The 72,089-nt window shown below is 41.7% G+C and overlaps 2 protein-coding genes across 4 annotated transcripts; both read left to right on the top strand.

Annotated features, from left to right (window-relative positions):
* The first annotated feature begins 4,341 nt into the window (after window positions 1-4,341).
* On the top strand, window positions 4,342-11,070 carry LOC141591477 (uncharacterized). Of its 3 annotated transcripts, none has more exons than XM_074411822.1 (4): window positions 4,342-4,506; window positions 7,869-9,460; window positions 10,032-10,148; window positions 10,229-11,070. In XM_074411822.1, the coding sequence occupies exons 2-4, from the start codon at window positions 7,871-7,873 to the stop codon at window positions 10,916-10,918; spliced, it is 2,397 nt and encodes a 798-aa protein (XP_074267923.1). In that variant the 5' UTR covers window positions 4,342-4,506; window positions 7,869-7,870; the 3' UTR covers window positions 10,919-11,070. The 3 variants fall into 3 exon arrangements, with proteins under 3 accessions (XP_074267923.1, XP_074267924.1, XP_074267925.1); XM_074411823.1 differs by having other exon boundaries at window positions 4,364-4,575; XM_074411824.1 differs by having other exon boundaries at window positions 4,364-4,506; window positions 7,825-9,460.
* A 15,927-nt stretch (window positions 11,071-26,997) lies between these two features.
* Window positions 26,998-31,567, top strand: LOC141591479 (expansin-A6). Its single transcript, XM_074411825.1, has 3 exons — window positions 26,998-27,277; window positions 28,736-29,054; window positions 30,883-31,567. The coding sequence occupies exons 1-3, from the start codon at window positions 27,124-27,126 to the stop codon at window positions 31,190-31,192; spliced, it is 783 nt and encodes a 260-aa protein (XP_074267926.1). The 5' UTR covers window positions 26,998-27,123; the 3' UTR covers window positions 31,193-31,567.
* The last annotated feature ends 40,522 nt before the right edge of the window (window positions 31,568-72,089 follow it).

Below are 72,089 nucleotides of genomic sequence, written 5' to 3' on the forward strand. Positions count from 1 at the left end.
AAGTTTCCGTGTAATCAATTCCTTCAACTTGTCTATTGCCCATGACTACAAGACGGGCTTTGTATCTCTCAATTGTACCATCGGCATTGTATTTTATTTTGTATACCCATTTTGAGCCGATTGCTTTCTTATTCGGAGGCAAGGCTTCGAGAGTCCACGTTTTGTTCTTTTCGAGCGCATCAACTTCGGATTTTATGGCTGCTTTCCACTTCGGGTCCTGCATTGCTTCATTGAAAGTTTTGGGCTCGTGATTGGTAGTCACGGCCGTCAAATAAACATTGTGGTTAGTAGAAAAAACGTTATTGCTAACGTAATTTGTAATCGGAAAACGAGTACCTGAAGATTTTGATTTTGCGTGGTGAGCTTTTGGCGAGGGACGAGTCGTTTGTAGAACAAAATCTTTGAGATTTGAGTTCGGGATCTTTTGTCGATGTCCTCGGCCAAGCTCAGTGGGTTCGGGTGGAGCAGAGGTGTTGGGTTCGGGTACAGTATGCTCGGTGACTTCGGGTTCGATGTTCGTGTCAGGCGAGGTTGTGTGAGAAGAGGATGCAGGGCTCGGGTCGGTGGTTGTCACGGGTTGGGATTGAGTGTCCCGTGTTTCGTTGGTCGGGGATATTAGAGTTTTGTTTGTAACGAGAATTTGATGTAAGTCTGTTTGTGGTTCGTTGTTTGAGTCGGAAAGTAGAGAATGAACATCAGTGTCGTGTATATTGAGTGTTTGGTATGGGAAGGTTTCCTCAATAAAAACAACATCGCGAGACTCGAAATACGAACCCGTGTCAAGGTCATAGAGACGCCATCCCTTTTTACCGTATGGGTACCCAATAAAAATACATTTTCGACTTTTAGGAGCAAATTTGTCATTGGATCGATTTATCGTTTTCGCGTATGCGAGGCAGCCAAAGATACGGATGTGCTCCATCGGGGGAGGCTTATTAAATAAAAGCTCATAAGGACTTTTGCCATTTAATAATTTAGAGGGAGTGCGATTTATCAGATAGACAGCTGATAAAACGCATTCGCCCCAAAATAAAATGGGTAAAGAAGCTTGAAAAAGAAGAGCTCGTGCTACATTTAAAATGTGACGGTGTTTTCTTTCAACCCGTCCATTTTGTTGAGGAGTGTCAACATTGGAGGTTTGAAAGATAATACCATTTTCATTGAAAAAAGGATTTAAACAAGTAAATTCCGTGCCATTGTCGGAACGTAAACTTTTAATTTTCTTGCCAAATTGGCGTTCGACCATGGCGAAAAAATTTAAAAGCTTTTGTCGGGCTTCACTTTTATGGCGAAGAAGATAAACCCAAGTGGATCGAGAATAATCGTCAACAATGGTTAAAAAATAACGGGATCCACAAGAGCCATTTTCGGAGTATTGACCCCAAAGATCGCAATGAATAAGATCAAAAATAGCAGTAGCATTACTTGTGCTTACGGGAAACGGAGAACGAGTTTGCTTAGCCCGGAGACAAATGTCACAGGACTTACTATGAAAAACAGAATTGTTATGAGTATTTTTATTATGCAGAAAAGAAATAAAACGATTAATGTCGGTAGAAGGATGCCCCAACCTTCGGTGCCAAAGCTCATTATTATCGATCGAACCCACCGTGAAAGCTTTAGCCTCGAATTGCCGAACATCTTTTAAAAAATATAGTCCCTCGCGTTGCTCACCCGCACCAATCACTATCTTCGAGGAATGGTCCTGAATTAAGCACAAATTATGGGAAAATTGTATAGTTAATGAATTGTCGAGAAGTAAGCTTGAAACGGAAATAAGATGGCATTGTAAGTCCGGTCCATATAATGCATCACGTAATATGAGGCGAGGAGACAACAGTATATCACCACACTTTGTCACAGTGGTACGAGCTCCATTCGGGAGACCAACAGATAACGGAGCGATAGTACGAATATTAGAAAAATTAGACAAACAACCCGACAGGTGGTGCGAAGCACCCGTGTCGATAATCCAAAGAGAATCAGAAAACGTACCATTGAGACGGTCCGAGCTACTGTTTTTGTGAGTTTGCCATAGAAGGGCGAGTTCAGCGCGGTCAGTAGCGGAGAGGCTATTCAAATCAACACCGTCAAGACTATTGGAGGTCGATGGTTGCGCATGGACCTTACTCATATTTGCGGCGGCGGCACGACGGGCGGAGGACCGGTGTTGTCGTTTCTGCCTCCCACGCTCGTCTTTCTCTTCACGAACGACAATCATCTGGGTCGGGTCATTAGGATCCGGCCCCATAAATATCCTATCCCGTGGCCTAGTCCCCCACCAATCCGGAAACTCCCCTGTAACCCGAAAACATTTCGTCCAATGGTGGCCGGGTCGTTTACACGCGAGACATTTTGAGGGAGAGGGAGTATACGGTTGAGGTTTCTGATGGCTACTGGATGATTTCGAGTTATATTGTGCGCGGGCGGCGAAAATCATGGGATCGGATTTTGTTTCAGTGGCAATCGGGGTCAAAGTCTGACGCATCCCTTCCTCTTGAAGAAGGCGACTATATATTTGATTTAAATTGGGCAGGGGTTCGGTCGCAAGAATGTGAGAACGAAGAGTAGCAAATCGAGAATCAAGGCCCATAAGAAAAGAACGTACCCGTTTCTTGTCTCGATGACGACCCATAAGAGTAATCGTTACAAGAGCGGGGAGAGCATGAACAGAGAGGGAACCCGTCATTTGCAATAAGATCGTCCCAAAGTTTCTTGATACGGCCGTAGTAATGCATCACTGATTCCGTCGGGCCCTGTTTACAAGCATTAATATCATTTTCTAATTGAAAGATATAAGCATCGTTTACCACTGTAAAGCGTTGTTTGATGTCGGTCCAAAGGAGTGTCGCGTCGTCTTGCAGAGTAATGGAAGTGCGGAGATCTGAATCGATCGTATTGAATATCCACGCCGAGACGAGAGCATTCGCTGAACGCCACGCCTTGAAGTCGGGGTCGGTGTCATCGGGTTTGGAAATCGTGCCATCTATGTAGTCGAGTTTCCCTTTTGCAAGAAGAGCAAGACGGAAACAACGGGACCAATCATCGTAGTTTTTACCATTGAATTCGACATGGGTAATTTTTATGCCCGGATTTTCGACCGGAACTATCGAGTATGAGGAATGGGATTTGGTTTCGACAATTGTGGTGTCTGTGTTCGTCATGGAGGATGATGAACACGGCTGAATTTGGAGGCGATTTTTGTGGATCGAAAAAAAAAAAATTAGGTTAATTAACCTGTGAACCTGATACCATATTAGAAAACCAAAGTATCGTAATAAGAATTGTATTAATGTTATTCTGTGCTTACAAAAGAATGGGTTTAGCTATTTATACAGCAACTAATATAGCTTATTTACGGAAACAATTGTCTAACAGCTATATTTACACAAGGAAGGAAACAAGATCAATTGAGTATATTGCAACGGTCCTTTGGAGCGGCTATTATGTTTTCTTGCCTTGTTGGGTAACGGTTCACCAAAATCACCAATGTCATACAAGTGGATTCGAATCTACTATTGATCATTAATACTAGTAAAATCGTGACGGTTAGTTTCTCTTAAAACGGCAATATATGGAGTTGTTTGGTTATCCACTAAAAAATACGGGAAGTACAATTCATGTGAATTGCAAAATGGGGGACTTGTTTGGTTACCTCAATTCACATGAATTGGAACTTCCCATGAATTCTAATTCCTCCATAATGGAGGAAGTTGCTTACCTAGGTCCCCCTAGGTAAGTTGGAATGCCTACATGAATTTCAATTCCTATATGCAACCAAACAACATTTTCTAATTCACATGAATTCTAAAATCATGTGATTTATCACTTCCTAGGCAATGAAAATTCCTACATGCAACCAAACGACTCCTATGTTCTAAATCTAAAACGCGTTAAAATACTACATTAACCTTAGGCACACATAAATGGATGGCACAAGAGTTCGTTATTTCCGGGACATTCTGCCTTTTGTTTTATCCATTTATTTGACCCCTTTATAAACTAGAATTTGTAAAATCGTGATGTTCTATCGTCGAGTAAAAGATCAATTTTATTAATTTACAGATATGTAAAAGACGCTACAGAAAGGTGTTAATATAAATCGGGTCATTTCTGAATTATTCATAATTTAATAAAATTGAGTTAAATTAAATTGAATTAATCAAGAGATGGTGGTAAACAGGTCTCTCATGTAAGGTCTTACTACTCTTACACATATCACAATCAGACGTGGTAAACAGGTCGGGTCAATATGAGTCGGGTCATTTCAGGTTAGGAATGATTTTCTAATCTGTTACACTATTTACTCGTATTATCAAGTTAGTTAGAAATAACTGAATAATGGTTAGTTTGCGAGATACCCATTCGAGGCAGATCGAATACGGCCGGGCCAATTCGAGTTGCGGGTCAAATTCCTAATCAAGAAGAAACGCACAACAATCCGATACATCCTTTGATTATTTGTCTTCACTCCAATTCAATTTCCAGTTTCCACCATTTTTACAGGTTTGTTCTTCTTCAAACTTCGTCTTCATCGCCTTCTTAGATCTCACATCTCCGTTACTTTTCCTTCAGGTTTCTTCATTTTCTTGTTTTTGTATGTTAATTTATTGTTTGATTTTGCTCAGCTTGCTATTTTTCAATTTATAATCTTAATTTTGATATATTTCTCAGTTGTTATCGAAATTATTCTGATTTTTTTTATTGAATTGTGTGATTTTGATTTTGATGATACGATCGATTGATTATTTGTGCTGTATCATCATGTGAATCGGATTAATTAAACTGTGTTTACTGTATAACCCTAAATTAGCTGATGAATTTAATTCCTGTAGTAAGACAATTGAATTTTGATTCTAGTAAGCTGTCGAGTTGAATGTTGTGTTATGTTATGTAATTGTGTGAGGTAAATGTGGAGAATTTTGCTCGAAATTCGATTGATTTTCTGCTGATGATTAGGTGTTTGATTAGGATGAGACTTTGATTTGTATACGATTTCGCGAAAGATATTGCTGAAGAATTGATATTTTTAGATTAGTGCACAGTTGTGGAGTTGGATGTTAAGTTGTGTAATGTGTGATGTAAATGTGGTGGAATTGCGCGAAAGTCTATCGATTTTCTCCTGATGTTGAGGTATTTGATGAGTATGAGGGCTTCGTTTATGTATTGGAGGATCTTGTGATGTTAATTTTCGCAGTGGGGTTTTTAATTTAGTGTGCACCTGTAGAGTTGGATGTTAAGTTATATAATGTGTGAGGTAAATGTAGAGAATAATTGCGCAAAAAACAATTGCTTTTCTACCGATGGTTAGGTATTTGATGAGGATGGGGTCTTTGATTTGTATAGGGTTTTGCAAAAGATATTCGGGAAAAGTTGAGATTTTTAAATTAGTTCAGAGTTGTGGAGTTGGATGTTAAGTTATGTAATGTGTGAGGTAAATGTGGAGAATACTTGCACGGAATTCGATATATTTTCTGTTGATGGTTAGGTATTTGTTCTGAATTGGACTTTGATTATGTATAGGAGGAATGTGATGATTATTTTCGCGAAAGATATTGGTGAAGAATTGAGATATATGAATTAGTGTACATGTGGAGTTGGCTGTTAAGTTATTCAATGTGTGAGGTAAAAAAGTGGAGAATTTTGCGTGAAACTCGATATATTTTCTGCTAAAGGCGAGGTAGGACTTTGATTATGCATTGGAGGACGTTCTGATGATTAGGTTCGCGAACGATATTAGTCAAGAATTGAGATTTTTTAATTAGTGCACAGCTGTGGAGTTGGATGTTAAGTTATGTATTGTGTGAGGTAAAATGTGGAGAAATTGCACGAAACCCGATTGATTTTCTGCTGATGGTGAGGTAGTTGATGAGGATGGGACTTTGATTATGTGTAGGAGGATCTTGTGATGATTAGTTTCACGATAATTATTGGGGACAAATTGAGATTTTTTAATTAGTGCACAGCTGAGAGTCGGATATACACAACATTGCCCTTCGAGAGTCGGGCACCAAATATATATTGCAGCAACTGGCGAGAATTACACTGAATAAGGTTAGGGTACAATGGAAAGAAGCGTGAACAGTTTAGTTTGCCTGGGAATTGAATTTGGACTACTGTGAGATATTTGAGCAATGGTGAATTCTTGTGCTACAGAATCGCGTCCGTGTGAGGGAGAATACGTACTTATTTTTTGCCTGAGATGCTTCCTAAGGTTGCGTACAACCAGACATCGTAGTACAAGACCCCATACCTTGTCATAGGCAGGAAGCCTTTCTAGTTCTAGGGTTGTCTTCGTTTTGCTTTGTGCAAGTTAGAGTGTTGATTTTGATGTTGACTAAGCACGTAAGCCTGTGGATTTATTTTGGCTTTAACTTGGCCTGTTGTGGACTTGTGGCTATATCGTAGCTCTATTTACAACAATACGGAGTAATACGTTTTGCAGTGTGGTTTGATGAAAGATGTTCTTACTTTTATAGCTCTACTGGCAGCTACACTGCGTTTCTTAACTTTCATTTAAAGTTCACTGCTTTGTTTTATTTTGAAGACTAGAAATTTTATTGTTTGAGGTTCCATGTCTTATTGATTGGGAGTAAGACTCTTGAGAAACCATTTGTGAGACATAACATTTGAAAGGTCTCACATAAACGTTCACTGCTTTGTAAAACAATTGCAATTGATTGAATTCTGATTCCAGTAAGCTGTAGTGTTGGATGTTCTGTTATAATGTTATGTTAAGTTAAGTTGTGTTATATTATGTAATTGTGTGAGGTAAATGTGGAGAAAATTGCGAATGTCGATATATGTTCTGCTCATTGTGAGGTATTTGCTGTGGATGTGGCTTTGTTTTATGTACAGTAGGTTCTTGTGATGATGAGTTTCGCAAAAGATATTGGTGAAGAATTGTAATTGGTGCACAGATGTGGAGTTGATTGTTAAGTTATGTAATGTGTGAGGTAAGTGTGGAGAACTTGCGCGAAACTCGAGTGATTTTCTGCTGTTGGTGAGGTATTTGTTGAGGATGAAACTTTGATTATGTATAGGAGTTATCTTGTAATGATCATATTATTGTGAGAGATGTGGGTGAAGAATTAAGATTTTTTTTTTTTTTAAATTTGGGCAAAGCTGGGAGTCCGATATACACAGCATTACCGTTAGAGAGTCAGACACAACATAAACATTATGGTGAGAGTTGTGCTGAATACGGCTAAGTCGCAGTGAAAAGAAGGTCCAACAGTTTAGTTTGCCTGAAAAATGAGTTTGGACTAAGATGTTGGACCAAATGACCAATGGTTAATTGTTGTGCTCTAGTATTGTTTTATTTTTAAGACTAGAAAGTTTAGTGTTTGAGGTTCCATGTCTTATTATTCAGAGTAATACTCGTGAGAGACAATCTGTGAGACTTGACATTTTGAAGGTCGCGCATTAATAATACTTGTATTACCCATATCATGTGAAAAGTCTCACATTGAGAGACCGTCTCACATGATACTTGGTGTTCTTTTCATTACTTCATTGAAGCTTAAAACCTCCGGAAGGACCTGAACTGTCAAGAAGATTGATTATCAGGCATTAGAGCACGTGGGCACGTTCATGATCTTTTTGTTCTGGATCTCTCCTCTAGTCTTGCTTTCGCATGATAGGTGGTTGCATCATGATCTGACTATAACAATATCGTCTCTAACTGTTTATATTAAACCATATATGCTCAGATATGACAGCACTAGTGTTTAGGTGCACGGAGTTTGTTGTGACAGTAGGCGAAAGGGATTATTTCCACTGTTTTGTGTCCATTTTCAAGTTCCTTCTGTTTGTGCTTATCAGTGTTATGGAAGCTGTTTCGGTAAACTTATGCTGATTTTAAGCAGGCATGGTTGGTACCAGAAGAAAGAGGTCTGAATCGAAATCTAAAGCACTTGCTGCAGTGCCTGAGGAGCCTGAGCCTTTGCAAATCATTAATGCTGAAGCAGTTAATGGTCCGTCTGATGATGAGTTAGAGAAAAATGATATTTTGGACAGCGGAGTTGAACCTGTATACGATGGTGGGTATGACAAGGAAGAACAAATGACGGATAAAATAAATGAGGAGGAAGAACTTGAAGAGGAAGTAGAAATGACGGATGAAGTATATGAGGAGGAAGAACTTGAGATCAATGATAAAACATCCAACGGCAATGAGGATGTACATACTGAGGATGAGGAAGAGGTGGAAGATGAAGAACCAGTAAGCGATGGCTCTGACAATGAAGATGTGCTTACTGAAGATGAGGAAAAAGAGGAAGGAGTTGAAGGAGAAAATGAAGATAACGAAGAAGAAGAACAAGAAGAGGACGAAGTAGAAGAACAGGAGGAAAACGAAGAAGAACCGGACGAAGACGAAGTAGAAGAACAGGAAGAATACGAGGAGGAAGAAGAAGAGAACGAAGAAGAGGAAGAGGAGGAAGAAAAACTAGCAAGTTGTGGCTCTGACAATGAAGATGTGCATGCTTTTGAAGAAGTGGGGGCTGACGTAACTGCATGCGTTATGAATACTAATGAAGTCTTGACTTCTCCTGGACATGTAATAGTTGAGAATCTGACTGACAATCTGAATGATGAGAAAGAAGCAAATGAGCCGATGGCTGAGGAGCCAATTAGTATTCCAGCAGAAAATGGCGGAGATAAATCTATTGAAGAGATTGCAAACACTTTTGTTGAAGCGAAGTCTGTTGCTGAACAAGGCAGTCAGCCAAAGACGAAAATTATAAGAAGAAGATTAATTAAGAAGAATACATCACTTGGGAATGAGGGAACTGATGTATCATGCAAGGCAGGAACATCAAATGCTGCTAATCCACTGTCTTTGGAAGATGATGAGACAGTAGGTGTAGCAAGCGAAGAAGGCAAAAACGAGAAGGGAAAAAATGAGAAGAAAGTGGTAAGAAGACCGATAGTTAAGGTCAATAAGAAACTAAATAATGTCAGGAAAGAGAACCAACATGGCCAATCTGGTGCGCAGACAGGCAGTGTTGAGCAAAAGCCTAAACTCGCAAATAATGAGCCTGCGAGTAAAGAAAACAAAAGCTCTGAGCAAGAATTTACAAATGAAGAAGTGGAGAAGTCTGAAGCGAGGTTTACTCGTAAGCAGAAAAATAAAAGGAAAGTGGAAGAAGGCACACAGATAGTACATGCCAAGGACATAGATGAGCCAGAATCATCCGAAAAGGGCAAATTGGGGAAGAGAGTTGAAAGTCAAGGAATGATCTTTATGTGCAGTTCTGATACCAAAAAGGATTGTTTTAGATACAAAGTTTTCGGGCTATCTGCTGCCAAGAAGGATCTTGTGTCAAAGATATATAAAGGCATGAGACTGTTTTTATTTGACGTTAATCTTAGAATGTTGCATGGGATATACAAGGCTGCTGGCCCAGGCAGTTATGATATTGAGCCCAGGGCATTCCATTCGCGGTTTCCTTCTCAGGTTAAGTCTTCACTATCCAATGTCCTCTTATTTTCTTCATCTTATGGCCGTCTTTTTTGTTGGCTATGTTAAGGTTGGGAGGGGAGGCTTCGGTTAAGTGGATCGATTGAACAAAAGTACGAGACTTGATTCTGTTTGACTGTGACCATTGTTTTCATAATTAAGGATTGAACAAGTCTCTAAATCCTTGAATAAAAATGATCCAATGTTTTTTTTAAGTAAAAGTGATCGAATGTTTGATCATTAAGGATTTTAGTCTCTAAAATCCTTGGGAGTAAAAATGATAGATGCATGTACGTGGGTGCGTTCTTACCTGTGATGGGTTAATGTTTATTTTGACTGCTGACTTAGTGACTTGTTTTTAGATTGGCGATCTCGCTTATGGTATTTTTATATCGGTTTCAGTGGAACCAGTTTGCACCTTTTAGCGGTCTAGCCTCAGTCACTGCAGTATATTTGCGGTTAATCCTTGCAGTCTTGGACCATAAAATATGGTCTAAAGCAACGGTGCCCTCTACCTTAGCTAGCAAAAAAATATATAGAGAATAACTTTGAACACTGCCTCTGACAGGTCCGATTTACTGTCCTGAAAGACTGTCTGCCAATACCGGAGGGGAAGTTCAAAAAGGTCATCAAGGATAATTACTTCACAAATACGAAATTCCATTGCCAGCTGTCTAAGCACCAGGTCTGCTCTTACCAGTTTCCTTGTCTCCATGCTAACGATATTTGAGTTTCTCAAGCTCATTTTTGTTGTTTTGGCAACAGGTGAGAAACTTATGCAAGCTTTTCAATGAGACCGCCAAAAAATCAGCATTCAAACAAGGTGGTCCAAGCCAAAAGCCGAGACCTATCGACACTTCATCCACACGAGTGGACAGGAAGAGGAAACGGGTAGAAGATAGCAGAAGAGTGGAAAGGAGGCCTATTTCCTCCCAAGATCCCGGAAGGAGGAGAAGACTTCCGGAACAACCAAGCCGCAGTGGCCGCCCTCATATATTGAGGGGTCAGGAGGAAATGAGGCGTCCTATTGTTGTGAGGTCTCGTGAAGAACCAAGGCTTGCCCCTGTGGTCATCGATGATAGGTATCGTCATCCCGCTGTTATATATGACAGAGACGCCTACTTGCCACCAGTAGAATCATCGGCTCTATATAAGCCTTACCGGGCAGAAGATTCCCCGCGTTCTAGAACCTATTCTTACGAGAGAAGCCCGAGAATTGATCACTACAGAAGAGAGTCCGCTATAGATTATCGAGATCACGAGATTTCACGTCCTCGTGAATCAAGGCATTATGTTCAGCAAGATGTTCATGATCCGTACACAATCTATAGGGAATCCGGTGTGTACCATGAGCCAGTATATGACGGTTACCCTTCTCCTGAGCGACGGTCTTCAAAGTATTACAGGCCTTCTGATGAGTATCGTTCTCCCCTAACCGACCGCCGTAGGTATTGAACTATGTTATTGTTGTAGGAACATTCCATGTCATATGTGAATGTTTTTGGCTGTCAAGACAATTTTTCACAGCTGAGACATGTTAATTTATGTAATAATAAATTGTAAAATTAAGTTTTACATGGGTCATATGATTTTCAGGCTTTTTAGCATTGTGCTTTATTCTCACCTTTTTTTTTAAATCCGTCCGAAAATAATTAACTTCCATAATTGTACTTATTTCTCTCATAATTAACTTTAGTACTCAGTAATTTATAACTCAGAGAAACTCAATGTACCAAGGAAACCATCCGAAAAACACAGCATAAACCAAGAGTTTTGATTGTGAATGGTTAAATAAAGGATGTTTTTCTTCTTAATTAGTCATAAAGATTGATCCGACTCCTGCGAGATTTTTAATTCAAAATTCGTTACGCAATTTAGACACGTTATGAAAAAAAAAAAAAAAAAAAGCGTATATTTTGTTGATAGGATTCCATGGTTGCTTCATTGAGAAACTTGATTTTAAGTAATTTATTGTTATGGTCCGTTGATGCGCGCTTTTTTCTCTTGTGAAGTAGCAATCTTTCAATGCAGTTCTAGATACAACTTTTTTCAACTTGGGTTATATTGAAACAGTCTTTTTGTATTGTTAACATAAAGATAAGGTCGTACATCCGACCTCCTTACCTTGCAATTTGTGGGAACCATTAAAACATTGACGTAATGTTGTATGGTTTATTGATGTTCTTTTCTCTCTTTATATCATCACAACAATAGATTGGACCAAGTGAAAATTTGATGAGCAAGTTACATAGCATTGGATTCTTAACACTTTTATTTGAGTCTCTTAAAAGTGTATTGCGTGAGGTTAAAGCACCCATTTCTTCGACACACAATAGCTAGGCATGCAACTATGCAAGGTTTTTTGGGACAAACATGTTTTTTGTTAGAATAGTCCTTTTGTTATCTTAAGTGAATGAATGCCTTGGACAAGGACATAGCATATGTTCAAGGCCATTCCTTATTTTATTGGCCCAAATTTAAAACATGGTTTTCATATAGAATTAATTTTTTTGAGACTGAGCTGAATCGATTTAAATTGAGCTCCTATAAGAACGGAGTGTATTATTAACATTGGCGGCATTATTAGAAGAGGATATTCGAAACTGGAATCAATTATATAAGTTACTTTTATCTTAATTTTAATCAGTAAATTAAGACATCTTCGATGAGAATGATCAATACATACATGCACGAAACGTAAATTATTTTTTGGTTTGGAGTTTGGACCATCAAGGACAAGAAGATCAATCATATCATAGATCATAGGTACTTCATTTATCACTACCGAAAGTTAGTAAAGCGCTCCTACTCGAAGATGAACTAGATAATAAAGTGCCAAAAATCTAGCCAATTATATATCACGAAATTTTTCTTCAATTCATGGCAAAAAAATATTGGAGATTAGCTAAAAAAGTTTGTTTTTAATTTCATATATAGCACATATATATATGTTAATTTCAAGGTTGAATTTGCAAGAAGTCTTTTTTATCGTGATAGTAACTTGTTTAGATCCGACAAGATGATTACTTTAGTTATCTAGAAGATATTTTTTCATAACAAGCATATTCATATTATCATAGATAATACCATTTTTTTATTACTTTTGGTGTCATTTTAATCAGTGATTTGTAAATCACTTTATATAAAACGTAACCATTTTTTATCACTTTTGGTATCATTTTACTTGAGATTATTAAACTGCTTACAATTTATTTATTGGAAAACCAATTTTTCAGAAGCCTAGTTTTCTTTAAAATCTCCGTTATATATTTTGAAACATTGAAAAACAATATTTATATAAAATAGAAGTTGGTATCAAACTATAAACTAGAAAAAAAAAGGGAGACTTTTATATGTTTAGCATGCATTTGACATTACATATATATTTGTGAAAGGTTACTTTTATCCCTTTTGACCTACAAGATTTGAATATTTTTGGTCAAGATACAAAGTAAAAGGTGAACAAAATGTATGATATAAAATAAAATGTAATAAGATAAGGATTAGATAGATCAGATAAATTTGATGCTTGTAGGAAAGTTGAATTGCTAAGGCGATAAAATTCCAAGAAACAAAATCTCTGGTTAATTGGTTAGATTTATGAGTCAAGAATCAAGCTAAAGAGCCTTTTCATATTATCAACATATATTTTTTTTGTAAGTTTGACAAATGTAATACCAAAATTTTTGTAAGATGATTTTATAAGATTAGTTCAGATTTGTGTATTAAACATGTAATAGATATTTGACCATTATTCCAAGAAATGTCATCATTTTATTTTATTTCATACTTGTAACTCGTAAAATATAACAGCACGTTCCAAGACGGATACGTGTCGTCTTCAATTAGATTTTGTGATCTGTTTATTACTCATAAGTTAAATTAACTAGGAGTATGATACTCCAACAACATACATTTACATTTCACTTGATTCGGAACTCGGAAATTGACCTTTTATCTATCACAAATTCACAATCTCATTCTATTGTACACAAATTTGAAGATTATATATTTATATGTGGCATAATAATTTTACAACTTAAGTTAACAGTTCGTTTTATTGTAAACGGATAATGACCCTTTCACGAAATATAAGTGGGAGGCCAGGAGGGTAAGTAAGGGTATTCATTCACTATTTACTCTCATTTGTTGAGAGAGAGATTATCCATTTATAATTTTAGACGAATAATGTCCATCTAAAATAAGAATATGTGTTTGTTAAGTTAAAATCAACACAATTTACACACATTAAATGAATTTATGTAAAAAAAAAAAAAAAAAAAAAAAAAAAAAATGAATTTATGTAGCAAGCTGCTGGTGGCACATGGGAAGCTGAATGTGTACGTGACAAATGCACGTGTAAGATTGGTCAAAGTATGGTGGGCCTGGATACCTGGTGGACAGCACGTGGGTTGCAACTTCAACCCAAGCCCCAGCCCAGTCCAATTATTTCTGGCATTGTTCAATCGGTTTGTCTCCTTCATGTGTAAAATGGGTCACATAGTATTCTATTCCACAGGTAATGAGATCAGTTCATAGATTATACATTGTAACGTGATAACAGGATTGTCATTCACTAAGTACTTCATTTATCTATTTAATCCGTTTTTTTATTTAAGACTATATATCTGTCATAAACAAGAATTTGTCTTTTTTAGGACCGTTCTTTCATAAGACGGGTCAAAATTAAGTTTTTTTTTTTTTTTTTTTTTTGGTACAATAGAGGAGACGAGCCTCGATGAAATAAAAAGACTAGGTAGCTAAGATACGAGTGGTGGCGATCCCTTGAATGTCTTCCCTTAAGATGGTCCGACGTTTCAGAGGAGAAACATCCAGAATGATAGTATCTATCGACGAATTAACACCTTGATTCGCGAGCTAATCACTTACGCGATTGGCCTCTCTATAGCAATGTTCTAGCTTGATAACCCATGTTCCTTTCTTGATTAGCTCCTTGCATCGAATAACCAATGGTCGTATACTGTTGCTAGTAAGCTGATCTTCTTGAATTAATTGAACACGAGGTATTGTCCGTATTGATAATATGCTTATCTATACGGAGGTCCGCAAGAAATGCTAAAATTTCAGCCTGTATAGAACTACACACTCTACAAGAAAAGTAGAGACAAAAATAAAATTACCTGTTTCATCTCTAAAAATGCCAGCACAACCAGCTGGACCCGGATTTGCCTTGAGGCACTGTTTCTAAGAATAAGTAAAAGCTCAAAAGAAACGTAATTCTTATTTATTTTAGCTACAATTGTGTTGTGACAACTTAATAATTTTATAGGATGACAACTTTTTTTAAAATATATGCCGGAGGCAAAGTCATGAAAATGTGGTCTCATGATCCTATAGTTTTCAGCTTTTCGGTGATTATACATTTTTACCAGATAAAATACCAGTACATATAAAAATTTGTTGCTGATTTTACTTCAGAAAAACCCTAATTTACCGATTTGAATTTACATTTGAGATTTCACATGGTGATTTTTCCAACCACTAAACCACGTTAGTAAGTCATTCATCATTATTGTTAAAAATAAAATTATATAACTATTTATACATTCAAAGACTTTACAACAATATAATACCTATTAGTGTGACACCATCATCGACAACAATTTAATATAATAGCACTCCTAGTGTATTTGAAAACAATAATGGTGTTACGTCATTTTCTAAGAGATACAAAATTACGTTTAATTTGTGTGTTGTACATTCTACAAATGGATTTTGAATGGGGTAGCCGTAGCCCTCATATAGGGTTCACATTTGTATCACAAACTTTTGTTTAAGACGGTATATTAGTCTTAAACTTAGAACGGTTTAAATACAAATAAGATAGAAAGAAAGTATTTAGGGAATAACAAATTATCTTACACTCAAATATGCAAAATGATATACTACTAGTGTATTTAACTCGTTTTTATCTTACGATGGATATTTTCGTTTACCGATACAAAGGTGGTGGTTGTGTCCTATATTTAGAGATGAACAGAATCTGAAAACAAGAAGCTTTGGTTTCTTTTTGCCACATTTGGATTAGTGATTTGACTTGTGATTATATTTCAGGTGACAATTTTTAATTTTAATTGATGCTTTTCATGAGCATCTAATACTAATCGCATATAATACCCTCACTAAATTGTCAAGGAAAGGTCCTATCATATGTGAGATTCGCATGAACTCTGCCCTAATATTATACTCCCTCTATTTTTTTATATATGACTTTCTCACATTTTGAGACACTCACTTCTCTTTTCAATATCTCTTAATGTTCCGGGTGTAATTCCAGAGCAAGTATAGTTACCACCCGTGGCTTGTTGAATGATGTCTTGAGTTGGATTCTCCTTTGGTCTTAATCGTTCCTCTCGGCCTCTCCTGCAACAATGAACGAACTGAGGGCTTGGCTTTGTGCCAAGCGTACTCACTCCGACGCTCAAGTCAGTAAACTTAAGGGATAAGTTGTTACTTGGCTGAATGTATATTGTAGAGAGATAAGGAAGATATTACCAGATGAATAGTGTATTTAGGTTTAGTTGTGGATTAGTTGGGTCCTTTCCTCAATGAAGGTTGAGGAGTATTTATAGACTTTCACCTTTTGTCACGTAGTGGCCAAGTGGCCAAGTGGCTAGCAGGTGGAAAGACTGATCTACCCCTCGGCCGATGGAACCATGGCAGGCCGGCGGGCCCTGCTGACTCACCGCCGAGGGGTCTTGGATATGAGTACGCGGATATGTGTCCCGGCTGGCAGGTTGTCATGCCGAGACCAGTGGCGACAGCGATATGGGTCCGCATCGGCTAGGGCCGTCTAAGTCGTTGACTTCTTTGTTGATATCTTTGACCTTGCTCAATATGTTGACTTGGTCGTGGTGCGAAATATGCCCCATCAATTTGCCCCAGCGTAGTCTATGCCGTGGTATGGGCTCCGATGTATGCTGAGCGTATATTCTGCGCAAGTAATTTGTAAAAAAATTTCTCAGACGGCTTCTTCTGCGGCGGCTTCTTTTACCTCGGCTTTGGTCTTTCTTAGGCCGTACCATATCCCCCCTCCACATGGATGTGAAAAGGGCATCCGATGTGGAAAAGAAAGTGACGCTGGCCGAGACCAGGATTGAGTGTGCCGGTTGTTTTTGATTGCCCCGGCCGGCTACTTAGCTTGGTTGACCATGTGGCGGCGGAGAGAACGATGCTTGGGAATTTGTTTGAGGAAGGTGAATAGGCAAGGAGATATGAATAGGCGTGTTGAAGACGCTTGGTCACTGTTGCATTGATTGATGTCTAACTGTTGCAACGATTGACATCCCGTGGTTGCATGTCCGACACGTGTCTGCGCGCTGATTGGTTGATGCTTCATGGGCTGTTCGCTGATTGGTCCTTCTTTATGGGCTTTTCCCTATAAATAGGGCAGTTATTCCGTGAAATTGGCCACCAATTTCATTCTCCAAAATTTTCCTCTAAACTTTCAAGGGTTTCATTGTCTTCTAATTTTCGAGTTGTTACTCCGTGGTGTTTTTCTTCAAGGTAAACAAACTTTCCAATTTCTTAACTCGTAAGTTATTATTGTAAACATGTCTTCTCGCGATGCCGGGCCCAAAGAAACCGACGCGGGGGTTCCCCGTCGCGCCTCGATGAAGAGGAGAAGTTGGACGCCCTCCTGATAAGGCCTGGGGGCCCTAGGTCTCCTTCTCCTGAAGTCGATCCTCGAATTTTGGAGGAATGGGAGGATGACTCTGATGTCGATGATGACGCAGACGATTTTGGTGATGATGCTGAAGAGGCTCGTCCCAAAGAGGTGAGGCGGTACGTTATGGATCACGGTGACGTCTGCAAGGTACGCGTTGACCGAGCTTGGACACATAAGTTTGCCAGTTGTTCTGGTGAGAAATTTTTCGAGGGTCACTTCTTCTTTGGCAGGGGATACAAAATTGTTATCCCTGAGGAGGGCCAGGCCGTCTGTTGCCCTCCGCCGGGCCATACCGGCGTATACATGCGACATTTGGAGTACGGGCTCCGGTTTCCGCTGAATGAGTACGTCATGGCCATCATTAAAGCTATGAACGTCGCTGTGGCCCAACTGCATCCGTTGGCCATGAGGACGATAGTCGGCTTTGTGTGGCTTTGTCTCTTCAAGGGGGAGGCCCCGACGGTAAATTTATTCCGCCGGCTTCATTATCTCCACCACAATCTCTCGGCGCGTCGGTTGGTACAATGTGCACACGGAGAAAGGTTATGTCTCTGTTGACAAACTTACTTCTTGCAAAGACTGGAGAGATCGGTGGGTGTATGTTAAGGTGCCGGATGACTATCCGCCGCCCTCTCCTTTCAAAGACCAAGTGAATTTGCGGTGTGAGACTAAGGCGGAGCATGACGGATGGGTCACCGGAAGAAGCTTAAAATGGATGCCGCAAGGTCCTTCTTAAGGAGGACGAGAAGTCGGCGATGAGGCTTTTGAGTTGGACAAGAGTGGGCTGCCGAAAAGATGGATCCCCCCAACGCAGATCATTCTTCAGGATGAGCCGCTTTGCCATGTCGGCCTCATACCGGCCCTAGCGCAGGGTGAGTGGGGTCGGTGTGAGGTCCATCACCGTTATCATTGTGTCTCGAACTTTGATTTATTTCTTCTACTTAACTCTTGCTTTGTCTCTTTCGCAGCCACTTTGGACCGGACTGTCGAGGATATCCTCCGGAGAATGGGGCCGCACAAAGATAAAATCAAAGTTGCCAACTTGCATCCCAAGGCTCTAGCCCATGACCGCAGGACGTCGCCGAATGATCTTATGGATCAGCAGCTGAAAAGCTTGAATGTGGTGGAGGCCCAGGCGAGGGTTGTAAGTAACATCCCGCGCCGCACGCGAAAAACAAAGCCTTCGGCGGTGATGGCGTCGACATCGGCTCCGCCTTCTTGATGACCAGGCAGATATGACGAGCTTCTTGATGACAAGCTTGAAGCCAAGGAGAAGGTCGTGGCGGAGAAGGCCAAGGAGGCGGTGAGGGCGAAGATAGAGAAGGAGGCGGCCGCGGAGAAGGCAGCTCTTGCTGAGAAGGCTAAAGCAGCCAAGGAGGAAGCCGAGTGGGCAAGGGCAGCTGAGGCTGCCGAGGCTAAGGCTGAGGCTGCTGAAGCTGAGGCTGCTAAGGGAACTGCTGGGTTACCCATCGGAGAAGGTGTCGCTGCCGCTGCTGATGGCGAGCAACAATGGACATAGGGAGATGATATCTGTAACCTTGTCTTTTGGCTTATCCTTGTAATTTCTTGTAATTCGTTGAACATTTTTAATAAGAGTTCGTTTCTTCTGCCTCCGACCTGGCCGAGGTTTTTACCTCACTTCTTTTTCTTGCGCTAGTATTTGAGCGTCTCAATTGTACTTTAGCGTCTATGTCTTCGTCTGGGTTGTCTCCTTACGTTATTAATTGAGTGTCTCTTTTGTTTCCGCCTCGGCTTGGCCGAGGCGGTCTAGAGTGCGTATCCCAATCGTGTTAACGCTTCTGAGGCATTTTGAACGCTTTGCGAGTATCACCTGCGCTGGTCGTTACCATCGAGGTGTCCGCTTTCGTGGTGATTGCCGCTCTTGTCGGTGTGTGACAGTGTGAGCCAGCATCTGCTTCTTATTATTGACTGTCGTGGCGTCTACCACTTGGAGTGACTGCGACGGCGTCAAACCTCTTGGGGTGACTGCCGTGGCGTCTACTACTTGGGGTGATTGCGACGGCGCCTATTTCTTCATGGAGACTGTCGTGGCGTCTACCACTTGGAGTGACTGCGACGGCGTCAAACCTCTTGGGGTGACTGCCGTGGCGTCTACTACTTGGGGTGACTGCGACGGCGCCTATTTCTTGATGGAGACTGCCGTGGCGTCTACCACCTGGAGTGACTGCGACGGCGTCAAACCTCTTGGGGTGACTGGCTGTGGCGTCTACTACTTGGGGTGACTGCGACGCGCGCCTATTTCTTCATGGAGATCGCCGTGGCGTCTACCACTTGGAGTGATTGCGACGGCGTCAAACCTCTTGGGGTGATCGCTGTAGTGGCGTCTACTACTTGGGGTGACTGCGACGGCGCCTATTTCTTCATGGAGACTGCCGCTCTTGTCGGTATGACGGTGTGAGCCGACATCTTCTTCGATAAAGACTACCGCTCTTGTCGGCATGACAGTGTGGTGGCGTCGCATCGATAAAGACTACCGCTCTTGTCGGTATGACGGTGTGAGTTGGCGTCCGCGCTTCCTAGTGACTAGGGGAAAATGAACATTTTGATGGAAGACTTGGACGATTTTTCATTAGGTAAAAACATGCGTCGGGGTGCCCACAACTGTTTTGGACACCTCCGCCGCTACATAGAGTATTCCCGAGATTTCCAGCGTCCTAATGGCCTATCAAAGGCACACCGTCCTATTCACCGCTAGTTACATCCATGAGGTCGCCCTCCCGTTGTAAGGATAGACTTTTCCCTTTTTCCGATTTCTTTGCCACTTTGAGGGATTGCATGTTGCATCCTCCGCGGCTATCCGGACGTTGACCACCTCGTCATTCTCGTCTTTGGAGACGAGCTTATGCGCTTCCCCCGTCCGAGACATACATCGTTGTGTTAGGGCCCGGATGGACATCACTGCGTCTGCCTCACTCAGGGTGACTCGGCCTATGAGAACGTTGTAGGCGGACGAGCCGTCGATGACCACGAACTCAGCTAGGACATTTTTAGCCGCATTCTTTTCGCCGAATGTCACCGGAGTCCGATTGATCCTAGTGGTACCAGTAGGCCCCGTGAGAAGTCAGTATAGTGGGTTGGTGCAGGGGCTCAAGTCCTTGACTTTCAGGCCGAGGCTGAGGATGCATTCCCTGAACATGATGTCCGTGTACGCGCCCGTGTCAATCGTGGCACCTCTTGACTAGGTGGTTGGATATGTCCAAATTGACTACAAGTGGGTCGTTGTGAGGAGCGATGACTCCTTCGTAGTCCTTCCTTCCAATGGTTATATCGGGGATGTTGGAAGCGAGGGATCGTTTGTGTTGGGCACAAAGTTGATGGCCTGATATAGCTCGTTCAGGTGCCGTTTGTGCCCATGGGCGGACCCTCCGTTCTCGTTGCCCCGATGACAACATGGATCACTCCTATCCGTTCAAGACGGATTTCTTACCCGAACCGTCGGCGTCGGTCTTTTGGCCTTTGGCAACGTACTTGCCGAGGCTCCCCTTCCGGATCGGCTCTTCAATGGCATTCTTCGAGATGCGCGATCGTTGGTTAGATGGCCGGTGTGGCCGTGGTACTCACGATCGGCTCGTGTCGCCGTCACTTTTTGGCTTGGGGGTCTCTCCCACTTCGGCCCTCGTTTTGCTCGGGCGAAGACCTCGGCGGCGATACGACGAGAGGGGTTTTATCACTATACCGCCTCGGTGGTACGTTCCCGAACTCCACCCGGCGCTGTCGAGTCCTGTTTCTGGCGGACTTGTCGATCGTGACCTATTATTCTCACGGCGTCTTTCATCGGACCGTGACCCGTTGTTGTCACGGCGTCTTTCATCCGGGTTGTCCTCCCGGTGGCTCTTCTTTTCGGACGGCTCGGCCTCGGCTGGGCCGACCCATGTTTTGTGATAGTCTTCTACCTTGATGGCCTGGTCGGCCATCCTCCCGGCGGCATCCAAGCTCGAGGCCTCCGCACTTGTTGAGCTCATTTTTAAGTCTCCCCTTGGGAGGCCCTTCATCGCCGCGGGCCGCCGGTTCGGGATTAATTTCTCGAATCTGCTGGACCTTTCCATCGAACCTCTTCACATAGCTTCGTAGAGACTCGCCCCCTCCTGTTTGATAGTTAGGAGGTCCGATGTCTCCACGGCCCTTCTCTTGTTGCAAGAGTATTGGGCTAGAAAGGCGTCTCTTAGGTCGGCGTAATAGTATACCGAGCCGTCGGGAAGCCCTTTGTACCAACTTTGAGCCATCCCATGTAGAGTTGTTGGGAAAACTCGGCACCGGACCTCATCGGGCTGCTCCCATACCGACATGTAAGACTCGAAAGCCTCGGCGTGGTCGGCTGGATCACTATCTCCTTTGTATGATAGGGGTGGCAACTTGAGCTTAGTCGGCACCTGGACTTCTAGGACGTGGCGTTGAGGGGTCTGTCGACCACGTGTCGAACGACACGCGGCGATCGGCTCCTCGCATTCCTAAACCGGCTCCTCTCCTCGTAGCGGGAAGGACTCCTTCTTCGACTCGGGCTTCTTCTCCAACTCGCCGAGTCGGACTCCTCTGGTTCCTTTGGGGTAAGCCTCGTTCGTGGTGCGGGGACGCTGTCCTCCCATGAGTGCGGGAAGGACTTAGGTCTACCACGCCCACTTTGGGCTCCCCGCGACTTGGTGGGTCGCTTCTCCTAGTGCTCCGTTCAAATTTCTCGGAGTCACATTTTGGGCCCTGGTCTCCTGGACGGTTTCCGCCGCTCTTGTCGGCGTGACAGTGTGAGCGGGCGTATTACTAATTAGGTCCAGGACCATTTTCAGTTTTGCTATGTCAACCACATGTCCCATGATGGTGACCTTGGTTGGGCAATGGTGTCCGGCATTATTGGCATCCCGAACTCCGGTTGGATTACTCCGCCGGTGGAGGGCTGCACGACTCCAGAATTGTTGAAGGTATCATCCTGGTGGAATGGGGTTTCGTCGGTCACGACTGCGTCTTGTTGTTTTGACATCTTCTTAGCTTTTTGGGTGGGTTTTTGTTGTTTTTTTTTTTTTTTTTTTTTTGTTTTGGGAATGAATTCGACTAGCTTCTAGTGTCTTTCCCACAGACGGCGCCAATTGTTCCGGGTGTAATTCCAGAGCAAGTATAGTTACCACCCGTGGCTTGTTGAATGATGTCTTGAGTTGGATTCTCCTTTGGTCTTAATCGTTCCTCTCGGCCTCTCCTGCAACAATGAACGAACTGAGGGCTTGGCTTTGTGCCAAGCGTACTCACTCCGACGCTCAAGTCGAAACTTAAGGGATAAGTTGTTACTTGGTCAATGTATATTGTAGAGAGATAAGGAAGATATTACTGGGATGAATAGTGTATTTAGGTTTAGTTGTGGATTAGTTGGGTCCTTTCCTCAATGAAGGTTGAGGAGTATTTATAGACTTTCACCTTTTGTCACGTAGTGGCCAAGTGGCCAAGTGGCTAGTAGGTGGAAAGACTGATCTACCCCTCGGCCGATGGAACCATGGCAGGCCGGCGGGCCCTGCTGACTCACCGCCGAGGGGTCTTGGATATGAGTACGCGGATATGTGTCCCTTTGGCGGTTGTCATGCCGAGACCAGTGACAGTGATGGTCGATCGGCTAGGGCCGTCTAAGTCGTTGACTTGCTGTTGATATCTTTGACCTTGCTCAATATGTTGACTTGGTCAGCGGTGCAGAATATGCCCCATCACTTAAAATATAAGACTAAATATTATGATATGTATACTCATATGAAAGAGTTTTTCGTAAGGAATTTAATGGTACCATTTTTATATTTTTTGAACAAATATATTTTTATAAATATTAAAGTCAAAGGCTTACCTCGTAAATGCAAAACGTCATATATAAAAAAGTGGAGGGAGTATTCAATATTGCCATCTACCCTAAATTAGTCCTTCATTTTTATGTTTAATTAATAATTAATAGAGTAATTCTCTTATTCGTGTCTTCTAACTTTGTACATACACTAAAGATTGACTTATTTAGTTAAGTAGACAATTAAATGAATCGGACACCTAAATAATAGAAAGATAGTTTATGAGTTGAGGTCGGAGGGAGTATAAACGAGAAGAACGATACTCGTAATAAAATGTTATTTCATTAGGTTGGGAAAAATGGTAGGTAACTCGTACCCATTCTGCACATGAACAAATGGCTCTAATTTGATTCATACCTCGAGTTGGATCGACCAATTCCGGCCAACACAATTGTTTGTTATCGTGTATTGGCAAGAACGAAGTTAGGTTCAAATTATACATACCTATGTCCGACAAATCAATTTTAATCAATAAATGTCAACTAGTGAACTAGCTTAATTGGTAAGTCGTGAGATGTGGTATATATGATTTTGGGGTGGAACCCCATCATCATCAAAGATTCAAATTCGATCTTCTCACTCCCTTTTACACCAAAATGCTCGTCCAAGTCATGGCGCGTGGTCAACTTGTGCTTAGCTTCGTCCCTGCATAATGAAATCTTAATTGTTGAACAACTTGACACCAACACCCTCGAATCCGTACCGATCCAACCATTGGCGGAGCCAGGATTTGAACCGCACGGGGGCGAAAATTTTTAGCTGGGGCGTACGGGTTATGGTATAAGGGGAACTCGATATGTTTTCAAAATTTCGACTAAATTTTTTGCGATTTCCATCTGCCAAGGGGCAAGCACCCCTACTAGTTCAAATGAATGAGTGGATGAACAACAAACCGAATATTAAGGGTCAAATAGTAAAATTAAAATTTGAATAGTACGGACAAAGTATGAAGTTTGCATGAAAGTTTTAGCACCGTCTCGTCGTCTCGTCACAGTCTCAATTGACCGGTAATTGCGGAGATAAAGGCGGGGCCCATTACCATGTTCGGTTCAACTGACACAATAAAACCCTTTTGGATTGATTCTCTCTAGTCAGTTACTTCCTGCTTTTTGGCCCAATTTAAGCCCACAGCATCCAACTTATAATTTGCCAACATTTCACCTCCATACAATTTAGTAATTTACACAAGTTTGAGACTGTCAAGGGTATTTTTGTCTTTTTGTTACCTTTAAAAGGTAAAGGGTTACAAGGGTACAAATGTCCATATAATTTTTTTCAACTTTTAATTATGTTATGCTAATTTGCATCAAATTTTGTTTTTACAAATTCCTACTCCCTCCGATCCAGACAGATGTAAACATAAGCAAAAAGTGGTTATTTAAGAAAAGGCGGAAAAGTAAGGGGTAAAGTAGGAAATATTGATTGGGGCCACATGAGTTTATGTGGATTAAATAAGTAGTTGGTGAGTGGGTGAGTGGATGATAAAGTTGTAAATAGATAGTGGATGTAAGGGTAATTTAGTTATTTTTCATGCCAAATATGGTATGTTACCATTGGTGTGGTTCATCCATTTTAGGTAAGTGTTACCATATGTCTGGATCGGAGGGAGTATTTAAAATTGTTATAAACGTGTAACTGATTGAAAACTGATATATCTGGTTAATAATCGACCTAGTAAGATTAATTCGACTCGAATAACCTGACCAGTACACGGCCGATACTCGAATTGAGGACCCGAGCAAGACTCGAAACACGAATTAACATTCAATTGTTGCAAACTTATCACTACCCCTAAAAAAGATCCTGTTTCAAAAGGAAGTCGGGGCTAACTGATAATAATAGAAATGAAAAATGATCCAAATCCGAAATCACCTGACTCGACCCATCTAAGCCGAATGCTTATAAACTTAAAAGTGACCCAACCCAAATTAACTCGACCCGAACACACCCCGGTTGATCGATTTGCTAGGTTGAGTTAATAATAAGCATTAGTTAATACTCACTCTATTTTAATTATTTTTTTACTTTTAGTTAATTAATATATCTCTTGCAAATAAATAATAAAATGTAAATAAATAATTAGGATGAAAATAATACTTCTTAAAAATGTGTGTGTAAATTCGTTTTGCATTTAAAGACGGTTTTAAGAAAGATTTACTATAGCAATTTTTTTCCAAATATAAGCCTTTTTGTATTGGAGTAGTAATTCTAACTCTTTTATTTGATTGGATGGATACGTATGAGAAACGTTTAATCCATACTCCTACATAACATAAGACAAAAAGTAAGATGCACCAAAGTGCAAGTGATTAATTTGGTACCATACTATCTTTGCACTCCTAACACTCTTCATCACACATGTATAGTACATTAGTACCTTGTCCCAAAACTAATCTTTTTCCCAAAGTAATATGATTTCTAGCAATTTTTAAGGGAAAATATATCTTTTTATAGAGGAAACATGTTCATTAATCGGCTTGTTAACCCAAAAAAAAAGGAATAAATCAGTTACAAAAAATTTGAAGATCGATTTTCGTCAATCAATATTTTAGAATGTCGTACATGTTAAAATACTAGCCTTTAATGTTATATCTTTCAAGAAACAATCTACTATATTTATCAGTTCTTCAAAACTAGACCTGACAAAACTGACATAATTTGTATACGATCTACAACCGAATAAAGGATCAGTTCGGATCTCCTGTCCTATTTTCGTGTCTCATCTTGTGTCCCACTATCTCTCCATCTGACACATAAGCAATAAACATCAAAAATAAGTATTTAGATATTATCAATGGATGAGGTTTCCAAATATTAAGGCAGTGGAACACAAGATGAGACACGAAACCGAGACAGAGGATCCGGACTGATAAAGGATATGCATTTGACACGACGTCTAAATTGTCTCGGCCCCAACTGATCTAATCCAAGCATCTATTTTCATATACTAACTATATCCCTAAATAACTTAATATCAACCCATCCGAAACTGATACGACTCATAATGAACCGACCTAATATATATCGCTCTAATGAACCTATGATAAAATGCCTACTATACCAATAAAAGAGTACATTTCCATAAACAATTGGAATTTTGTTTCCTCATAGAAATACTCAATTTCTATTTCCAATTTCACATTTATGAGGTAGGGTTAGTAAATAGTCTTGCTAACCAAAGAAGTTAAACAAATCACATGGGAGAGCAATGGGGGAAAGAGATACGTGGTGGATTGGGCCATCAAATTAGTAAGGCCCACAAAGATTTGTGCAATTAAATCTTGCTATTGTCCTCTCTCTTTTGGGGAGGTGTAACCAAAACGCTTAATCAATGCAACTAGACACTCCCCACACCACTCCCTTCCCCTATTCTTCATTTTAAAGTGAATTTCCTAAGTTACCCCTAATAAATAACCGATGAAAAACAGTTTTACACAACTTTATTATAAAACGGCTTCTTTGAATAACTATTTTAACCTATAAATACGATTATGTTTAAGTTCGTTTTAGACTATTTATGTGCTGAAACCGTCTAATACAAGACTGACTGTCATTCCTAATACTTTGTACTCCTTTCGTCTCAATGAAATGTTTACATATGTTTTATACACAAAGACCAAGGTATAACAACAGGTGAATTGTTTTTAATGTTAGCAAAAGATAAAGTAGAGAGTACGCTTAAACTAGACTCAAACACCAAAAACAAGAAAAGTGTAAACTATTAACCAGGAACCCTTTTTCATTTTAAGTCAAATTCCCAAACTACCCCTCTAAATTCCCTCCATAAACAACACTCCTACCTCCATTTTCCATTTTAAGTGAATTTAAACTCCCTCCATAATCAACCCCTTTTACTCCAAATATTTTCATTTTAAAGTAATTTTCCTAAAATACCCTTCTAAATTCCCTCCATTAAGCAACAACCCTAGCCACATATTTCCATTTTAAAGTAAAATTCCTAAAATACCCCTCAAAACTCCCTCCATAAGTACCTCACTTCCCAAGTCCCAACCCTCATTCCTCTCCACAGCACCACAACTTCACTTCCACTCTTTTTTCTTGAGATTTTTCTCTCTAATTTACACCAATAATAGTAAAATATTAAAAAAAAGGGATTAATTTTAATTTGATAAGGGTGAAAAATGGGAGTAATTAAAATTGTGAGTTTAATTACATTAACTTCATTGTTGGTAATTTCATTAGTTGAGGGTAAAATTCCAGGAATTTATCAAGGTGGTGCTTGGGAAACTGCTCATGCTACTTTCTATGGTGGCTCTGATGCTTCTGGCACCATGGGTATCTTTCTTTCTCTTCTCTTATATTTACGTAATTTCATTTGAAACCGTTTTAAACTTAAAACGACCTTTTCTCCTTGGCATAGTCTTATTTGGAACCGTTTTAAATTTAATACGATTACATAATCTTATTTAAAACCGTCTTCAAGACTTTTTGCCATAACATAGTTCAATAACTATGTTTATAAACTTGATACGGTCTTAAACAAGACTAACTTCGCCTTTTGCTTTACTCTATTTATTTAATTTGTTTAATTTACCTTGTGCACCATTTTTAAGTCCTACAATTGTACAATGTGCCTCATTAAATGCGTAGTTTTCATAATTTTACTCCCAATGGATTAAACATTAACAGTTAATTTTACTTTTTAACTCTACACCTAAATTACAGTAATTAATATTAATAATTAATGTAATTAGTCGTAATTTAATTAATTATACGGATTTTAATTAGAAATGTCAAAAGCCAAATTTAGAAATTAGACGTTGACAGGAGTTTATGAAAATTAAACATAACCCCACAATTCAATGTTTAGGCCTCTAGAGCTAAGACCCACCGGCCACCACCCCATATTTCCGATTGTCGTTACAAAAAACAAACATAAACAATTGATTGGGAGTCTGGGACGACGAGATACTTATTCCACTTTCGTGAGAGTCTATTTAATTAATGGATAATTTACTCGTCTTTACGTGTGAAACCGTCTTATATAGCCTAATAAGTAATATTATTAGCCCCAAAAAGTGTAATTTCACAATTCAAATTAAACAGGACGAGCTAGCTTGCTATAGATTATTATGGATTTAATTAATGGATTTTTTTACGCTTCTATATGTGTGAGACCGTCTTATATAGGCTAATAAGGCTACATTTTTAGGCCGGAACAATATTAACACCAAAATGTGTAATTTCACAATGTTAATATAGATTTAATTAATGAATAATTTACGTGTCTGTATGCGTAGAGACTCACTGGTGGAGCGAGGGGGGTTAGCAGGGGCGGTCACCCCTGCTTAAGTTTGAAAATTTCGAAATTTTTAGTTAAAATTTTCGAATTTTTCAAAACCCCCTTTTAATATTTTCTTTTCGCCTCCGCTGCTTTAAAATCCTAGCTCCGCCACTGCGTAGAGTGTGAGACCGTCTTATATAGGCTACACAAATTATTGTTTTAGACGTACACTTTTCGTCTTATTTTTCAGACGGGCATATGTGACCATTTTATAGTTAAATGTAACCACAATGTTATAGGCAGTGTTACAAATTATGGTAACTAGTTTTTCAATAATGGTCACATTTAACCGTAAAATGGTTACAAAATCCCGTCTTATTATTTCAGACCAAAAAGGCCCGTCTGAAGCAAGACGCACTATATAGGCTAATACGTCTACTACATTTCTAAGCTGTAACATTTTCAGCACCAAAAAGTGTAATTTAACAATGTTAACCTCAATTTACCAGGAGGAGCTTGTGGGTACGGGAACTTATACAGCCAAGGCTACGGCGTAAACACAGCTGCACTAAGCACAGCGCTGTTTAACAACGGGCTGAGCTGTGGCGCGTGTTTTGAGCTAAAATGCGCTGATGACCCGAGATGGTGTCACCCTGGTAGCCCATCCATATTTATCACTGCCACCAATTTCTGCCCACCTAACTTCGCTCAGCCTAGCGACAACGGTGGTTGGTGTAACCCTCCTCGTCCTCACTTTGATTTAGCCATGCCAATGTTCCTTAAAATCGCTGAGTATCGTGCTGGTATCGTCCCTGTTGCTTTCCGCAGGTAATTTTTTCCGTCTTCTTAAATGAATTGGTGTCACATTATATTGTTATTGTGAGACCGTTTTAATAATTGTCTAACAAAGCTCTGTTTTATGACCATGCAATTGTTTATCGTGACAATGTCGACTAATTCACATTATTTTTATGTTAAGACGATCTTATATCGTTTCAGTAATGTCTAACAAAGCTATGTTTCGTGACCATGCAATTGTTTATCGTGACAATGTCGACTAATTCACTTTATTTTTATGTTAGACGATCTTATATCGTTTTAACTGTCTAACGAAGCTATGTTTTGCGACAATGCAATTGTTCAGTAGGTGGATTATAAATCTATGTATTACCACCAATTTTATAGTTTCTGAGCATTATAATAAAAATTTTGAGTTTTGTTTTAAAAATTATGAGTTTTACTATAAAGTTTTTGAGTTCATTTACTAAAATATTAAGCTCAAAAAATTACAATAAAATTCAACATGACAATGTCGACAAGTTCACATTATTTTTATGTAAAACAGTCTTATATCGTGTATAATGAGAAACGCGAGATATGGTGAATAAAGGTAAGTGTAAAAGAGCGGCGACTAGTGAGGGTGGTTGTAATTGAGTTTTCACATGCTTAAATATATTGTTTTATGTCACCATCTATGCTATAAATTAAGTATTAGGTCTCATCTTAAAATTTCATTTGTATGGTCTTTTTGTTTGCTTCCATTTAGCTCAAATTTGCTTAAATTATGCGAAAAAGCCAAAAAAAGCGGTTAGGTTTTAACCTAAACCGTTTCAGAATGGATTGGAATGAGTTCAGTCCATTCCAATATTAGGACAATTTAAGTACAATCTTAACACGATTCATCATAACTACTCATTTTATTTACGGAATCGACTTCAATTGCTTCGGTTTTGGGTACCGAATAAAACATTTTTGAATTTATATTTTTACATATTTAATTTTTCAAACTTTGCTCACGTATTATCTTGAAAAATAAATTGTTTTGTTTGATGATAATGTAACAAGTGGTGAAGATTCCCAATTTTCTGGCTACTTTTGATATAATCCGTATACGGAGCTAGATTTTCTAGATTTTTCAATGTCATAAAGGAATAAGAATAACACGTGAACATTTTCAGGCTTCATGACTGAATATATACAGCCATCACAAAAGTCAACTAATTTGTGTAAACATTGTCCGTTCAAATGCCTATAAGCTACTGTATAGTCTATACCTCACTTTACATTAAATACCGGACCCGAAGATGTACTTAATACCGAAGATGTATTAGTCTAGTTTTGACTTTTTGAGATAACATGTGATTATGTGAATAAGGTGTTAGAGGTACGTGGTTGGTAAAATTGATCAGACCCGAATGACCAGGTACGATTTGACCAACTTCAACCTCGATCCCATCTAAAGTGCAATCCAAGTCGACTAAACCGTCCGATCTGACAAGAAAATGCCTTGATCCATAATTGTCAATATGACCCAAATGACTTGTTTAGAACAATTGGCTTTCTAATTACACAAATTCTCATTTGTGACGGGCATATCCGTTGCAAGTGGTTAAATATCAACCACATGGGGAGATAAGACAAAAGCAAAGTGCATAGGGAGTAGTATTTGACCCATCGCAAATTTGTGACGGATATGCCCGTCACAAGGATTGTTGTGGTATGTTTGTCTTTGCATGTAAAGTTTTACCTGAAAATCTGGGCACAGTCATCTATACAGTTCATATTCACATTACAACCATCCTGGATCCTAGGCCATGTTTCATGCCAACTTATGCAATTACTAAACTACCCTTATTTTCTTTCTAAAATTGCGCAGGGTGCCATGCCGTAAACAAGGAGGAATACGGTTCACAATCAACGGGTTCCGTTACTTCAACCTCGTCTTAATCTCCAACGTGGCAGGTGCTGGTGACATCGTCAAGGTTTATGTCAAAGGAACGAAGACCGATTGGATGCCTATGAGTCGAAACTGGGGGCAAAACTGGCAATCTAACTCTGTTTTAATTGGGCAGTCACTCTCGTTCCGTGTTACCGGCAGTGACCATAGAACTTCCACCTCCTGGAATGTTGCCCCTGCTAATTGGCAATTCGGTCAAACTTTCTCCGGCAAAAACTTCCGGGTTTAAAAACCCGATAACTACTTTATTTCAAATTTCCCGCCTTATTTTAGGGATTTAAGTTTTAGTTTTCGAATTAAATCGGCGCCATTTTAGTAGTCTTTTTAGTAGTACTAAAGTAAGGAAGAATGTTTCCATGGTGCTTTTTTTTTTTTTTTTTTTTTTTTTTTTTTTTTTTTTAAACCATAGGATTGGTGAAAGTGAAAGTTGGGTTGAGGTGGTTGCAGAAATTTGTAGCCCGCAATCTAATGTTTAATTTGTGTCGAATTTACGGTCATATAGTATATGATACTCGATATACTAGTGTAATCGATTTTATGATGTTTTACGACTGGTGTTGTAACTCATTTTCGGGTCAATTGAGAAAACTCGTGCTTGCATTTATGTTATTTCTTGCATTACTGTCGATTTGAGATACGGTTTGATTCAAAGTTCTTCAATGGTTTACGGTGTTAAACAACCAACATTGTGAATTTGAGTTCGTTTTTGGCAAAATCCTAAGCTAAACTATGTCCGGATGAAAGATCTCATTTGAATTGTCAGGATTAGGACGAGTTTTTTTCTAATGTGATTTGTTTACTGATGAATATAATGATTATCTTAAAATTTAAGACGATTTTAAACAAGAATAAATGTTATCGGGATCCATCGAACACAAAACATGTCTACCTTGACAAAAAAGTGTGAAAAGTTTTCATGCATTGTCTGGCATGGTCTCCAGGCTTCAGCAATTTCTGCAACTTTTTGCAACCCTATTGTCTCCTTCATTTACAAGCCAAAGTTATTGGGCACATTGGTCCATCCCAAGCGAACTAGCCCGTCGATTGGGCGGATGCACTCATATGCTTAACTCGGCACATTTACGAGACTTGGTTAATCGGTTTTGTGTAAGATTGTTGTACGCTAGTTATAATGAGTTGCATTGTTGCATTATATAGGGTGGTGAGACCATTCTAGTTTGTATAACGATCTTGTTTGAGTTTTTGTATTATTGATAGTAATAAATGAGTGTTGAGACGTTATTACATCGTAAAACAGTTAATCAATATTCTTCATGATAAAGCTTATAATGAATACAACATTTTGTATTTCAGCAAATCTTTCGTCACAAGCTTGTGACAAACACTTTTCATTACAAGTTTTTGAGCTCTCACAAGCTGCAACTAATAGGAGAGACTACTAGAGAGGTTGTGAGAGTCACAAGTTTAAAGTGGGTACGTCTTGATTTTTTTAGCAAATAAGCTTAGACGTTTTGGGCAGAAACATATTGTTTATTATAAGATGATAATTTTGGATTTAACAAACATAGTTAAATTACAGTTTACCATCTTAACAAGATAAGATTAAACCATCATAAAAATTATCTATTTTTAAAGGAATTTATCATTTCCAAAACAGAATAAGAGAGGATGATTATGATAGATAGTTGGTTCAGGTTTTATAAGTTTAATTCAAGTCATAGAACCTAATTGTAGAAGTGGTAAAATTAACCTGACCCGAAAGACGTGACCAGTACCCATCTTGCACCGAATTGACTTGACCCTATGTGATCCAAACTGAACATTTATTGCCGCACATCGGCGTTATCCATGTATAACTTGATAACAACATAACCCGATAATAATACAACTTAAAATAAACTCACCTAAACTCTTATTATTTACTAATTCAAACTCATCCGACCTAAATCTACTGGTTCAAATCAACCTCTTTTGCCATTTCCACCTAGCCGGAACATAAACCCGACTCACCAATCAACACGGGTCCCAAAACTCTAAATCAAAACACAAACAATAAAATAAATAAAAAAGGTTAGTTGGGGACAAATAACTAAAAACGAGTTAAGGGCAAGACAAAAACCTTAATTATTACTTTTTTTCCAATTAAGAACCTGAACTATTAAACTTTACAGTTAAGGACCTCATCCCCAATTCTGTTAGTTCTGCCGTCTAACATGTACTTTTTGTTGAAATTTATGATTTTATAAAATTGATTTGCTCATTCTATTTAATTTCTTCCTTCCTATGTGAGAAACACATCAAATCACTCCATTAATTCTCCAAAGTACTTCATTATACTGGGCAGCATCTTAAACTAATTTTTTGGGAAAAATTTATAAAATTACTTTTACAAGCAAGTTGGGAACTATAAAAATTGTACAGGGAAAAAAATATGGAGCATGAGATTGAAAAGATTCACATTTTAGAACAAAAATTTCTTGTAAAAGCAAGTTGGGGAAAGATGAAAATTGTAATTTGTAAATGAACAAACGTAAATCGTGTAAAAGAACTCGAGTAGGAAGAACGAGACCCTCGTACAAATAAAAATGCTATTTGAAGAAACAATATACAAATCCTGAAATTTGGAAAAGCAAAACAACCTACATAATAACTACTTGTATGGATTTATGGACAAAATAACAATCCATAGTCATTGATCTTATCGACCCACAAATGGTGGTGCTTTTTTTTTTTTTGCTGGGAGATTGTTGTTGGTGGAAAAAGGGAGGTAAAACGAAGAAATGGTGGATAAACCAAGCAAGTACTCCGTAGTAAATAGAGAAACATTTGATTGATTACGGATTCTGAAATCCAAGCAAATAAAACCAAACTGTTATTTTTCATTGAATATCTTATTTTTCTGCCAAGTCATGATTACTTCACGGGAAGTTAACAGAGTTAAGTGTTGAGGTCCTTAATGGAAAACTCAAATATTTTAGGTCCTTGATGGAAAAAAAATAGGATTATTTCATGAGAATAATCCATCATATGGGTGCCCTGCAAATAACACTCCATCCTATCACTAATTCCAATTAAATCCATCCTATACACCATTCTTCGCATAACACTCCCACAAGACGGGCAACTTGAAGAACAAGTCACCCTTTGTTATTTTTAGGTAAAAAGGTAATTTGTCATTCCTAATTCTCCATTAATTAACTCCACCTTCCTCCATTTTTGTTCTACCCTTCACCAACACGAGCAGCCTGCGCCACCGCACTACACGTCTACACCAACAACACCTTTTCCACCATGAGTCCACCACCAACAATCCCTACCGCCACTTAAAAATCAGCCAGCACCACCCGATTACAACAACCAACCCTTTCAACACCTAGACCGACCAAATAAGCCACTTCGACCACCACGATTCTCCTCTTTCCGACGACACACAAAAAAACTCCAACTTTAAAGACTAAAAGTGCAGTAAGTTGCAAAATCCTTGAAATCACTCTGAAAAAATCCTTGAAATCAAAATCCCCAATTATGCCTTCACATAATCCCCAATTAACAGATAAAAATTGCCTCAAATAAAAATGCAATAAGTTGCAAAATTTCAATTGTGATGGTCAGCAAAGGAGTCTACAACAACAAACCAAGCTCACCAATTCAATACTTAGTGCTCAATTACTAACAAGAAGAATTGGGGATTTCAGGGAAATTTTTAGGGTTTGGGATTTGATTTTTCTGGATTGGTTCGAAATTGGTATGTCATTGAAGGTGTTATTGGTTTGCAATTGATTTTAGGAAGCTAAGGTTTGACATATGATAGTTAAGGTTCTTGTCTTATGCATTACTCAACTCAGAACTACCAGCCAGAGACCTACCACAAAGAAAGCAACTAAAACTACCAGCCAGAGACCTACCACAAAGAAAGCAACGGTTTTAACGTTACAAAATTATACACACCGCCCTTCTTCTGACACCAGACACCCCTTCCTTTTCTCTCTGCATCTACACTTCAATTCGAGCCGTTCGGAAGGTCGTACCGGACTCCCAAATGTCTTCCGTTGCTACTCAAATTTTGCGTGGCCGCTTTATCTGACCCGAGGAACTTCCTATGTGATTTCCGGAAAATTTTGTTCCGGGACCCTGGAATCCCGAAAAACCGTGTATTATATATACACTTCAATTTGAGTCGTTCGGGAGGTTGTACCGGATCCGGTTTCTTTTTCTCCCGGTTTTTCAATCACGTGTCCGAGGTCATTTCAGGAGTTAACCTATTCGATTCAGCCTCAAATAACGAGCATTAAACGAGCATTAATCCATTTTTCACGATTATCCGAGGTTCGACGAATGCTGGTTTATGGCATACCGACACCCCCAAATATCTTCCGTTACTACTCAAATTTTGCGTGGCCTCTTTATCTGACCCGAGGAACTTTCTATGTGATTTCCGGAGAATTTTGTTCCGGGACCCTGAAATCCCGAAAAGCCGTGTATTATACACTTCAATTTGAGCGGTTCGGGGGGTCGTACCGGACCCGATTTCTTTTTCTCCCGGTTTTGGAATCACGCGTACGAGGTCATTTCAGGAGTTAACCTATTCGATGCAGCCTCAAATAAAGAGCATTAATCCATTTTTCACGATTATCCGAGGTTCGACGAATGCTAGTTTATGGCATGCCGGCACCCCCAAATGTCTTCCGTTGCTACTCAAATTTTGCGTGGCCGCTTTATCTGACCCGATTAACTTTCTATGTGATTTCCGGAGAATTTTGTTCCGGGACCCTGGAATCCCGAAAAACCGTGTATTATACACTTCAATTTGAGCCGTTCGGGAGGTCGTACCGGAACCGGTTTCTTTTTCCCCCGGTTTGAATCACGGGTACGAAGTCATTTCAGGAGTTAACCTATTCGATTCAGCCTCAAATAACGAGCATTAAACGATCATTAATCCATTTTTCACGATTATCCGAGGTTCGACAAATGCTCGTTTATGGAATACAGACACCCCCAAATATCTTTCGTTGCAACTCAAATTTTGCGTGGCCGCTTTATCTTACCCGAGTAACTTTCTATGTGATTTCCGAAGAATTTTGTTCCGGGACCCTGGAATCCCGAAAAACCGTGTCTTATAATATTAAATTTGAGCCGTTCGGGAGGTCAGATCGGACCCGATTTCTTTTTTCCCGGTTTTTGAATCACGCGAACGACTTCATTTCAGGAGTTCACCTATTCGATTCAGCCTCAAATAACGAGCATTAATCCATTTTTCACGATTATCCGAGGTTCGACGAATGCTGGTTTATGGCATACCGGCACCCCCAAATTTCTTCCGTTGCTACTCAAATTTTGCGTTGCCGCTTTAAGCGACCCGAGGAACTTTCTATGTGATTTCCAGAGAATTTTGTTCCGGGACCCTGGAATCCCGAAAAACCGTGTATTATACACTTCAATTTGAGCCGTTCGGGAGGTCGTACCGGTCCCGGTTTCTTTTTCTCCCGATTTTTGAATCACGGGTACGAGGTCATTTCAGGAGTTAACCTATTCGATTCAGCGTCAAATAACGAGCATTAAACGGGCATTAATCCATTTTTCACGATTATCCGAGGTTCGACGAATGCTGGTTTATGGCATACCGACACCCCCAAATGTCTTCCGTTGCTACTCAAATTTTGCGTGGCCGCTTTATCTGACCCGAGTAACTTTCTATGTGATTTCCGGAGAATTTTGTTCCAGGACCCTGGAATCCCGAAAAACCGTGTATTATACATTTCAATTTGAGCCGTTCGGAAGGTCGTACGGGACCTGGTTTCTTTTTCTCCCGGTTTTTGAATCACGCGAACGAGGTCATTTCAAGAGTTAACCTATTCGATTCAGCCTCAAATAATGAGCTTTAAACGAGGATTAATCCATTTTTCACGATTATCTAAGGTTCGAAGAATGCTGGTTTATGGCATACCGGCAATCCCAAATGTCTTCCGTTGCTACTCAAATTTTGCGTGGCCGCTTTATCTGACCCGAGGAACTTTCTATGTGATTTCTGGAGAATTTTGTTCCGGGACCCAAGAATCCCGAAAAACCCTGTATTATACACTTCAATTTGAGCCGTTCGGGAGCTCGTACCGGACCCGGTTTCTTTTTCTCCCGGTTTTTCAATCACGCATCCGAGGTCATTTCAAGAGTTTACTTATTCGATTCAGCCTGAAATAACGAGCATTTAACGAGCATTAATCCATTTTTCACGATTATCCGAGGTTCGACGACTGCTAGTTTATGGCATACCGGCACCCCCAAATGTCTTCTGTTGCTACTCAAATTTTGCATGGCCGCTTTATCTGACCCGAGTAACTTTCTATGTGATTTCCGGAGAATTTTGTTCCAGACCCCGAATTCAAAACCGTGTATTATACACTTCAATTTGAGCCGTTCGGGAGGTCGTACGGGACCTGGTTTCTTTTTCTCCCGGTTTTTGAATCACGCGAACGAGGTCATTTCAGGAGTTAACCTATTCGATTCAGCCTCAAATAACGAGCTTTAAACGAGTATTAATCCATTTTTCACGATTATCCGAGGTTCGACGAATGCTGATTTATGGCATACCCGCACCCCCAAATGTCTTCCGTTGTTACTCAAATTTTGCATGGCCGCTTTAAGCAACACGAGGAACTTTCTATGTGATTTCCGAAGAATTTTGTTCCGGGACCCTGGAATCCCGAAAAACTGTGTATTATATACTTCAATTTGAGCCGTTCGAGGTCGTACTGACCCGATTTCTTTTTCTCCTGGTTTTTCAATCACGCGTCCGAGGTCATTTCGTAGAAGTTAACCTATTCGATTCAGCCTCAAATAACGAGCATTAAACGATCATTAATCCATTTTTCACGATTATCCGAGGTTCGACGAATGCTCGTTTATGGCATACATGCACCCCCAAATGTCTTCCGTTGCTACTCAAATTTTGCGTGGCCGCTTTATCTTACCCGAGTAACTTTCTATGTGATTTTGAGAATTTTGTCCGGATCCCGGAATCCCGAAACCGTGTATTATACACTTCAATTTGAGCCGTTCGGGAGGTCGTAGTGGACCCGGTTTCTTTTTCTCCCGGTTTTGAATCACGCATCCAAGGTCATTTCAGAGTTAACCTATTCGATTCAAATCAAATAACGAGCATTAAACGAGCATGAATCCATTTTTCACGATTATCCGAGGTTCGACGAATGCTGGGTTTTGGCATACCGGCACCCCCAAATGTCTTCTGTTGCTACTCAAATTTTGCGTGGCCACTTTATCTAACCCGAGAAACTTTCTGTGTGATTTCCGGAGAATTTTGTTCCGAGACCCTGGAATCCGTAAATATCGTGTATTATACACTTCAATTTGAGCCGTTCGGGAGGTCGTACCGGAGCGGGTTTCGTTTTCTCCCGGTTTCTCAATCACGCGTCCGAGGTCATTTCAGGAGTTTACCTATTCGATTCAGCTTGAAATAACGAGCATTTAACGAGCATTAATCCATTTTTCACGATTATCAGAGGTTCGACGAATGCTAGTTTATGGCATACCAGCACCCCCAAATGTCTTCTGTTGCTACTCAAATTTTGCACGGCCGCTTTATCTGACCTGAGTAACTTTCTATGTGATTTCCGGAGAATTTTGTTCCAGGACCCTGGAATCCCGAAAAACCGTGTATTATACACTTCAATTTGAGCCGTTCGGGAGGTCGTACCGGACCCGATTTCTTTTTCTCCCGGTTTTTCAATCACGCGTCCGAGGTCATTTCAGAAGTTAACCTATTCGATTCAGCCTCAAATAACGAGTATTAAACGGCCATTAATCCATTTTTCACGATTATCCGAGGTTCGACGAATGCTGGTTTATGGCATACAGGCACCCCCAAATGTCTTCCGTTGCTACTCAAATTTTGCGTGGCCGCTTTATCTTACCCGAGTAACTTTCTATGTGATTTCCGGAGAATTTTGTTCCGGGACCCTGGAATCCCGAAAAACCGTGTAGTATACACTTCAATTTGAGCCGTTCGGGAGGTCGTACCGGAACCGGTTTCTTTTTCTCCCGGTTTTGAATCACGGGTACGAAGTCATTTCAGGAGTTAACCTATTCGATTCAGCCTCAAATAACGAGCATTAAACGAGCATGAATCTATTTTTCACGATTATCCGAAGTTCGACGAATGCTGATTCATGGCATACCGGCACCCCCAAATGTCTTCCGTTGTTACTCAAATTTTGCGTGGCCGCTTTAAGCAACACGAGGAACTTTCTATGTGATTTCCGAAGAATTTTGTTCCGGGACCCTGGAATCCCGAAAACTCGTGTATTATACACTTCAATTTGAGCCGTTCGGGAGGTCGTAAATGACCCGATTTTTCTTTTCTCCTGGTTTTTAAATCACGCGTCCGAGGTCATTTCAGAAGTTAACCTATTCGATTCAGCCTCAAATAACGAGCATTAAACGATCATTAATCCATTTTTCACGATTATCCGAGGTTCGACGAATGCTCGTTTATGGCATACATGCACCCCCAAATGTCTTCCGTTGCTACTCAAATTTTGCATGGCCGCTTTATCTTACCCGAGTAACTTTCTATGTGATTTCCGGAGAATTTTGTCCGGGACCCTAGAATCCCGAATAACCGTGTATCATACACTTCAATTTGAGCCGTTCGGGAGGTCGTAGTGCACCCGGTTTCTTTTTCTCCCGGTTTTTGAATCACGCATCCAAGGTCATTTCAGAAGTTAACCTATTCGATTAAGCCTCAAATAACGAGCATTAAACGAGCATGAATCCATTTTTCACGATTATCCGAGGTTCGACGAATGCTGGTTTTTGGCATACCGGCACCCCCAAATGTCTTCTGTTGCTACTCAAGTTTTGCGTGGCCACTTTATCTAACCCGAGAAACTTTCTGTGTGATTTCCGAGAATTTTGTTCCGAGACCCCGAATCCGAAATATCGTGTATTATACACTTCAATTTGAGCCGTTCGGGAGGTCGTCGACTGACCCGGTTTCGTTTTCTCCCGGTTTCTCAATCACGCGTCCGAGGTCATTTCAGGAGTTTACCTATTCGATTCAGCCTCAAATAACGAGCATTAAACGAGCATTAATCAATTTTTCACGATTATCTAAGGTTCGACGAATGCTTTGATTTATGGCATACCGCACCTCCAAATGTCTTCCGTTGCTACTCAAATTTTGCGTGGCCGCTTTATCTGACCCGAGGAACTTTTAATGTGATTTCCGAGAATTTTGTTCCGGAACCTCGAATCCCGAAAACCGTGTATTATACCCTTCAATTTGAGCCGTCGAGGTCGTGGACCCGGTTTATTTTTCTCCCGGTTTCTCAAGCACGCGTCCGAGGTCATTTAAGGAGTTAACCTATTCGATTCAAACTCAAATAACGAGCATTAAACGAGTATTAATCCGTTTTTCACGATTATCTAAGGTTCGAAGAATGTCAAGGTTTATGGCATACCGCAATCCCAAATGTCTTCCGTTGCTACTCAAATTTTTCGTGGCGGCTTTATCTGACCCGAGGAACTTTCTGTGTGATTTCCGGAGAATTTTGTTCCGGACCCCGAATCCGTAAAAATCGTGTATTATACACTTCAATTTGAGCCGTTCGTGAGGTCGTACTGGACCCGGTTTCGTTTTCTCCCGGTTTCTCAATCACGCGTCTGAGGTCATTTCAGGAGTTTACCTATTCGATTCAGCATCAAATAACGAGCATTAAACGAGCATTAATCAATTTTTCACGATTATCTAAGGTTCGACGAATTAACGTCGGTTTATGGCATACCGGCACCTCCAAATGTCTTCCGTTGTAACTCAAATTTTGCGTGGCCGCTTTATCTGACCCGAGGAACTTTCTATGTGATTTCTGGAGAATTTTGTTCCGGGATCCAGGAATCCCGAAAAACCGTGTATTATACACTTCAATTTGAGCCGTTCGGGAGCTCGTACCGGACCTGGTTTCTTTTTCTCCCGGTTTTTCAATCACGCATCCGAGGTCATTTCAGGGGTTTACTTATTCAATTCAGCTTGAAATAACGAGCATTTAACGAGCATTAATCCATTTTTCACGATTATCAGAGGTTCGACGAATGCTAGTTTATGGCATACCAGCACCCCCAAATGTCTTCTGTTGCTACTCAAATTTTGCACGGCCGCTTTATCTGACCCGAGTAACTTTCTATGTGATTTCCGGAGAATTTTGTTCCAGGACCCTGGAATCCCGAAAAACCGTGTATTATACACTTCAATTTGAGCCGTTCGGGAGGTCGTACGGGACCTGGTTTCTTTTTCTCCCGGTTTTTGAATCACGCGAACGAGGTCTTTTCAGGAGTTAACCTATTCGATTCAGCCTCAAATAACGAGCTTTAAACGAGTATTAATCCATTTTTCACGATTATCCGAGGTTCGACGAATGCTGATTTATGGCATACCGGCACCCCCAAATGTCTTCCGTTGCTACTCAAATTTTGCGTGGCCGCTTTAAGCAACCCGAGGAACTTTCTATGTGATTTTTGAAGAATTTTGTTCCGGGACCCTCGAATCCCGAAAAACCGTGTATTATACACTTCAATTTGAGCCGTTCGGGGAGGTCGCATCGGACCCGATTTCTTTTTCTCCCGGTTTTTCAATCACGCGTCCGAGGTCATTTCGTAAGTTAACCTATTCGATTCACCAAATAACGAGTATTAAACGGCCATTAATCCATTTTTCACGATTATCCGAGGTTCGACGAATCTTGGTTTATGGCATAACAGCACCCCCAAATGTCTTCCGTTGCTACTCAAATTTTGCGTGGCCGCTTTATCTTACCCGAGTAACTTTCTATGTGATTTCCGGAGAATTTTGTTCCGGGACCCTGGAATCCCGAAAAACCGTGTATTATACACTTCAATTTGAGCCGTTCGGGAGGTCGTACCGGAACCGGTTTCTTTTTCTCCCGGTTTTGAATCACGGGTACGAAGTCATTTCAGAGTTAACCTATTCGATTCAAATCAAATAACGAGCATTAAACGAGCATAAATCTATTTTTCACGATTATCCGAAGTTCGACGAATCTTTGATTCATGGCATACCGCACCCCAAATGTCTTCCGTTGTTACTCAAATTTTGCGTGGCCGCTTTAAGCAACACGAGGAACTTTCTATGTGATTTCCAAAGAATTTTGTTCCGGGACCCTGGAATCCCGAAAAACCGTGTATTATACACTTCAATTTGAGCCGTTCGGGAGGTCGTACCGGACCCGATTTCTTTTTCTCCCGTTTTTTCAATCACGCGTCCGAGGTCATTTCAGAAGTTATCCTATTCGATTCAGCCTCAAATAACGAGCATTAAACGATCATTAATCCATTTTTCACGATTATCCGAGGTTCGACGAATGCTCGTTTATGGCATACATGCACCCCCAAATGTCTTCTGTTGCTACTCAAATTTTGCGTGGCCGCTTTATCTTACCCGAGTAACTTTCTATGTGATTTCCGGAGAATTTTGTTCGGGACCCTAGAATCCCGAAAAACCGTGTATCATACACTTCAATTTGAGCCGTTCGGGAGGTCGTAGTGCACCCGGTTTCTTTTTCTCCCGGTTTTTGAATCACGATCCAAGGTCATTTCGTGTTAACCTATTCGATTCAGCCTCAAATAACGAGCATTAAACGAGCATGAATCCATTTTTCACGATTATCCGAGGTTCGACGAATGCTGGTTTTTGGCATACCGGCACCCCCAAATGTCTTCTGTTGCTACTCAAATTTTGCGTGGCCACTTTATCTAACCCGAGAAACATTCTGTGTGATTTCCGGAGAATTTTGTTCCGAGACCCTGGAATCCAGAAATATCGTGTATTATACACTTCAATTTGAGCCGTTCGGGAGGTCGTACCGGACCCGGTTTCGTTTTCTCCCGGTTTCTCAATCACGCGTCCGAGGTCATTTCAGGAGTTTACCTATTGGATTCAGCCTCAAATAACGAGCATTAAACGAGCATTAATCAATTTTTCACGATTATCTGAGGTTCGACGAATTTTGGTTTATGGCATACCGGCACCCCCAAATGTCTTCCGTTGCTACTCAAATTTTGCGTGGCCGCTTTATCTGACCCGAGGAACTTTTAATGTGATTTCCGGAGAATTTTGTTCCGGGAACTTGGAATCCCGAAAAACCGTGTATTATACCCTTCAATTTGAGCCGTTCGAGAGGTCGTGCCGGACCCGGTTTATTTTTCTCCCGGTTTCTCAAGCACGCGTCCGAGGTCATTTAAGGAGTTAACCTATTCGATTCAGCCTCAAATAACGAGCATTAAACGAGCATTAATCCGTTTTCCACGATTATCTAAGGTTCGAAGAATGCTGGTTTATGGCATACCGGCAATCCCAAATGTCTTCCGTTGCTACTCAAATTTTGAGTGGCCGCTTTATCTGACCCGAGGAACTTTCTATGTGATTTCTGGAGAATTTTGTTCCGGGACCCGGAATCCCGAAAACCGTGTATTATACACTTTGGTAGTTTGAGCCGTTCAGAGCTCGTCATCGGACCCGTTTCTTTTTCTCCCGATTTTTCAATCACGCATCCGAGGTTATTTCAGGAGTTTACTTATTCGATTCAGCCTGAAATAATGAGCATTTAACGAGCATTAATCCATTTTTCACGATTATCCGAGGTTCGACGAATGCTAGTTTATGGCATACCGGCACCCCCAAATGTCTTCTGTTGCTACTCAAATTTTGCATGGCCGCTTTATCCGACCCGAGTAACTTTCTATGTGATTTTCGAGAATTTTGTTCCAGGACCCGAATCCCGAAAACCGTGTATTATACACTTCAATTTGAGCCGTTCGGGAGGTCGTACCGGACCCGATTTCTTTTTCTCCCGTTTTTTCAATCACGCGTCCGAGGTCATTTCAGAAGTTAACCTATTCGATTCAGCCTCAAATAACGAGCATTAAACGATCATTAATCCATTTTTCACGATTATCTAAGGTTCGACGAATGCTCGTTTATGGCATACAGGCACCCCCAAATGTCTTCCGTTGCTACTCAAATTTTGCGTGGCCGCTTTATCTTACCCGAGTAACTTTCTATGTGATTTCCGGAGAATTTTCTTCCGGGACCCTGGAATCCCGAAAAACCGTGTATTATACACTTCAATTTGAGCCGTTCGGGAGGTCGTTGGGGTCCCGGTTTCTTTTTCTCCCGGTTTTTGAATCACGCATCCGAGGTCATTTCAGAGTTAACCTATTCGATTCAAATTGAAATAACGAGCATTAAACGAGCATGAATCCAATTTTCACGATTATCCGAGGTTCGACGAATGCTCGTTTATGGCATACATGCACCCCCAAATGTCTTCCGTTGCTACTCAAATTTTGCGTGGCCGCTTTATCTTACCCGAGTAACTTTCTATGTGATTTCCGGAGAATTTTGTCCGGGACCCTAGAATCCCGAAAAACCGTGTATCATACACTTCAATTTGAGCCGTTCGGGAGGTCGTAGTGCACCCGGTTTCTTTTTCTCCCGGTTTTTGAATCACGCATCCAAGGTCATTTCAGGAGTTAACCTATTCGATTCAGCCTCAAATAACGAGCACTAAACGAGCATGAATCCATTTTTCACGATTATCCGAGGTTCGACGAATGCTGGGTTTTGGCATACCGGCACCCCCAAATGTCTTCTCATTGCTACTCAAGTTTTGCGTGGCCACTTTATCTAACCCGAGAAACTTTCTGTGTGATTTCGAGAATTTTGTTCCGAGACCCCGGAATCCGAAATATCGTGTATTATACACTTCAATTTGAGCCGTTCGGGAGGTCGTACCGGACCCGGTTTCGTTTTCTCCCGGTTTCTCAATCACGCGTCCGAGGTCATTTCAGGAGTTTACCTATTCGATTCAGCCTCAAATAACGAGCATTAAACGAGCATTAATCAATTTTTCACGATTATCTAAGGTTCGACGAATGCTGGTTTATGGCATACCGGCACCTCCAAATGTCTTCCGTTGCTACTCAAATTTTGTGTGGCCGCTTTATCTGACCCGAGGAACTTTTAATGTGATTTCCGGAGAATTTTGTTCGGGAACCTCGAATCCCGAAAAACCGTGTATTATACCCTTCAATTTGAGCCGTTCGGGAGGTCGTGCCGGACCCGGTTTATTTTTCTCCCGGTTTCTCAAGCACGCGTCCGAGGTCATTTAAGGAGTTAACCTATTCGATTCAGCCTCAAATAACGAGCACTAAACGAGCATTAATCTGTTTTTCACGATTATCTAAGGTTCGAAGAATGCTGGTTTATGGCATACCGGCAATCCCAAATGTCTTCCGTTGCTACTCAAATTTTGCGTGGCCGCTTTATCTGACCCGAGGAACTTTCTATGTGATTTCTGGAGAATTTTGTTCCGGGACCCTGGAATCCAGAAAACTCGTGTATTATACATTTCAATTTGAGCCGTTCGGGAGCTCGTTCCGGACCCGGTTTCTTTTTCTCCCGATTTTTCAATCACGCATCCGAGGTTATTTCAGGAGTTTACTTATTCGATTCAGCCTGAAATAATGAGCATTTAACAAGCATTAATCCATTTTTCACGATTATCCGAGGTTCGACGAATGCTAGTTTATGGCATACCGGCACCCCCAAATGTCTTCTGTTGCTACTCAAATTTTGCATGGCCGCTTTATCTGACCCGAGTAACTTTCTATGTGATTTCCGGAGAATTTTGTTCCAGGACCCTAGAATCCCGAAAAACCGTGTATTATACACTTCAATTTGAGCCGTTCGGGAGGTCGTATCGGACCCGATTTCTTTTTCTCCCGGTTTTTCAATCACGCGTCCGAGGTCATTTCAGAAGTTATCCTATTCGATTCAGCCTCAAATAACGAGCATTAAACGATCATTAATCCATTTTTCACGATTATTCGAGGTTCGACGAATGCTCGTTTATGGCATACAGGCACCCCCAAATGTCTTCCGTTGCTACTCAAATTTTGCGTGGCCACTTTATCTTACCCGAGTAACTTTCTATGTGATTTCCGGAGAATTTTGTTCCGGGACCCTGGAATCCCGAAAAACCGTGTATTATACACTTCAATTTGAGCCGTTCGGGAGGACGTTGGGGTCCCGGTTTCTTTTTCTCCCGGTTTTTGAATCACGCATCCGAGGTCATTTCAGGAGTTAACCTATTCGATTCAGCCTGAAATAACGTGCATTAAACGAGCATGAATCCAATTTTCACGATTATCTGAGGTTCGACGAATGCTGGTTTTTGGCATACCGGCACCCCCAAATGTCTTCTGTTGCTACTCAAATTTTGCGTGGCCACTTTATTTAACCCGAGAAACTTTCTGTGTGATTTCCGGAGAATTTTGTTCCGGGACCCTGGAATCCAGAAAAATCGTGTATTATACACTTCAATTTGAGCCGTTCGTGAGGTCGTACTGGACCCGGTTTCGTTTTCTCCCGGTTTCTCAATCACGCGTCTGAGGTCATTTCAGAAGTTTACCTATTCGATTCAGCATCAAATAACGAGCATTAAACGAGCATTAATCAATTTTTCACGATTATCTAAGGTTCGACGAATGCTGGTTTATGGCATACCGGCACCTCCAAATGTCTTCCGTTGCAACTCAAATTTTGCGTGGCCGCTTTATCTGACCCGAGGAACTTTCTATGTGATTTCTGGAGAATTTTGTTCCGGGATCCAGGAATCCCGAAAAACCGTGTATTATACACTTCAATTTGAGCCGTTCGGGAGCTCGTACCGGACCTGGTTTCTTTTTCTCCCGGTTTTTCAATCACGCATCCGAGGTCATTTCAGGGGTTTACTTATTCAATTCAGCTTGAAATAACGAGCATTTAACGAGCATTAATCCATTTTTCACGATTATCAGAGGTTCGACGAATGCTAGTTTATGGCATACCAGCACCCCCAAATGTCTTCTGTTGCTACTCAAATTTTGCACGGCCGCTTTATCTGACCCGAGTAACTTTCTATGTGATTTCCGGAGAATTTTGTTCCAGGACCCTGGAATCCCGAAAAACCGTGTATTATACACTTCAATTTGAGCCGTTCAGGAGCTCGTACCGGACCCGGTTTCTTTTTCTCCCGATTTTTCAATCACGCATCCGAGGTTATTTCAGGAGTTTACTTATTCGATTCAGCCTGAAATAATGAGCATTTAACGAGCATTAATCCATTTTTCACGATTATCCGAGGTTCGACGAATGCTCGTTTATTGCATACCAGCACCCCAAATGTCTTCCTTTGCTACTCAAATTTTGCATGGCCGCTTTATCTGACCCGAGTAACTTTCTATGTGATTTTCGGAGAATTTTGTTCCGAGACCCCGGAATCCCGAAAACCGTGTATTATACACTTCAATTTGAGCCGTTCGGGAGGTCGCATCGACCCGATTTCTTTTTCTCCCGGTTTTTCAATCACGCGTCCGAGGTCATTTCAGAAGTTAACCTATTCGATTCAGCCTCAAATAACGAGCATTAAACGATCATTAATCCATTTTTCACGATTATCTAAGGTTCGACGAATGCTCGTTTATGGCATACAGGCACCCCCAAATGTCTTCCGTTGCTACTCAAATTTTGCGTGGCCGCTTTATCTTACCCTGTAACTTTCTATGTGATTTCCGGAGAATTTTCTTCCGGGACCCTGGAATCCCGAAAAACCGTGTATTATACACTTCAATTTGAGCCGTTCGGGAGGTCGTTGGGGTCCCGATTTCTTTTTCTCCCGGTTTTTGAATCACGCATCCGAGGTCATTTCAGGAGTTAACCTATTCGATTCAGCCTGAAATAACGAGCATTAAACGAGCATGAATCCAATTTTCACGATTATCCGAGGTTCGACGAATGCTCGTTTATGGCATACATGCACCCCCAAATGTCTTCCGTTGCTACTCAAATTTTGCGTGGCCGCTTTATCTTACCCGAGTAACTTTCTATGTGATTTCCGGAGAATTTTGTCCGGGACCCTAGAATCCCGAAAAACCGTGTATCATACACTTCAATTTGAGCCGTTCGGGAGGTCGTAGTGCACCCGGTTTCTTTTTCTCCCGGTTTTTGAATCACGCATCCAAGGTCATTTCAGAAGTTAACCTATTCGATTCAGCCTCAAATAACGAGCACTAAACGAGCATGAATCCATTTTTCACGATTATCCGAGGTTCGACGAATGCTGGTTTTTGGCATACCGGCACCCCCAAATGTCTTCTGTTGCTACTCAAGTTTTGCGTGGCCACTTTATCTAACCCGAGAAACTTTCTGTGTGATTTCCGGAGAATTTTGTTCCGAGACCCTGGAATCCAGAAATATCGTGTATTATAAACTTCAATTTGAGCCGTTCGGGAGGTCGTACCGGACCCGGTTTCGTTTTCTCCCGGTTTCTCAATCACGCGTCCGAGGTCATTTCAGGAGTTTACCTATTCGATTCAGCCTCAAATAACGAGCATTAAACGAGCATTAATCAATTTTTCACGATTATCTAAGGTTCGACGAATGCTGGTTTATGGCATACCGGCACCTCCAAATGTCTTCCGTTGCTACTCAAATTTTGCGTGGCCGCTTTATCTGACCCGAGGAACTTTTAATGTGATTTCCGGAGAATTTTGTTCGGGAACCTCGAATCCCGAAAAACCGTGTATTATACCCTTCAATTTGAGCCGTTCGGGAGGTCGTGCCGGACCCGGTTTATTTTTCTCCCGGTTTCTCAAGCACGCGTCCGAGGTCATTTAAGGAGTTAACCTATTCGATTCAGCCTCAAATAACGAGCACTAAACGAGCATTAATCTGTTTTTCACGATTATCTAAGGTTCGAAGAATGCTGGTTTATGGCATACCGACAATCCCAAATGTCTTCCGTTGCTACTCAAATTTTGCGTGGCCGCTTTATCTGACCCGAGGAACTTTCTATGTGATTTCTGGAGAATTTTGTTCCGGGACCAGGAATCCCGAAAAACCGTGTATTATACATTTCAATTTGAGCCGTTCGGGAGCTCGTTCCGGACCCGGTTTCTTTTTCTCCCGATTTTTCAATCACGCATCCAAGGTTATTTCAGGAGTTTACTTATTCGATTCAGCCTGAAATAATGAGCATTTAACGAGCATTAATCCATTTTTCACGATTATCCGAGGTTCGACGAATGCTAGTTTATGGCATACCGGCACCCCCAAATGTCTTCTGTTGCTACTCAAATTTTGCATGGCCGCTTTATCTGACCCGAGTAACTTTCTATGTGATTTCCGGAGAATTTCGTTCCAGGACCCTAGAATCCCGAAAAACCGTGTATTATACACTTCAATTTGAGCCGTTCGGGAGGTCGTATCGGACCCGATTTCTTTTTCTCCCGGTTTTTCAATCACGCGTTCGAGGTCATTTCAGAAGTTATCCTATTCGATTCAGCCTCAAATAACGAGCATTAAACGATCATTAATCCATTTTTCACGATTATTCGAGGTTCGACGAATGCTCGTTTATGGCATACAGGCACCCCCAAATGTCTTCCGTTGCTACTCAAATTTTGCGTGGCCACTTTATCTTACCCGAGTAACTTTCTATGTGATTTCCGGAGAATTTTGTTCCGGGACCCTGGAATCCCGAAAAACCGTGTATTATACACTTCAATTTGAGCCGTTCGGGAGGACGTTGGGGTCCCGGTTTCTTTTTCTCCCGGTTTTTGAATCACGCATCCGAGGTCATTTCAGGAGTTAACCTATTCGATTCAGCCTGAAATAACGTGCATTAAACGAGCATGAATCCAATTTTCACGATTATCTGAGGTTCGACGAATGCTGGTTTTTGGCATACCGGCACCCCCAAATGTCTTCTGTTGCTACTCAAATTTTGCGTGGCCACTTTATTTAACCCGAGAAACTTTCTGTGTGATTTCCGGAGAATTTTGTTCCGGGACCCTGGAATCCAGAAAAATCGTGTATTATACACTTCAATTTGAGCCGTTCGTGAGGTCGTACTGGACCCGGTTTCGTTTTCTCCCGGTTTCTCAATCACGCGTCTGAGGTCATTTCAGGAGTTTACCTATTCGATTCAGCATCAAATAACGAGCATTAAACGAGCATTAATCAATTTTTCACGATTATCTAAGGTTCGACGAATGCTGGTTTATGGCATACCGGCACCTCCAAATGTCTTCCGTTGCAACTCAAATTTTGCGTGGCCGCTTTATCTGACCCGAGGAACTTTCTATGTGATTTCTGGAGAATTTTGTTCCAGGATCCAGGAATCCCGAAAAACCGTGTATTATACACTTCAATTTGAGCCGTTCGGGAGCTCGTACCGCACTGGTTTCTTTTTCTCCCGGTTTTCAATCACGCATCCGAGGTCATTTCGTGGGTTTACTTATTCAATTCAAATTGAAATAACGAGCATTTAACGAGCATTAATCCATTTTTCACGATTATCAGAGGTTCGACGAATGCTAGTTTATGGCATACCAGCACCCCCAAATGTCTTCTGTTGCTACTCAAATTTTGCACGGCCGCTTTATCTGACCCGAGTAACTTTCTATGTGATTTCCGGAGAATTTTGTTCCAGGACCCTGGAATCCCGAAAAACCGTGTATTATACACTTCAATTTGAGCCGTTCGGGAGGTCGTACGGGACCTGGTTTCTTTTTCTCCCGGTTTTTGAATCACGCGAACGAGGTCATTTCAGGAGTTAACCTATTCGATTCAGCCTCAAATAACGAGCTTTAAACGAGTATTAATCCATTTTTCACGATTATCCGAGGTTCGACGAATGCTGATTTATGGCATACCGGCACCACCAAATGTCTACCGTTGCTACTCAAATTTTGCGTGGCCGCTTTAAGCAACCCGAGGAACTTTCTATGTGATTTTTGAAGAATTTTGTTCCGGGACCCTCGAATCCCGAAAAACCGTGTATTATACACTTCAATTTGAGCCGTTCGGGAGGTCGTACCGGACCCGATTTCTTTTTCTCCCGGTTTTTCAATCACGCGTCCGAGGTCATTTCAGAAGTTAACCTATTCGATTCAGCCTCAAATAACGAGTATTAAACGGCCATTAATCCATTTTTCACGATTATCCGAGGTTCGACGAATGCTGGTTTATGGCATACAGGCACCCCCAAATGTCTTCCGTTGCTACTCAAATTTTGCGTGGCCGCTTTATCTTACCCGAGTAACTTTCTATGTGATTTCCGGAGAATTTTGTTCCGGACCACGAATCCCGAAAAACCGTGTATTATACACTTCAATTTGAGCCGTTCGGGAGGTCGTACCGGAACCGGTTTCTTTTTCTCCCGGTTTTGAATCACGGGTACGAAGTCATTTCAGGAGTTAACCTATTCGATTCAGCCTCAAATAACGAGCATTAAACGAGCATAAATCTATTTTTCACGATTATCCGAAGTTCGACGAATCTTTGATTCATGGCATACCGGCACCCCCAAATGTCTTCCGTTGTTACTCAAATTTTGCGTGGCCGCTTTAAGCAACACGAGGAACTTTCTATGTGATTTCCGAAGAATTTTGTTCCGGGACCCTGGAATCCCGAAAAACTGTGTATTATACACTTCAATTTGAGCCGTTCGGGAGGTCGAACCGGACCCGATTTCTTTTTCTCCTGGTTTTTCAATCACGCGTCCGAGGTCATTTCAGAAGTTAACTTATTCGATTCAGCCTCAAATAACGAGCATTAAACGATCATTAATCCATTTTTCACGATTATCCGAGGTTCGACGAATGCTCGTTTATGGCATACATGCACCCCCAAATGTCTTCCGTTGCTACTCAAATTTTGCGTGGCCGCTTTATCTTACCCGAGTAACTTTCTATGTGATTTCCGGAGAATTTTGTTCCGGACCCCGAATCCCGAAACCGTGTAGTATACACTTCAATTTGAGCCGTTCGGGAGGTCGTACCGGAACCGGTTTCTTTTTCTCCCGGTTTTGAATCACGGGTACGAATTCATTTCAGGAGTTAACCTATTCGATTCAGCCTCAAATAACGAGCATTAAACGAGCATAAATCTATTTTTCACGATTATCCGAAGTTCGACGAATGCTGATTCATGGCATACCGGCACCCCCAAATGTCTTCCGTTGTTACTCAAATTTTGCGTGGCCGCTTTAAGCAACACGAGGAACTTTCTATGTGATTTCCGAAGAATTTTGTTCCGGGACCCTGGAATCCCGAAAAACTGTGTATTATACACTTCAATTTGAGCCGTTCGGGAGGTCGTACCGGACCCGATTTCTTTTTCTCCTGGTTTTTCAATCACGCGTCCGAGGTCATTTCAGAAGTTAACTTATTCGATTCAGCCTCAAATAACGAGCATTAAACGATCATAATCCATTTTTCACGATTATCCGAGGTTCGACGAATGCTCGTTTATGGCATACATGCACCCCCAAATGTCTTCCGTTGCTACTCAAATTTTGCGTGGCCGCTTTATCTTACCCGAGTAACTTTCTATGTGATTTCCGGAGAATTTTGTTCCGGGACCCTGGAATCCCGAAAAACCGTGTAGTATACACTTCAATTTGAGCCGTTCGGGAGGTCGTACTGGACCCGGTTTCGTTTTCTCCCGGTTTCTCAATCACGCGTCCGAGGTCATTTCAGGAGTTTACCTATTCGATTCAGCCTCAAATAACGAGCATTAAACGAGCATTAATCAATTTTTCACGATTATCTAAGGTTCGACGAATGCTGGTTTATGGCATACCGGCACCTCCAAATGTCTTTCGTTGCTACTCAAATTTTGCGTGGCCGCTTTATCTGACCCGAGGAACTTTTAATGTGATTTCCGGAGAATTTTGTTCCGGGAACTTGGAATCCCGATAAACCGTGTATTATACCCTTCAATTTGAGCCGTTCGAGAGGTCGTGCCGGACCCGGTTTATTTTTCTCCCGGTTTCTCAAGCACGCGTCCGAGGTCATTTAAGGAGTTAACCTATTTGATTCAGCCTCAAATAACGAGCATTAAACGAGCATTAATCCGTTTTCCACGATTATCTAAGGTTCGAAGAATGCTGGTTTATGGCATACCGGCAATCCCAAATGTCTTCCGTTGCTACTCAAATTTTGAGTGGCCGCTTTATCTGACCCGAGGAACTTTCTATGTGATTTCTGGAGAATTTTGTTCCGGGACCCAGGAATCCCGAAAAACCGTGTATTATACACTTCAATTTGAGCCGTTCAGGAGCTCGTACCGGACCCGGTTTCTTTTTCTCCCGATTTTTCAATCACGCATCCGAGGTTATTTAAGGAGTTTACTTATTCGATTCAGCCTGAAATAATGAGCATTTAACGAGCATTAATCCATTTTTCACGATTATCCGAGGTTCGACGAATGCTAGTTTATGGCATACCGGCACCCCCAAATGTCTTCTGTTGCTACTCAAATTTTGCATGGCCGCTTTATCTGACCCGAGTAACTTTCTATGTGATTTTCGGAGAATTTTGTTCCAGGACCCTGGAATCCCGAAAAACCGTGTATTATACACTTCAATTTGAGCCGTTCGGGAGGTCGTACCGGACCCGATTTCTTTTTCTCCCGTTTTTTCAATCACGCGTCCGAGGTCATTTCAGAAGTTAACCTATTCGATTCAGCCTCAAATAACGAGCATTAAACGATCATTAATCCATTTTTCACGATTATCTAAGGTTCGACGAATGCTCATTTATGGCATACAGGCACCCCCAAATGTCTTCCGTTGCTACTCAAATTTTGCGTGGCCGCTTTATCTTACCCGAGTAACTTTCTATGTGATTTCCGGAGAATTTTCTTCCGGGACCCTGGAATCCCGAAAAACCGTGTATTATACACTTCAATTTGAGCCGTTCGGGAGGTCGTTGGGGTCCCGGTTTCTTTTTCTCCCGGTTTTTGAATCACGCATCCGAGGTCATTTCAGGAGTTAAACTATTCGATTCAGCCTGAAATAACGAGCATTAAACGAGCATGAATCCAATTTTCACGATTATCCGAGGTTCGACGAATGTTGGTTTTTGGCATACCGGCACCCCCAAATGTCTTCTGTTGCTACTCAAATTTTGCGTGGCCACTTTATCTAACCCGAGAAACTTTCTGTGTGATTTCCGGAGAATTTTGTTCCGGGACCCTGGAATCCAGAAAAATCGTGTATTATACACTTCAATTTGAGCCGTTCGTGAGGTCGTACCGGACCCGGTTTCGTTTTCTCCCGGTTTCTCAATCACGCGTCCGAGGTCATTTCAGGAGTTTACCTATTCGATTCAGCATCAAATAACGAGCATTAAACGAGCATTAATCAATTTTTCACGATTATCTAAGGTTCGACGAATGCTGGTTTATGGCATTCCGGCACCTCCAAATGTCTTCCGTTGCTACTCAAATTTTGCGTGGCCGCTTTATTTGACCCGAGGAACTATCTATGTGATTTCTGGAGAATTTTGTTCCGGGATCCAGGAATCCCGAAAACCGTATTATACACTTCAATTTGAGCCGTTCGGGAGCTCGTACCGGACCTGGTTTCTTTTTCTCCCGGTTTTTCAATCACGCATCCGAGGTCATTTCAGGGGTTTACTTATTCAATTCAGCCTGAAATAACGAGCATTTAACGAGCATTAATCCATTTTTCACGATTATCCGAGGTTCGACGAATGCTGGTTTATGGCATACCGGCACCCCCAAATTTCTTCCGTTGCTAGTCAAATTTTGCGTTGCCGCTTTAAGTGTCCCGATGAACTTTATATGTGATTTCCGGAGAATTTTGTTCCGGGTCCTGAATTCCCAAAAAACCGTGTATTATACATTTCAATTTGAGCCGTTCGGGAGTCGTATCGGACCCGGTTTCTTTTTCTCCGGTTTTGAATCACGTGTACGAGGTCATTTCGAGAAGTTAACCTATTCGATTGACCTCAAATAACGAGCATTAAACGGGCATTAATCCATTTTTCACGATTATCCGAGGTTCGACGAATGCTGGTTTATGGCATAGAGGCACCCCCAAATGTCTTCCGTTGCTACTTAAATTTTGCGTGGCCGCTTTATCTGACCCGAGTAACTTTCTATGTGATTTCCGGCGAATTTTGTTCCGGGACACCGGAATCCCGAAAAACCGTGTATTATACACTTCAATTTGAGCCGTTCAGAGCTCGTCTCGGACCTGATTTCTTTTTCTCCGGTTTTTAATCACGCGTCCGAGGTCATTTAAGGAGTTAACTTATTCGATTTAGCCTCAAATAACGAGCTTTAAACGAGTATTAATCCATTTTTCACGATTATCCGAGGTTCGACGAATCTTTGATTTATGGCATACCGGCACCCCTAAATGACTTCCGTTGCTACTCAAATTTTGCGTGGCCGCTTTAAGCGACCCAAGAAACTTTCTATGTGATTTCCGAAGAATTTTGTTCCGGGACCCTCGAATCCCGAAAAACCGTGTATTATACACTTCAATTTGAGCCGTTCGGGAGGTCGTACCGGACCCGATTTATTTTTCTCCCGGTTTTTCAATCACGCGTCCGAGGTCATTTAAGGAGTTAACCTATTCGATTTAGCCTCAAATAACGAGCATTAAACGAGCATTAATCCATTTTTCACGATTATCCGAGGTTCGACGAATGCTCGTTTATGGCATACCGGCACCCCCAAATGTCTTCCGTTGCTACTCAAATTTTGCGTGGCCGCTTTATCTGACCCGAGTAACTTTCTATGTGATTTTCGGAGAATTTTGTTCCGGGACCGTGGAATCCCGAAAAACCGTGTATTATACACCTCAATTTGAGCCGTTCGGGAGGTCGTACTGTACCCGGTTTCTTTTACTCCCGGTTTTTCAATCACGCATCCGAGGTCATTTCAGGAGTTTACTTATTCGATTCAGCCTGAAATAACGAGCATTTAACGAGCATTAATCCATTTTTCACGATTATCCGAGGTTCGACGAATGCTAGTTTATGGCATACCGGCACCCCCAAATGTCTTCTGTTGCTACTCAAATTTTGCGTGGCCGCTTTATCTGACCCGAGGAACTTTCTATGTGATTTCTGGAAAATTTTGTTCCGGGACCCAGGAATCCCGAAAAACCGTGTATTATACACTTCAATTTGAGCCGGTTGGGAGGTCGTCTGGACCGGTTTCTTTTTCTCCCTGTTGTTCAATCACTCGTACGAGGTCATTTAAGGAGTTAACCTATTCGATTTAGCCTCAAATAACGTGCATTAAACGAACAATAATCCATTTTCACGATTATCCGAGGTTCGACGAATGCTGGTTTTTGGCATACCGGCACCCCCAAATGTCTTCCGTTGCTACTCAAATTTTGCGTGGCCGCTTTATCTTACCCGAGTAACTTTCTATGTGATTTCCGGAGAATTTTGTTCCGGGACCCTGGAATCCCGAAAAACCGTGTATTATACACTTCAATTTGAGCCGTTCGGGAGGTCGTACCGGAACCGGTTTCTTTTTCTCCCGGTTTTGAATCACGGGTACGAAGTCATTTCAGGAGTTAACCTATTCGATTCAGCCTCAAATAACGAGCATTAAACGAGCATAAATCTATTTTTCACGATTATCCGAAGTTCGACGAATGCTGATTCATGGCATACCGGCACCCCCAAATGTCTTCCGTTGTTACTCAAATTTTGCGTGGCCGCTTTAAGCAACACGAGGAACTTTCTATGTGATTTCCGAAGAATTTTGTTCCGGGACCCTGGAATCCCGAAAAACTGTGTATTATACACTTCAATTTGAGCCGTTCGGGAGGTCGTACCGGACCCGATTTCTTTTTCTCCTGGTTTTTCAATCACGCGTCCGAGGTCATTTCAGAAGTTAACTTATTCGATTCAGCCTCAAATAACGAGCATTAAACGATCATTAATCCATTTTTCACGATTATCCGAGGTTCGACGAATGCTCGTTTATGGCATACATGCACCCCCAAATGTCTTCCGTTGCTACTCAAATTTTGCGTGGCCGCTTTATCTTACCCGAGTAACTTTCTATGTGATTTCCGGAGAATTTTGTTCCGGGACCCTGGAATCCCGAAAACCGTGTATACACTTCAATTTGAGCCGTTCGGGAGGTCGTACCGGAACCGGTTTCTTTTTCTCCCGGTTTTGAATCACGGGTACGAAGTCATTTCAGGAGTTAACCTATTCGATTCAGCCTCAAATAACGAGCATTAAACGAGCATAAATCTATTTTTCACGATTATCCGAAGTTCGACGAATGCTGATTCATGGCATACCGGCACCCCCAAATGTCTTCCGTTGTTACTCAAATTTTGCGTGGCCACTTTAAGCAACACGAGGAACTTTCTATGTGATTTCCGAAGAATTTTGTTCCGGGACCCTGGAATCCCGAAAAACTGTGTATTATACACTTCAATTTGAGCCGTTCGGGAGGTCGTACCGGACCCGATTTCTTTTTCTCCTGGTTTTTCAATCACGCGTCCGAGGTCATTTCAGAAGTTAACTTATTCGATTCAGCCTCAAATAACGAGCATTAAACGATCATTAATCCATTTTTCACGATTATCCGAGGTTCGACGAATGCTCGTTTATGGCATACATGCACCCCCAAATGTCTTCCGTTGCTACTCAAATTTTGCGTGGCCGCTTTATCTTACCCGAGTAACTTTCTATGTGATTTCCGAGAATTTTGTTCCGGGACCGAATCCCGAAAACCGTGTAGTATACACTTCAATTTGAGCCGTTCGGGAGGTCGTCTTTGGACCCGGTTTCGTTTTCTCCCGGTTTCTCAATCACGCGTCCGAGGTCATTTCAGGAGTTTACCTATTCGATTCAGCCTCAAATAACGAGCATTAAACGAGCATTAATCAATTTTTCACGATTATCTAAGGTTCGACGAATGCTGGTTTATGGCATACCGGCACCTCCAAATGTCTTCCGTTGCTACTCAAATTTTGCGTGGCCGCTTTATCTGACCCGAGGAACTTTTAATGTGATTTCCGGAGAATTTTGTTCCGGGAACTTGGAATCCCGAAAAACCGTGTATTATACCCTTCAATTTGAGCCGTTCGAGAGGTCGTGCCGGACCCGGTTTATTTTTCTCCCGGTTTCTCAAGCACGCGTCCGAGGTCATTTAAGGAGTCAACCTATTCGATTCAGCCTCAAATAACGAGCATTAAACGAGCATTAATCCGTTTTCCACGATTATCTAAGGTTCGAAGAATGCTGGTTTATGGCATACCGGCAATCCCAAATGTCTTCCGTTGCTACTCAAATTTTGAGTGGCCGCTTTATCTGACCCGAGGAACTTTCTATGTGATTTCTGGAGAATTTTTTTCCGGGACCCAGGAATCCCGAAAAACCGTGTATTATACACTTCAATTTGAGCCGTTCAGGAGCTCGTACCGGACCCGGTTTCTTTTTCTCCCGATTTTTCAATCACGCATCCGAGGTTATTTCAGGAGTTTACTTATTCGATTCAGCCTGAAATAATGAGCATTTAACGAGCATTAATCCATTTTTCACGATTATCCGAGGTTCGACGAATGCTAGTTTATGGCATACCGCACCCCCAAATGTCTTCTTGTTGCTACTCAAATTTTGCGTGGCCGCTTTATCTGACCCGAGTAACTTTCTATGTGATTTCCGGAGAATTTTGTTCCAGGACCCTGGAATCCCGAAAAACCGTGTATTATACACTTCAATTTGAGCCGTTCGGGAGGTCGTACCGGACCCGATTTCTTTTTCTCCCGTTTTTTCAATCACGCGTCCGAGGTCATTTCAGAAGTTAACCTATTCGATTCAGCCTCAAATAACGAGCATTAAACGATCATTAATCCATTTTTCACGATTATCTAAGGTTCGACGAATGCTCATTTATGGCATACAGGCACCTCCAAATGTCTTCCGTTGCTACTCAAATTTTGCGTGGCCGCTTTATCTTACCCGAGTAACTTTCTATGTGATTTCCGGAGAATTTTCTTCCGGGACCCTGGAATCCCGAAAAATCGTGTATTATACACTTCAATTTGAGCCGTTCGGGAGGTCGTTGGGGTCCCGGTTTCTTTTTCTCCCGGTTTTTGAATCACGCATCCGAGGTCATTTCAGGAGTTAACCTATTCGATTCAGCCTGAAATAACGAGCATTAAACGAGCATGAATCCAATTTTCACGATTATCCGAGGTTCGACGAATGTTGGTTTTTGGCATACCGCACCCCCAAATGTCTTCTCATTTGCTACTCAAATTTTGCGTGGCCGCTTTATCTGACCCGAGAAACTTTCCGTGTGATTTCCGGAGAATTTTGTTCCGGGACCACGAATCCAGGAAAAATCGTGTATTATACACTTCAATTTGAGCCGTTCGTGAGGTCGTCATCGACCGGTTTCGTTTTCTCCGGTTTCTCAATCACGCGTCCGAGGTCATTTCAGAGTTTACCTATTCGATTCAAAGATCAAATAACGAGCATTAAACGAGCATTAATCAATTTTTCACGATTATCTAAGGTTCGACGAATGCTGGTTTATGGCATTCCGGCACCTCCAAATGTCTTCCGTTGCTACTCAAATTTTGCGTGGCCGCTTTATTTGACCCGAGGAACTATCTATGTGATTTCTGGAGAATTTTGTTCCGGGATCCAGGAATCCCGAAAAACCGTGTATTATACACTTCAATTTGAGCCGTTCGGGAGCTCGTACCGGACCTGGTTTCTTTTTCTCCCGGTTTTTCAATCACGCATCCGAGGTCATTTCAGGGGTTTACTTATTCAATTCAGCCTGAAATAACGAGCATTTAACGAGCATTAATCCATTTTTCACGATTATCCGAGGTTCGACGAATGCTGGTTTATGGCATACCGGCACCCCCAAATTTCTTCCGTTGCTAGTCAAATTTTGCGTTGCCGCTTTAAGTGTCCCGATGAACTTTATATGTGATTTCCGGAGAATTTTGTTCCGGGACCCTGGAATTCCCGAAAAACCGTGTATTATACATTTCAATTTGAGCCGTTCGGGAGGTCGTATCGGACCCGGTTTCTTTTTCTCCCGGTTTTTGAATCACGGGTACGAGGTCATTTCAGAAGTTAACCTATTCGATTCAGCCTCAAATAACGAGCATTAAACGGGCATTAATCCATTTTTCACGATTATCCGAGGTTCGACGAATGCTGGTTTATGGCATAGAGGCACCCCCAAATGTCTTCCGTTGCTACTTAAATTTTGCGTGGCCGCTTTATCTGACCCGAGTAACTTTCTATGTGATTTCCGGCGAATTTTGTTCCGGGACCCTGGAATCCCGAAAAACCGTGTATTATACACTTCAATTTGAGCCGTTCAGGAGCTCGTACCGGACCTGATTTCTTTTTCTCCCGGTTTTTTAATCACGCGTCCGAGGTCATTTAAGGAGTTAACCTATTCGATTTAGCCTCAAATAACGAGCTTTAAACGAGTATTAATCCATTTTTCACGATTATCCGAGGTTCGACGAATGCTGATTTATGGCATACCGGCACCCCTAAATGACTTCCGTTGCTACTCAAATTTTGCGTGGCCGCTTTAAGCGACCCAAGAAACTTTCTATGTGATTTCCGAAGAATTTTGTTCCGGGACCCTCGAATCCCGAAAAACCGTGTATTATACACTTCAATTTGAGCCGTTCGGGAGGTCGTACCGGACCCGATTTATTTTTCTCCCGGTTTTTCAATCACGCGTCCGAGGTCATTTAAGGAGTTAACCTATTCGATTTAGCCTCAAATAACGAGCATTAAACGAGCATTAATCCATTTTTCACGATTATCCGAGGTTCGACGAATGCTCGTTTATGGCATACCGGCACCCCCAAATGTCTTCCGTTGCTACTCAAATTTTGCGTGGCCGCTTTATCTGACCCGAGTAACTTTCTATGTGATTTTCGGAGAATTTTGTTCCGGGACCGTGGAATCCCGAAAAACCGTGTATTATACACCTCAATTTGAGCCGTTCGGTAGGTCGTACCGTACCCGGTTTCTTTTACTCCCGGTTTTTCAATCACGCATCCGAGGTCATTTCAGGAGTTTACTTATTCGATTCAGCCTGAAATAACGAGCATTTAACGAGCATTAATCCATTTTTCACGATTATCCGAGGTTCGACGAATGCTAGTTTATGGCATACCGCACCCCCAAATGTCTTCTCGCTACTCAAATTTTGCGTGGCCGCTTTATCTGACCCGAGGAACTTTCTATGTGATTTCTGGAAAATTTTGTTCCGGGACCCAGGAATCCCGAAAAACCGTGTATTATACACTTCAATTTGAGCCGGTTGGGAGGTCGTACCGGACCCGGTTTCTTTTTCTCCCTGTTGTTCAATCACTCGTACGAGGTCATTTAAGGAGTTAACCTATTCGATTTAGCCTCAAATAACGTGCATTAAACGAACAATAATCCATTTTCACGATTATCCGAGGTTCGACGAATGCTGGTTTTTGGCATACCGGCACCCCCAAATGTCTTCCGTTGCTACTCAAATTTTGCGTGGCCGCTTTATCTGACCCGAGTAACTTTCAATGTGATTTTTGGAGAATTTTGTTTCGGGACCCTGGAATCCCGAAAAACCGTGTATTATACACTTAAATTTGAGCCGTTCGGGAGGTCGGATCGGACCCGGTTTCTTTTTCTCCCGAATTTTGAATCACGCGAACGACGTTATTTAAGAGTTCACCTATTCGATTCAGCCACAAATAACGAGCATTAATCCGTTTTTCACGATTATCTAAGGTTCGACAAATACTGGTTTATGGCATACCGGCATCCCCAAATGTCTTCTGTTACTAGTCAAATTTTGCGTGGCCTCTTTATCTGACCCGAGGAACTTTCTATGTGATTTCCGGAGAAATTTTTCCGGGACCCTGGAATCCCGAAAAACCGTGTATTATACACTTTAATTTGAGCCGTTCGGGAGGTCGTACCGGAACCGGTTTATTTTTCTCCCTTTTTTGAATCACGGGTACGAGGTCATTTCAGGAGTTAACCTATTGGATTCAGCGTCAAATAACGAGCATTAAACGATCATTAATCCATTTTTCACGATTATCCGAGGTTCGAAGAATGTTGGTTTTTGGCATACCGGCACCTCCAAATATCTTCCGTTGCTACTCAAATTTTGCGTGGCCGCTTTATCTAACCCGAGTAACTTTCTATGTGATTTCCGGAGAATTTTGTTCCGAGACCCTGGAATCCAGAAAAATCGTGTATACACTTCAATTTGAGCCGTTCGGGAGGTCGTACCGGACCCGGTTTATTTTTCTCCCGGTTTCTCAATCACGCGTCCGAGGTCATTTAAGGAGTTAACCTATTCGATTCAGCCTCAAATAACGAGCATTAAACGAGCATTAATCCGTTTTTAACGATTATCTAAGGTTCGAAGAATGCTGGTTTATGGCATACCGGCACTCCCAAATGTCTTCCGTTGCTACTCAAATTTTGCGTGGCCGCTTTTTCTGACCCGAGGAACTTTCTATGTGATTTCTGGAGAATTTTGTTCCGGGACCCTGGAATTCCCGAAAAACCGTGTATTATACACTTCAATTTGAGCCGTTCGGGAGGTCGTACCGGACCCGATTTATTTTTCTCCCGGTTTTTCAATCACGCGTCCGAGGTCATTTAAGGATTTAACCTATTCGATTTAGCCTCAAATAACGAGCATTAAACGAGCATTAATCCATTTTTCACGATTATCCGAGGTTCGACGAATGCTCGTTTATGGCATACCGGCACCCCCAAATGTCTTCCGTTGCTACTCAAATTTTGCGTGGCCGCTTTATCTGACCCGAGTAACTTTCTATGTGATTTTCGGAGAATTTTGTTCCGGGACCCTGGAATCCCGAAAAACCGTGTATTATACACTTCAATTTGAGCCGTTCGGGAGGTCGGATCGGACCCGGTTTCTTTTTCTCCCGGTTTTTGAATCACGCGAACGACGTCATTTCAGGAGTTAACCTTTTCGATTCAGCCACAAATAACGAGCATTATTACATTTTTCACGATTATCCGAGGTTCGACGAATGCTGGTTTATGGCATACCGGCACCCCCAAATGTCTTCCGTTGCTACTCAAATTTTGCGTTGCCGCTTTAAGCGACCCGATGAACTTTATATGTGATTTCCGGAGAATTTTGTTCCGGGACCCTGGAATCCCGAAAAACTGTGTATTATACGCTTCAATTTGAGCCGTTCGGGAGGTCGTACAGGACCCGATTTCTTTTTCTCCCGGTTTTTCAATCACGCGTACGATGCCATTTCAGAAGTTAACCTATTCGATTGAGCCTCAAATAACGAGTATTAAACGACCATTCATCCATTTTTCACGATTATCCGAGGTTCGACGAATGCTGGTTTATAGCATACCGGCATCCCCAAATGTCTTCTGTTACTACTCAAATTTTGCGTGGCCTCTTTATCTGACCCGAGGAACTTTCTATGTGATTTCCGGAGAATTTTGTTCCGGGACCCTGGAATCCCGAAAAACCGTGTATTATACACTTCAATTTGAGCCGTTCGGGAGGTCGTACCGGACCCGGATTCTTTTTCTCTTGGTTTTTCAATCACGCGTACGAGGTCATTTAAGGAGTTAACCTATTCGATTTAGCTTCAAATAACGTGCATTAGTCCATTTTTCAGGATTATCCGAGGTTCGACGAATGCTGGTTTTTGGCATACCGGCACCCCCAAATGTCTTTCGTTGCTACTCAAATTTTGCGTGGTCGCTTTATCTGACCCGAGTAAGTTCCTATGTGATTTCTGGAGAATTTTTTTCCGGCACCCTGGAATTCCCGAAAAACCGTGTATTATACACTTAAATCTGAGCCGTTCGGGAGGTCGGATCGGACCCGGTTTCTTTTTCTCGCGGTTTTTGAATCACGAGAACGACGTCATTTCAGGAGTTCACCTATTCGATTCAGCCACAAATAACGAGCATTAATACATTTTTCACGATTATCCGAGGTTCGACGAATGTTGGTTTATGGCATACCGGCACCCCCAAATGTCTTCCGTTGCTACTCAAATTTTGCGTGGCCGCTTTAAGCGACCCGAGGAACTTTCTATGTGATTTCCGAAGAATTTTGTTCTGGGACCCTCGAATCCCGAAAAACCGTGTATTATACACTTCAATTTGAGCCGTTCGGGAGGTCGTACCGGACCCGATTTCTTTTTCTCCCGGTTTTTCAATCACGCGTCAAAGGTCATGTCAGAAGTTAACCTATTCGATTCAGCGTCAAATAACGAGTATTAAACGACCATTAATCCATTTTTCACGATTATCCGAGGTTCGACGAATCTTGGTTTATGGCATACCGCATCCCCAAATGTCTTCATTACTACTCAAATTTTGCGTGGCCTCTTTATCTGACCCGAGGAACTTTTTGTGTGATTTCCGGAGAATTTTTTTCCGGGACCCTGGAATCCCGAAAATCCGTGTATTATACACTTCAATTTGAGCCGATCGGGAGGTCTTACCGGAACCGGTTTCTTTTTCTCCAGGTTTTGAATCACGGGTACGAGGTCATTTCAGGAGTTAACCTATTCGATTCAGCCTCAAATAACGAGCATTAAACGATCATTAATCCATTTTTCACGATTATCCGAGGTTCGACGAATGCTCGTTTATGGCATACAGGCACCCCCAAATGTCTTCCGTTGCTACTCAAATTTTGCGTGGCCGCTTTATCTTACCCGAGTAACTTTCTATGTGATTTGCGGAGAATTTTGTTCCGGGACCCTGGAATCTCGCAAAACCGTGTATTATACACTTTAATTTGAGCCGATCGGGAGGTCTTACCGGAACCGGTTTCTTTTTCTCCAGGTTTTGAATCACGGGTACGAGGTCATTTCAGGAGTTAACCTATTCGATTCAGCCTCAAATAACGAGCATTAAACGATCATTAATCCATTTTTCACGATTATCCGAGGTTCGACGAATGCTCGTTTATGGCATACAGGCACCCCCAAATGTCTTCCGTTGCTACTCAAATTTTGCGTGGCCGCTTTATCTGACCCGAGTAACTTTCAATGTGATTTTTGGAGAATTTTGTTTCGGGACCCTGGAATCCCGAAAAACCGTGTATTATACACTTAAATTTGAGCCGTTCGGGAGGTCGGATCGGACCCGGTTTCTTTTTCTCCCGAATTTTGAATCACGCGAACGACGTTATTTCAGGAGTTCACCTATTCGATTCAGCCACAAATAACGAGCATTAATCCGTTTTTCACGATTATCTAAGGTTCGACAAATACTGGTTTATGGCATACCGGCATCCCCAAATGTCTTCTGTTACTAGTCAAATTTTGCGTGGCCTCTTTATCTGACCCGAGGAACTTTCTATGTGATTTCCGGAGAAATTTTTCCGGGACCCTGGAATCCCGAAAAACCGTGTATTATACACTTTAATTTGAGCCGTTCGGGAGGTCGTACCGGAACCGGTTTATTTTTCTCCCTTTTTTGAATCACGGGTACGAGGTCATTTCAGGAGTTAACCTATTGGATTCAGCGTCAAATAACGAGCATTAAACGATCATTAATCCATTTTTCACGATTATCCGAGGTTCGAAGAATGTTGGTTTTTGGCATACCGGCACCTCCAAATATCTTCCGTTGCTACTCAAATTTTGCGTGGCCGCTTTATCTAACCCGAGTAACTTTCTATGTGATTTCCGAGAATTTTGTTCCGAGACCACTGAATCCGGAAAAATCGTGTTTTATACACTTCAATTTGAGCCGTTCGGGAGGTCGTCTCGGACCGGTTTATTTTTCTCCCGGTTTCTCAATCACGCGTCCGAGGTCATTTAAGGAGTTAACCTATTCGATTCAGCCTCAAATAACGAGCATTAAACGAGCATTAATCCGTTTTTAACGATTATCTAAGGTTCGAAGAATGCTGGTTTATGGCATACCGGCACTCCCAAATGTCTTCCGTTGCTACTCAAATTTTGCGTGGCCGCTTTTTCTGACCCGAGGAACTTTCTATGTGATTTACGGAGAATTTTGTTCCGGACCTGAATTCCCGAAAACGTGTATTATACACTTCAATTTGAGCCGTTCGAGGTCGTGCGGACCCGATTTATTTTTCTCCCGGTTTTTCAATCACGCGTCCGAGGTCATTTAAGGATTTAACCTATTCGATTTAGCCTCAAATAACGAGCATTAAACGAGCATTAATCCATTTTTCACGATTATCCGAGGTTCGACGAATGCTGGTTTATGGCATACCGCACCCCAAATGTCTTCCGTTGCTACTCAAATTTTGCGTGGCGCTTTCCATCGACCCGAGTAACTTTCTATGTGATTTTCGGAGAATTTTGTTCCGGGACCCTGGAATCCCGAAAAACCGTGTATTATACACTTCAATTTGAGCCGTTCGGGAGGTCGGATCGGACCCGGTTTCTTTTTCTCCCGGTTTTTGAATCACGCGAACGACGTCATTTCAGGAGTTAACCTTTTCGATTCAGCCACAAATAACGAGCATTATTACATTTTTCACGATTATCCGAGGTTCGACGAATGCTGGTTTATGGCATACCGGCACCCCCAAATGTCTTCCGTTGCTACTCAAATTTTGCGTTGCCGCTTTAAGCGACCCGATGAACTTTATATGTGATTTCCGGAGAATTTTGTTCGGGACCACGAATCCCGAAAAACGTGTATTATACGCTTCAATTTGAGCCGTTCGGAGGTCGTCTGACAGACCCGATTTCTTTTTCTCCCGGTTTTTCAATCACGCGTACGATGCCATTTCAGAAGTTAACCTATTCGATTGAGCCTCAAATAACGAGTATTAAACGACCATTCATCCATTTTTCACGATTATCCGAGGTTCGACGAATCTTTGGTTTATAGCATACCGCATCCCCAAATGTCTTCTCATACTACTCAAATTTTGCGTGGCCTCTTTATCGACCGAGGAACTTTCTATGTGATTTCCGGAGAATTTTGTTCCGGACCACGGAATCCCGAAAACCGTGTATTATACACTTCAATTTGAGCCGTTCGGAGGTCGTGACGGACCGGATTCTTTTTCTCTTGGTTTTTCAATCACGCGTTTGAGGTCATTTAAGGAGTTAACCTATTCGATTTAGCTTCAAATAACGTGCATTAGTCCATTTTTCAGGATTATCCGAGGTTCGACGAATGCTGGTTTTTGGCATACCGGCACCCCCAAATGTCTTTCGTTGCTACTCAAATTTTGCGTGGTCGCTTTATCGACCCGAGTAAGTTCCTATGTGATTTACGAGAATTTTTTTCCGACTGAAATTCCCGAAAACCGTGTATTATACACTTAAATCTGAGCCGTTCGGGAGGTCGGATCGGACCCGGTTTCTTTTTCTCGCGGTTTTTGAATCACGAAACGACGTCATTTCGGGAGTTCACCTATTCGATTGACCACAAATAACGAGCATTAATACATTTTTCACGATTATCCGAGGTTCGACGAATGTTGGTTTATGGCATACCGGCACCCCCAAATGTCTTCCGTTGCTACTCAAATTTTGCGTGGCCGCTTTAAGCGACCCGAGGAACTTTCTATGTGATTTCCGAAGAATTTTGTTCCGGGACCCTCGAATCCCGAAAAACCGTGTATTATACACTTCAATTTGAGCCGTTCGGGAGGTCGTACCGGACCCGATTTCTTTTTCTCCCGGTTTTTCAATCACGCGTCAAAGGTCATGTCAGAAGTTAACCTATTCGATTCAGCGTCAAATAACGAGTATTAAACGACCATTAATCCATTTTTCACGATTATCCGAGGTTCGACGAATGCTGGTTTATGGCATACCGGCATCCCCAAATGTCTTCTGTTACTACTCAAATTTTGCGTGGCCTCTTTATCTGACCCGAGGAACTTTTTGTGTGATTTCCGGAGAATTTTTTTCCGGGACCCTGGAATCCCGAAAATCCGTGTATTATACACTTCAATTTGAGCCGATCGGGAGGTCTTACCGGAACCGGTTTCTTTTTCTCCAGGTTTTGAATCACGGGTACGAGGTCATTTCAGGAGTTAACCTATTCGATTCAGCCTCAAATAACGAGCATTAAACGATCATTAATCCATTTTTCACGATTATCCGAGGTTCGACGAATGCTCGTTTATGGCATACAGGCACCCCCAAATGTCTTCCGTTGCTACTCAAATTTTGCGTGGCCGCTTTATCTTACCCGAGTAACTTTCTATGTGATTTGCGGAGAATTTTGTTCCGGGACCCTGGAATCTCGCAAAACCGTGTATTATACACTTTAATTTGAGCCGTTTGGGAGGTCGTAGTGGACTCGGTTTCTTTTTCTCCCGGCTTTTGAATCACGCATCCGAGGTCATTTCAGGAGTTAACCTTTTCGATTCAGCCTCAAATAACGAGCATTAAACGAGCAAGAATCAATTTTTCACGATTATCCGAGGTTCGACGAATGCTGGTTTATGGCATACCGGCACCCCCAAATGTCTTCCGTTGCTACTCAAATTTTGTGTGCCGCTTTATCTTACCCGAGTAACTTTCTACGTGATTTCGGGAGAATTTTTTTTCCGGGACCCTGGAAACCCGAAGAACCGTGTATTATACACTTCAATTTGAGCCGTTCGGGAGGTCGTACCGGACCCGGATTCTTTTTCTCTTGGTTTTTCAATCACGCGTACGAGGTCATTTAAATAGTAAACCTATTCGATTTAGCTTCAAATAACGTGCATTAGTCCATTTTTCAGGATTATCCGAGGTTCGACGAATGCTGGTTTTTGGCATACCGGCACCCCCAAATGTCTTTCGTTGCTACTCAAATTTTGCGTGGTCGCTTTATCTGACCCGAGTAAGTTCCTATGTGATTTCTGGAGAATTTTTTTCCGGCACTCGAATTCAAAAAACGTGTATTATACACTTAAATCTGAGCCGTTCGGGAGGTCGGATCGGACCCGGTTTCTTTTTCTCGCGGTTTTTGAATCACGCGAACGACGTCATTTCAGGAGTTCACCTATTCGATTCAGCCACAAATAACGAGCATTAATACATTTTTCACGATTATCCGAGGTTCGACGAATGTTGGTTTATGGCATACCGGCACCCCCAAATGTCTTCCGTTGCTACTCAAATTTTGCGTGGCCGCTTTAAGCGACCCGAGGAACTTTCTATGTGATTTCCGAAGAATTTTGTTCCGGGACCCTCGAATCCCGAAAAACCGTGTATTATACACTTCAATTTGAGCCGTTCGGGAGGTCGTACCGGCCCGATTTCTTTTTCTCCCGGTTTTTCAATCACGCGTCAAAGGTCATGTCGGAAGTTAACCTATTCGATTCAAATCAAATAACGAGTATTAAACGACCATTAATCCATTTTTCACGATTATCCGAGGTTCGACGAATGCTTTGGTTTATGGCATACCAAGATCCCCAAATGTCTTCTCGTTACTACTCAAATTTTGCGTGGCCTCTTTATCGACTGAGGAACTTTTGTGTGATTTCCGGAGAATTTTTTTCCGGGACCCTGGAATCCCGAAAATCCGTGTATTATACACTTCAATTTGAGCCGATCGGGAGGTCGTACCGGAACCGGTTTCTTTTTCTCCAGGTTTTGAATCACGGGTACGAGGTCATTTCAGGAGTTAACCTATTCGATTCAGCCTCAAATAACGAGCATTAAACGATCATTAATCCATTTTTCACGATTATCCGAGGTTCGACGAATGCTCGTTTATGGCATACAGGCACCCCCAAATGTCTTCCGTTGCTACTCAAATTTTGCGTGGCCGCTTTATCTTACCCGAGTAACTTTCTATGTGATTTGCGGAGAATTTTGTTCCGGGACCCTGGAATCTCGCAAAACCGTGTATTATACACTTTAATTTGAGCCGTTTGGGAGGTCGTAGTGGACTCGGTTTCTTTTTCTCCCGGCTTTTGAATCACGCATCCGAGGTCATTTCAGGAGTTAACCTTTTCGATTCAGCCTCCAATAACGAGCATTAACCGAGCAAGAATCAATTTTTCACGATTATCCGAGGTTCGACGAATGCTGGTTTATGGCATACCGGCACCCCCAAATGTCTTCCGTTGCTACTCAAATTTTGTGTGCCGCTTTATCTTACCCGAGTAACTTTCTACGTGATTTCGGGAGAATTTTTTTTCCGGGACCCTGGAAACCCGAAGAACCGTGTATTATACACTTCAATTTGAGCCGTTCGGGAGGTCGTACCGGACCCGGATTCTTTTTCTCTTGGTTTTTCAATCACGCGTACGAGGTCATTTAAATAGTAAACCTATTCGATTTAGCCTCAAATAACGTGCATTAATCCATTTTTCAGGATTATCCGAGGTTCGACGAATGCTGGTTTTTGGCATACCGGAACCCCCGAATGTCTTTCGTTGCTACTCAAATTTTGCGTGGTCGCTTTATCTGACCCGAGTAAGTTCCTATGCGATTTCCGGAGAATTTTGTTCCGGCACCCTGGAATTCCCGAAAAACCGTGTATTATACACTTCAATTTGAGCCGTTCGGGAGGTCGTAACGGACCCGGTTTCTTTTTCTCCCGGTTTTTCAATCACGCGTTCGAGGTCATTTTAGGAGTTAACCTATTCGATTCAGCCTCAAATAACGAGCATTAAACGAGCATTAATCCATTTTTCACGATTATCCGAGGTTCGACGAATGCTCGTTTATGGCATACCGGCATCCCCAAATGTCTTCCGTTGTTACTCAAATTTTGTGTGGCCGCTTTATCTGACCCGAGTAACTTTCTATGTGATTTTCGGAGAATTATGTTCCGGGACCCTGGAATCCCGAAAAACCGTGTATTATACACTTAAATTTGAGCCGTTCGGGAGATCGGATCAGACCCGGTTTCTTTTTCTCCCGGTTTTTGAATCACGCGAATGACGTCATTTCAGGAGTTCACCTATTCGATTCAGCCTCAAAGAACGAGCATTATTCCATTTTTCACGATTACCCGAGGTTCGACGAATGCTGGTTTATGGCATACCGGCACCCCCAAATTTCTTCCGTTGCTACTCAAATTTTGCGTTGCCGCTTTAAGCGACCCTAGGATCTTTCTATGTGATTTCCGGAGAATTTTGTTCCGGGACCCTGGAATCCCGAAAAACTGTGTATTATACACTTCAATTTGAGCCGTTCGGGAGGTCGTACCGGACCCGGTTTCTTTTTCTCCAAGTTTTTGAATCACGGGTACGAGGTTATTTCAGGAGTTAACCTATTCGATTCAGCCTCAAATAACGAGCATTAATCCATTTTTCACGATTATCCGAGGTTCGACGAATGCTGGTTTATGGCATACCGGCACCCCCAAATGTCTTCCGTTGCTACTTAAATTTAGCGTCGCCGCTTTATCTTTCCCGAGGAACTTTCTACGTGATTTCCGGAGAATTTTGTTCCGGGACCCTGGAAACCCGAAGAACCGTGTATTATATACACTTCAATTTGAGCCGTTCGGGAGGTCGTATCGGACCGGAATTCTTTTTCTCCTGGTTTTTCAATCACGCGTACGAGGTCATTTAAGGAGTGTACCTATTCGATTTACCTCAAATAACGTGCATTAATCCATTTTTCACGATTATCCGAGGTTCGACGAATGCTGGTTTTTGGCATACCGGCACCCCCAAATGTCATCCTTTGCTACTCAAATTTTGCGTGCCGCTTTATCTGATCCGGGGAACTTTCTATGTGATTTCCGGAGAATTTTGTTCCAGGACCCTGGAATCCCGAAAAACCCTGTATTATACACTTCAATTTGAGCCGTTCGGGAGGTCGTACTGGACCCGGTTTCTTTTTCTCCCGGTTTTTCAATCACGCGTCCGAGGTCATTTCAGGAGTTTACCTATTCGATTCAGCCTCAAATAACGAGCATTAATCCATTTTTCACGATTATCCGAGGTTTGACGTATGTTGGTTTATGGCATACCAGCACCCCCAAATATCTTCTGTTGCTACTCAAATTTTGCTTGGCCGCTTTATCTGACCTGAGGATCTTTCTATTCGATTTCCGGAGAATTTTGTTCCGGGACCCTGGAATCCCGAAAAACCGCGTATTATACACTTCAATTTGAGCCGTTTGGGAGGTCGTACAGGACCTGGTTTTTTTTTCTCTCGGCTTTTCACGCGTCCGAGTCATTTCAGGAGTTTACTTATTTGATTCAGCCTCAAATAACGAGCATTTAACGAACACTAATCCATTTTTCACGATTATCCGAGGTTCGACATATGCTGGTT

Source organism: Silene latifolia, chromosome 7, assembly GCF_048544455.1.
Source record: "Silene latifolia isolate original U9 population chromosome 7, ASM4854445v1, whole genome shotgun sequence".
Taxonomy (NCBI): domain Eukaryota; kingdom Viridiplantae; phylum Streptophyta; class Magnoliopsida; order Caryophyllales; family Caryophyllaceae; genus Silene; species Silene latifolia.

Coding starts and splice junctions, on each gene's coding strand:
- LOC141591477 (XM_074411822.1), top strand. CDS start 7,871: ATGGTTGGTACCAGAAGAAAGAGGTCTGAATCGAAATCTAAAGCACTT. Junction 9,461..10,031: donor ATTCGCGGTTTCCTTCTCAG/GTTAAGTCTTCA, acceptor TGCCTCTGACAG/GTCCGATTTACTGTCCTGAA. Junction 10,149..10,228: donor GCCAGCTGTCTAAGCACCAG/GTCTGCTCTTAC, acceptor TTTTGGCAACAG/GTGAGAAACTTATGCAAGCT.
- LOC141591479 (XM_074411825.1), top strand. CDS start 27,124: ATGGGAGTAATTAAAATTGTGAGTTTAATTACATTAACTTCATTGTTG. Junction 27,278..28,735: donor TGATGCTTCTGGCACCATGG/GTATCTTTCTTT, acceptor TCAATTTACCAG/GAGGAGCTTGTGGGTACGGG. Junction 29,055..30,882: donor GTCCCTGTTGCTTTCCGCAG/GTAATTTTTTCC, acceptor AAAATTGCGCAG/GGTGCCATGCCGTAAACAAG.